The 72,089-nt window shown below is 39.2% G+C and overlaps 1 protein-coding gene across 3 annotated transcripts; it reads right to left on the reverse strand.

Moving 5' to 3' along the window:
• Window positions 1-302: 302 nt before the first annotated feature.
• Window positions 303-39,238, reverse strand: LOC113451300 (protein SSUH2 homolog). Of its 3 annotated transcripts, XM_087923710.1 has the most exons (13): window positions 39,071-39,238; window positions 37,993-38,048; window positions 27,739-27,837; window positions 26,454-26,532; window positions 24,369-24,498; window positions 20,893-20,953; window positions 19,600-19,724; window positions 18,003-18,065; window positions 13,089-13,171; window positions 8,560-8,652; window positions 6,906-7,011; window positions 4,258-4,365; window positions 303-1,658 (listed from the first exon to the last, which is right to left on the reverse strand). In XM_087923710.1, exons 1-13 carry the CDS (start codon window positions 39,094-39,096, stop codon window positions 1,518-1,520), a joined length of 1,170 nt encoding a protein of 389 aa, XP_087779836.1. In that variant the 5' UTR covers window positions 39,097-39,238; the 3' UTR covers window positions 303-1,517. The 3 variants fall into 3 exon arrangements, with proteins under 3 accessions (XP_087779836.1, XP_087779838.1, XP_087779837.1); XM_087923712.1 differs by lacking the exon at window positions 37,993-38,048 and having other exon boundaries at window positions 39,071-39,202; XM_087923711.1 differs by lacking the exons at window positions 37,993-38,048; window positions 39,071-39,238 and adding an exon at window positions 36,350-36,477.
• Window positions 39,239-72,089: the final 32,851 nt, after the last annotated feature.

Consider the following 72,089-nt stretch of genomic DNA (forward strand, 5'->3'; position numbering starts at 1 on the left):
TCAGCTTTCTCCAAAGGAATCTTCACAATAGGAAGGAGCCAGGGGTACTCACAATTTAAAAGCATATTAGATGACAGAACCAAATCCTTCAATATTTTCCCTTTGATTGCTATTTCTGTTTCTATCCGTTTCTTTCTTATTCCACTGAAACCATATTTTTCTTTTTTGTTCTTTTCTATAATCCATTTTGTTACAATGCTTTTTAAGATAGAGCCATTCCATCCAGCACTTGAAAAAAGGACATAACTTTATAAAATCTTTATGATATTATACAAGAAAATTTAAAACTTCATACCAGCGTATCAGAGTGTTCATTTTTTTTATTGCAATATGTTTAGAATCACTGCACTTTATTAGTTCCAATTTCAGGCCAGAAAGATTATAATACATGGTTACTAGGACATGATATTTTCTGTTTGCAATCATTAAAGTGAGAGTAAAGTGAATTAGCATTACTTATATACAGTCCTATCAATGACATGTTATAATAGTATTCAACTGAAGAATTAACCATGAACAAAATCATTTAAAAGTTTTAGCCTCTACAAAGTCTTAGACTTTCTGTCACTTTGGATTACCCATTTCCTGATTTATATTGAAACTGTATGCTAAAAAAAAAGAGTGCAACTAAAAATTAGTGATAAAAAAAATCCAAAATTATATCTGGAATTGGGCAACAGTGCACACCAAGGGTACCAAGTTAGTGAAACAAAATATTCCATTAAAGCAGGGGTGTCAATACAAGGCCCAGGACCCAGATCCAGCCCACAGGGTGCTTAGATCTGGCCTGCAGGGCTGCCCTGGAAATAGCAAAGTGCCTCTGTGCCTCTGCCTGCAGTGCCTCTGCCAACAAAAATGGAGCTCACGAGGGCTGCACACGGCCCTCCCGAGCTCCATTTTGGCTGGCAGAGTGTTGCAGTAGGCTGTCGCAGCCAAAAAATGGAGCTTGGGAGCCTGTTTACACTGGCAGAGGTCTCGGGCCACAGGTGCCCCCCAACACAAGTGACATCATGCTGACCACGCCCACCCTGGCCACACCCACCCCAGCCCCACAAGGTCAAACACAAACCTGATGTGGCCCTCAATAAAATTGAATTTGACACCCCTGCATTAAATGTTCAGAACATAACAAATTAATTCAGTTTGCGAGAAGAAACTAAGCACAATCAGAAATGGAAAAGGAATGGAATCTTTGGCATGTTTGACTTCAACTTTTTAACATGAACGGAATCTCTGACATGTTTGACTTCAACTTTTTAACATTTGTTATAACTAATATATACCAACACAAGTATTTTTAACTATCAAGAACAACAAACATTCAATTTTACAAAAAATATGCAGAGTGTTTCAGCTGTAGAAGTCTGAAGGTCTTCATTTAAAGGTTAACACAATTGTTTATAATTCATCTGAGATACATGACTTCTAAAAAATAGAATTGGGGGAGAAAAGCTGAAGAGCAGACATAATGCAGGAATGATCAGAGTTTCTCCATCCGTGGTTCGAAGGTCCATGTCTCATATAATAGTACAGCCACACTTTTTAGGATAATCCTCCACATACACCTTGTGCTCATTCCCATAGACATAATAGGAATAGGATTTCCTATGCCATTCATATTCCACTTTGGTAAGAAATACCAGCTCAATGGTTTGTCTCTGCCAAAAGACAAAAGGTATAATTGTCATCCTTCGAACGGCCGACTCTTAAGAAACAGATTGGTATAGTTTTGCAACTATTATTTAGGGATGATCAATTACCAGAAATCCAGCTGGTGATCTCCCCTTGGGGAGAGGATCTCTTTCCCTTCCCATCCCTTTGTTTTTACTCTGAGCACCCCCTTTTTATCAGGTGATCATCAGGGAAGGAATCCTTACACCAGGGGTCTGCAAACTTGACAGCTTTAAGACTTGTGGACTTCAATTCCCAGAATTCCTCCTCCAGTCATATTAGCTTAGGAATTCTGGGAGTTGAAGTCCTCACGTCTTAAACTTGCCAAGTTTGAAGACCCTTGCCTTACACTATATTGATCCTCAGTGGCTCAGAGAATTTTTGAAAGCAAACTGAAGAGGGTCCATAAGTAAGAGAGGTTTAAAGAGAGGCTCAAATTCCCTTATAATTGTTGAGTGTCCTGCATTACCTTGGGCCAGTCATTCATCTTGTACTCTAAGGCCAGTTTTGGGCACAAAATAAGAGGAGATTCCCCACCACTACTGTGAGCCTGCCACCTTAGAGAAGAGGTAGAATAAAAATGCATGCATAGATAATGACACCTGGATATAAAGTAACCAAACTAACAATGGCCTGCTGCTATAATTTACTTGTTTTCTTAATCTTTCTAGCTTCTTTGAACACTTGTTTGTTTATAATTTCAATGTCTAAGACTGACCCTTATGCTGTATATAACTGGAATATATATTCCCTTGCATCCATCCAAACAGTAATTTATTTCACTTGTACCCCTCCTTTGTGTGTGTGTGTGTGTGTGTGTGTGTGTGTGTGAGAGAGAGAGAGAGAGAGAGAGAGAGAGAGAGAGAGAGAGAGAGAGAGAGAGAGAGATTAAGAGCCATGGTGGTGGTGCACTGGTTAGAATGCAGTATTGCAGGCTACTTCTGCTGTTTGCTGGCTGCCAGCAGTTCAGTAGTTTGAGTCTCACCAGCTCAAGGTTGACTCAGCCTTCCATCCTTCCGAGGTCAGTAAATGAGGACCCAGATTGTTGGGCGCAATAGGCTGATTCTGTAAAATGCTTAGAAAGGGCTTAGTAAAGCACTGTGAAGTGGTATATAAGTCTAAGTGCTATTGCTATTAAGGCAGTATATGTATTGTCTCTCTACCTCCTTCATATCGATCACTGTTTATCACTCAGGAAGGTGCCGTTACTGGAAATAATTCTGCAATATTCTTTTAAAATATCTCATTCATTTATTCTTTTAATTAATTAAATTAAAACATTTATTTTATGTAGAAGACTGCATCTCTGGACTCTCTGTACTTCCTAGTACATCCATTAGGGTGTCCATAAAGACAATTTCTTGTAATTTAAGCTTTTTCTGCATCTTTTTGTTTTCTTTCCCACTCAAGCATAATGAATACGTTGTATATTTTTTAAGATATATGGATTAGTTTTTAATCATGTTATTAAAGTGTAAATTGCTTTGAGATGTGGCTACATGGGAAATAGTACCAAAGTATATTAAAAAGGAACCCTTGGCACTGAATCTTCCTTTTGACAGAGACATTAATACAAGCAAAGAACAAGAAACTGCTCGAGGTGTTCATTGCAATCTAGGTTTTTTGTCCTCACAAGAAGAATAACACTGCAATTTGTGGCTCACTTGCAGTAAAAACAGTGGTCCTAGATTTATGATTCCAGTAAATAAGCATTTTGGACAATATATTAAAGTTGCAATGTAGGTCAAAATCTCTCTACCTCTTGTACCCCTTGATTCCTATCAACTTTGTTTTGAAATGATAGAAATGACAAGGTGACAAATACTTAAGCCCCTCACCCAACCCAGCTCCTCTGCCCATAACCATAGATGTTTTATCCTTAAAAAGAATATGCAGAAGCTTCACAGTCCTAGAGTTGTCTCCATCCCTAATTGATATGAATCTAACATGAAACACAAAAAGGAATTGGAAAACAAGAATAGATTGTAGGAACTAGAAGAGTCCCTAGTAGTAAGTTTTGGAGTTGAGACTATATCACCTCTTTGAATAATAGGCCACAAGCTGCATTTTAAAAGGCAGCCGGATAAATTTAAATTATAAAAATTAAATAATTAATTTTAGTTTAATACAATTAGTAAATTTTTAATTCTATTTCCTTAAGTTTTAATTTGCATGCGGCTTTAACAGGAGACCTAAGAACCACATATTTGGGGTATAGATGTACCCTTACATCATGCACAATTTGCTCAGCGACACAAGGGCAACAAATTAATAACACACATTAAAAGATTTTATTATGGCCTCCTGTGAGAATGGAATAGCTCCATGCCCAGAGATATTTCCCTTTAAGGGTGGAGGTTCGTTCTCCAAGCCTGTGAGTTGGTTTCCGAATGTGGCTTCTCCACAAGCTGGGAGAACGAACCTTCACCTTCATCCTATAGCCGAGCTACAGATATTTGCCACCATCACATATTTTCCTTTTCTTTATACTCCTTATCAGAAGGGAGTATAAATCAGCTAATCCATAGTACTGTGGTGGAACCTCCCTATTACAAAAAAAGTTTTGCCAATCTCTGTTGCTCTCACCTGTCTCAATATTCGTGTGGTGGATCCAAACTGAGCTTGATGTTGTTCAATGGCATTTCGGGAAGCTTGATTAACAGCACTGATAGGGAAATTCGTCACTGGATGAACCTAGGAAAACAACATTTTTAGGAGATACAAAACTTTAGAGTAATAAAAAGAAGGGATGACTAATGTTATTGCCCTACACTAATAGAAACATAACTCATCATCTTCTTTTAATGACTCCATAATCCGGGTAGAATCTGGGTAACTGAATTTTTTTACTGGCTGAATGCTTTTCCTGCAGTGTGCTCTATACAAGGCTGCCCTTGGAAGCTCATGCTAGTCCTGAACAAAGCAGTGCAAGTAGATATAGGGGTGTCTCAATACATCCATGTAACGCTATAACTGTGTGAACTTCACTGGTTGCCAATACATTTCCAGGTGCAATTCAAGGTGCTGATTGACATCCAAAATGTCCTACACAGCCCAGAGCTGAATATTCGAGGGACAGTAATGATTTCTGCCTATTATACAACATGCAACAGGACTGGCATAATCCAGGTCCTACCAATTAAATAGTATATCATCTGATGGCATCCAGAAGGCACCTTTCTCTTTTGCAGTCCCTGCTCTAAAAAAAGGTCCCTCTCTGATTTCTTCATCTTTCCAGCCTTTAAGAAAGCCTCAAAGACTTGATTCTTGCCCCAGGCACTGGGTCAGTGAACATATAACCTCACTGTAAATGTACATATTTGAGAATCATACTTTGTCACAAATACATTACATTTTTTTTATTTTTCAACCGCTGCTTTCATGCTGTGATATTTTTAACACTGTTAAGTCCTCAGACCACCATACAAATTAAAATAAGCAAATTAAGTAACTAAGAAAGTAAGCAGAGACAGAAGGAAAACACATCCATGGGATGATGTGGATGGACGTTCAATGAAACAATAAATTAACCCCAACAATGAAAACTGGGATAAAAGCTACCTTTGGTTTGGTATTTTTCAGATGCACTGGACAACAGTGAAGTATTTATAATATCTAATTTGGGTTAGTCATTGGGACCAGAGTTTTTTACTCTTTTGAGCTTTCGGACTTGTGCTGCAGCTCATCTTCAGGGAACATTCTCTCAAATGGAATATGTGCTTTGGGCTGCTCTATGCTTCACATTTATGTGGTGCCTTCCTATTGGTTGATTGACGTGTTGATGGCCGGTGATTGTATTTACAATGAAGAAAGGGACTGCTGAGATCAGTACCATTAAAGAAGGATATATACTAAATCATGGGTCTTCAAACTTGACAGCTTTAAGACTTGTGGACTTCAACTCCCAGAATTCCTCCTCCAGTCATGTTAGCTCAGGAATTCTGGGAGTTGAAGTCCACAAGTCTTAAACTTGCCAAGTTCGAAGACCCTTGTACTAAATAGTGGGCTGGATCTTCATAAACAACATCCATGAAGATAAGTAGAATATAGAATAACAGAGTTGGAAGGTCTTCTTTCCTGCCAAAGCAGGAGACCCTATACTATTCTGGACAAATGGCTGTCCACTCTCTTCTTCAAAACCTCCACTGTTGGAGCATTCACAACTTCTGAAGGCAAGCCATACCACTGATTGATTGCTCTCAGTGTCAGGAAATTTCTCCTTATTTCTAAATTGGTTCTCTCTTTGATAAGTTTCCATCCAGTGCTGGATAGATTGATAGGTCCACGGACAAATGGACGAAGGTATATTGCTGGAGTTTATTTATTTATTTTTCATTCATTCATTGGATTTATACGACTGGCCATCTCAACAAGTGGTTCTAGGAAGTGAACAAAATTAAAATAAAGATGTTTTTTTTAAAAAAAAAAACAAATGTTATAAAAATTAAAATACACAGCAGCCAAGAAACATCATAGCCCAAACTACTAATAGAGCCAAGAAACCTGCCCCTGCACATACTCAGGGACTCCAGCTTGGGCACAGAATCAAGTCTGAAGACCTTACAAAAGTCCAGCAGGGTCAAAACCATCCTAATCTCCAGAGGAAGGATGTTTTGTAAGATGGACACTATAACAGAAAGGGTACAATGCGGGAAGTTCTTGACTTATGACTTAACAGAACTTGTCCATTATTGTTGTAAGTCATGACAATCATAAAGAGGATCATCACATGACTACCTGTTATGACCCTTTTTTTCAGTAGTCATTAAGCAAATGCAGTAGTTGTTAAGCGAACTTTGCTATGGAACATTTTTGCAAAAAAAAAAAACCTGAAGCAAATGCTAATTTTCAGCATTTTTTTTTTTTTGTAAATTATGATTATGTAACTGTCAGAAACTGCAAACAAGTTATAAATGTGAGCCAATTGCCGTCTGCCTGAAATGCAGTCACGTGATTGGAGGGGGCCTTCAGAATTTTGGAACTGGTTCATAAGTACCTTTTGGGAGGGATCCATTCTAACTTTGCACAGTTTCTAAGCAACCAGTCATAATCAAGGACTACTGATATTTATATTGTGCTATTTTTAATTGTTATAAGTTGCCCTGAGTGTTTGTGCAACATGCACATATATATATTCACGCATGCATAAGTGTGTAAATACATGCATTCAAATTGCTTTTTTTAAACCTGCCACGGGGTAAGCCCTCCTGCTTGTACCATAAATATTTCATTACCAAGTATTGCTCATCCACAAATAGCTTCTTCCCTTTAACTGCTTTGAAGAGTTCAGTAGGAAACCCAGTTCTTTCATCCACCACGTATTCAAATATGTTATTTTTCCTGTGAAGGCAAACAACACTGTTTACAAAGTGCATGCTCTATTTTCACAGTAAATTGGATTGCTTCTAATATAGATCAGCAATGAGGCAGCCATACACAGATACAGATAATCAGAGTTGGAAGGGACCTTGTAGGTCATCTAGTCCAACCCCCCGCCCAAGCCCACCATTTCTGACAAATGGCAATCTCTTCTTGAAAGTCTCAACTGATGGCACTCCCACAACTTCCATTGGTTGATTGTTCTCACTGTCAGAAAGTTTCTCCTTGTTTCCAGGTTAAATCTCTCCTTGTTCAGTTTCCATCCATTATTCCTTGTCTGACCTACAGGAGCTATAGAAAATAGCTTGACCCCTTCCTCCCTGTGGCAGCCCCTCAAATATTGGAAGACCGCTATCATGTCTCCCCCTGGTCCTTCTCTTTACTAAACTAGCCAAGCCCAGTTCCTGCAACTGTTCATTGTATGTTTTAGCCATGATTATGTTGTATTATGTGAAAGAGATAAAATGAAGTGAAACCCCTGCATTGCTTCTAAAGGATGGTTAATGGTGGCTCTGAAATACAGGTCTTAATCTAGTCTTGTACTGCCAAGTTAAGCAACAAAAGATTGAAGTCCAATTTTCAAGATTTTGACTATTATAACTGTTTTTGACAGTTCCATTTGTAGAGGCTCCACAAAATTCCAAATGGTCACACTGAAATGCTTCCTTAGAGGAATGACGGCTTAAATTATGGGAGTTTTCATCAACAGCCCAAATAACTTCATACATGTGAAACAAGCCTTATGTTATAATCTAACCTAGATATTGTTCATGGAGTACAATTTTATACACAGCTTTCTGTCACATTCAAGACTTGGGCCCACTAAAACTAACTATGATTGCTTATGATATGTCTGTCTGTCTGTCTGTCTGTCTTCTATCTAGATATAGAGAGAGAATGAAATCTAAAATATCTCACAATTAACCTATTGTTTGATTTTAGTAATAATGCAATGTAATATAAGTTTTGAAAATGGTAAAATCTTCATTTTTTTTATCTTGTCTGACATACATGTAAGAATAAAACTGAGATTTTTTTTCCAATTGAGTGGTTTTCCCCCCTTTCTTTTAATTTTACTTCATTTTGCTTTAGAAACATTCCTAAATCATGCCTACAATTTCTAATTCCTATGCATTTTGCTTTTTTTTCTTCTCTTTGTAAACTGTAAATAAATACCTGAGCAACCAAACCAATAAATAACCCAGCAACCAACCCACTGCATAAATATGGCTTGCAAATTGGATGTCTCTGAAAGAAAGTGGATTAAAAAAAATTTTCAGGACAGGTCTATCAAAAACTATCAAGACTTGAAGCCTCCATGTTACTTCAGGGCTGGGAACAGTGTGGATCCAAATTTGCAAGGAAGAGGGAAAGGGAGAACTGCAGGAGACTGTTATGTCTCTATCCCCTAACTTGGGAAACACCCAAAGGAATCTTTGGACCTCTGTGAGAAACAAAAGGCTGGAATGAGAAAGGCTGTTCTTCAGTCTATAAGCTGGCACAACTTGCCATTCAACTTGCAGCTCAATGTATGTCAGCAACTTTCCTGTTCCTCCACAGTCTATACAAGCAGTTGTCCCCAGGCCAGAACAGGCATTGCACCTATGAAGGAAATGAGACAAGACATTTTCAGAGAGTGGAAATAACAGCAGGATCCATGCAGCAGTTGGGCTGGAGAAATCTAACAAGAATGAACCTTTTAAGTTCTTAACACCTTGGCTTAAAACCCACTAGCACTTGCTTAAAGAAACGTCAGTTTATTTCTTTTTGATGTACAGTAGTTTCATCCCATCTTCTTCTATAGTAAGTTACTTAACTAAGCCACTAGAGGAAGTTAATTTCTCTTTCCATCTTTCCCTGCCAATTTCAGAGATATTTTCCCCTTAATTTCTAGATTCTAAGATGAGCCACTGGACCAAAAAGACTGCTTTTAAAGAGGCAGAAAGAACCCCTTTCAGAATTCTTGTGAGGAACACAAATTGTTTTGCATCTAAATAAAAAGAAAAGCACCACAAATAGCAGGAAAAAGGTATGCCTGTTCAATTTCAGGATGTTTTCCTCAGGACACTGTACCCTCAGGTTGCCTACAATTAATATTTTACATGGAACTAGGTCAAAACGACTCAATAAATGACGACATTTGGCAAAAGCCAGGGTGCATTGAGCTTGGGCTGTACAACCTGTGAAAGGTCTAAAGCTGTAAGATAGCTGGTGAATCTTCTCCATCTCAAGACTTTCATTGAATTTCTGAAGTCATTTTCCTAATAAGGAAGATGATCCCTGGACAGACTGGGTTACTGAGATGTACATGTGGAACATGCAGGCATGTGTGGATGGGACAAATGGACATTACTGATTGTATCAATCATTACATTTAATTCTTATCTTTCCTCTGGGGCCTTCTGTAGTCTTGCCAAGAAAATCACCAGAGTCAATTATGCTAAAAGACTGTTTCTTTTTATGTTAAGACTGTTTCTTAATACTTCCTTCTGGGAATTCAAGGGTCGTTCATGTGTGTGTCAACTCATTATATGTACGCTACAAATTAAGAGAGAATACAGGTAGTCCTCAACTTACAACTACAATTGAGCCCAAATTATCTGTTGCTAAGTGAGACAGTTGTTAATTTTGCCCCATTTTATGACCGGTCTTGCCACAGTTGTTAAGTGAACCACTTAGCAGTTAAGTGAATCACTGCAGCTGCTAAGTTAGTAACACAATTAAGTGAACCGGACTTCCCCATTGATTTTGTTTGTCAGAAGGTCTCAAAGGTGATCAGATGACCTCGGAACCCTAAATAAATGTAACTCAGTTGCCAAATGTCTGAAGTTTTATCATGTGACCACATAGATGTTACAACGGTTGTAAGTATGAAAAACGGTCAAAAGTCACTTTTTTCAGTGCCGTTGTAACTTAAACAGTCACTAAATGAACTGTTGTAAATCAATGATTACCTGTAGTCCAAAGCTATCCAGAGTTGTAAGTGCAAACTTCAACCTGGATCTCTTAATTGCAGCTTCACAATTAAACCATCATACCACATTAGTGACCTTACATCTATTTCCTGGTCAATATCCTTGGAAGAGAGACCAGTCTTTGTACTTGAAGTTTCCTGATTATTTTCTTCTCTTCATTAATATGGGATGGTGATTTGTATTATACATTTCCTATACTATTTAATGTTTCATATTATTTATGTATTTAATATTTTATATAACTTTCTAATGTATCCTGAGAACTCTAGTAATCTGGGTGGATCAAAAGTACAATAATGATAAAAGTAATATATTTCTTCATCTATTCTAGCAACAAACTAATTAACAATGAATTCCAGCAGCTACATAGAATAAAATCGGTTGATATGAAGTTTTATTTATGAATCAAGAAGCCTAGAAGCCTTTGGGTTTCCCAAATGAGTGATACACAAGTGAAAAAATTGCCTGTAATAACATAATGCAAAAATACGACAGTCTATGTACTGTCTCCAAAATACAAGAAAAATAAACAGAATTGGCAAAAGAAAACTTTTAAATGTCCAAGGTATAATTTCACAAGTATCTAAGTTCCTTCTTACTTCTTTTTTCCAATGGCTTAGATATTAAAAATAATAGTAATTTCTTCCTTTATGGGATGAAATTATCTATAGGAATTCAAGAATAAATAAATACAGCTCCCTTTTTTGTTCAGCTATTCTGCTGGGTAATGGCACCATCTGCTGGATCTGGTAGGTGTTAGAATAATAATTTTTAGTTAGGATAAACTAAATACTGACTCATTCCAGACAGGTATTTCTGACTGCTATCATTGTTACCAACTAGGAAACTCAGGAATTAGCAGATTTTGGAGGTGGATGATACTGTATACCATCACAGGTATCAATCAAAGCCTTCATACTGGACAAATCTACAGTACATTCAAGGACTCCTGGCTATAGAAAATTGCATTATATTCATGGAAACCAGCTCTACATTGACAACTCCAGTGCAACTTTAAAGAACCAGTGGGGCTGCTCATCATAGCTCACATGGTCACTTTCATACTTGTTTATAAGGCCCAAACAGAACTGGAGGAGACACACAATCCAAGCAAGGATCTTTTCTTGATTCACTAGAGATGTATTCGATTTCCATGCTGGTGTAGCTTCTGAAAGCCACTAAATATTTATTTGAAATGCAGAGCAGAACAAAAGAGACTTATTTTTCTCTTTCTGGTTTCTCAGACAGCTGCATATCAAAATGAGGGCTCTTTTTCAAGCTACATTTCAATTAGTTCAGGATTCTGGTTCTTTCAACAAAAGTAACATTAGCATTTCTATTGCACCTTCGTATGCTGTTTTCTTAATGTGTTCTCATTTCTCTAAGGACATTCAAAATTATGCTTCCTCTTTATGTTGCTCCACTTTATCTTCCTCTATTAGACAATCTTAGTAAGTTCAGTTTAAGAGTGAGATCTGAAACCAGGAAGCTCCGTGTCTATTGCTTCAAGTCCACATGATGATGTGACAGATAAATAACCTATTTTGCGCGCATACTTATTCGGGAGATCCATGCAAAGCCTCATAGGGACCTGTTGCTTTGAATGAGGCCTCTCCAATACAGTTCCACAAAGCAATACAGTTCCTTCTAGACCAGGGGTGTCAAACTCAAGGCCCACGGGCCAGATCTGGCCCACAGGGTGCTTAGATCTGGTCCTTGGGGCCGCCCTGGAAACAGCGAAGGACTGGCCCACGGTGCCTCTGCCAGCAAAAGCGGACCTCCCTGAGCTTCCTTTTCACTGGCAGAGGGCTGCAGGAGGCTGTTGTGGCTGAAAACAGAGCCCGGGTGGGCCACGTGCAGCTCCCGAGTTCCGTTTTTGCAGAGGGCTGCAGGAGAACGTCGTGGCCAAAAACAGAGCCTCGAGTGACGTTGAGCTGGCCAGGGCCTTCCGGCCACGCCCCCCAGCCCCCCCAAGATCAAACACAACCCTGATGTGACCCTCAATGAAATCAAGTTTGACAGTCCTGTTCTAGACAATATGTTCCCAACATCACATGCACAGAAGACAGCTATGCTGCAAAGTAGCAAGGTGAAGTGGCCCACTTCAGGACTTTCAACTGGAGCCAACATCAGGTATCTTATTTTTCAATGAGGCATCACTCCAAAGCAGATTACTTCAGTGCCTGGGGATGAAGCAGCTAAACAAACTGAAGTAATATGTGGCCTCACATAGCAATAGTAGTCAGTATGTACAGGTAGGAAATCCACCTGTTTTTATGTCCACAAGAGACCTAAAACAAGACGGACCCACAACATCAGCAAGTATTGCAGACCCAGTTGATAAACGAAAGCTCAAGATCATATTGGTTGGAAACATGCAGAAGATAAACAATGTGGATAAACAATGACTAGTATGATGATGATGCAGCAACAGCAATAGCACTGAAGAGTTATATACCTCTCCATAGTGTTTTATAGCACTCTGAGTAGTTTACAAATTCAGCAATTTTCCCCAACAATCTCTGTCCTCATTTTACCGACCTCAGAAGGATGAAAGGCTGAATCAATCTTGAGCCAAAATCCTGGCTGTGGGCAGAGTCAGCCTGCAATACTGCATTCTAATCATTGCACCACCACAGTTCTGTGTAAATGTTATTCCAATATTTGAACACACGCACGTGGGTCAAAAAGTAACTTGAGGAACTGGAGGAAAAGCCACAACCAATATTAGATAAAAGAAATCTGAGTCCAAAGCAGAAACATCATAGAAGCATCTTAGGATGACTTAGACAGGACCTTCGCAGTTCTCACCAAAATTAAGGGAGGGAAGGGGGAAGGTATATTCCAACTTACATGATTTTATTGCTGTAACCTTATAATAAAAGTAGAATTAGCATCATAACCTTGGTTTCCTCATCTCAGTCTAGCTTAAAGGTTTGGCATCATGTAGGACAATCCATTATTACATTATTTACTCACATGTAAGCCTAGAGTGCAAATAAATCATTTTCTCATATTCAAGCCTAGAGTGCAAATAAAAAAATAGTACACAAACTCACGTACATCGTTGTTCCCGTTCCAGAACAAGAAGAACACCTCTGATTAGTGAACTGGGATCCTGTTCCATTACAGACCCAACATTGCTTCTGTTGACATATAACATCAAATGAAAGAGCATCAAATTAACGGGATTTCCACCAACAAACTTTTCATTAGTCAAAAGCAGATCTTTGTGCTCCTCTTTAAAAAAAAAACACAGCACTCTATCGAGTGGCTTTAAGATTGGGTAGGATTGTGAAAGTGATAGGAAGATGCCTCATTATGAAATTCCTTCCTTCTAAAAATTCTTACTTCCATGGAAACTGTCATCACTTTGTAAAGCTCCACTCTTGATGGTTGATAGAATAATAAATAAGATAGTCTGAGCTGCCGGTAATGAGGAGATGGCCCAACCATCACAGTCATCGTTCTTTCTGTAAATAAATTCACACTGAAAGCTGTGCAGCCAGGTGCTATTGACAATAGCGGCAATCGTTGCTAAATAGCTCCTCTGTGTCTTCAGGAGGCACAGAACATGCATCATTGCTTACAATGGAACCAGAAGCACCGCTGCATAATGCTGCATGGCAGATCCTTATTCCTATATAGAGGGTATGATGTGATAGTCTGTAAAATCCAAGCAGTCGACTGAAACATTTTCCCCAAAGTGTCTATGGAGATTCTTCTCAGTCATCCAGGTCATGGTTGTCCCAAAGGTGCTTTTTTCAAGAGGCAACTGGACTTTCTGGTTTTTTCTTTGAAGACGTTTAGCTTCTCAACCAAGAAGCTTCTTCAGCTCTGACTGGATGGTGGGGAATGGTGGGGAATGGAAGGATTTATACTCCTTGCAGACGGCTGATCATTTGAATTCTTTTAGAAAGAAGAGTCAAAGAGGTCATCTATGTCAAAATGGAACAGCCCTCTCTCAACAGAGGGGGATGGATAAGACATTATCTATCTCCAGTCTACAACACAGTCCTTTCAACAATTCCAAGAAGCTCCACACTGTTTGCACCACTCAGGTGACCCTGATGACATTGATAAACCTCCAGATGGACTTAACGACTCACTAAAAGAGAGTATCTTAACTTACTGCACGTCTGTATGGTTTGCCAATTGCACAGTGGCAGATAGGAAAGCACTCCAGAGGGTTAACGTCCAGAAGATCATTGGTTGCCCTCTCCCCTCTTTGGAAGAGCTTTATAGCTCTTGCTGCCTTAAGAAAGTTCAAAACATTCATAAAGATCCATCTCATCCTGGGCACCCTTTTTTTGATTTATTAGCATCTGGCAGACAGTACAGAATAATAAAAACAAGGACAAATGGGCTGAAAAACAGCTTCTATCCCAGGCCAGTAGGTCTTTTGAATTCTGCTGTATAGTGCAATGTTGGTGTGGTGTCAGGGGTTTTCAATTCAATGTGTGGAGTGTGAAAGATGTGTATTTGTGTTTATTTTCATGCCATGATGTGCACTGAAGATGGTGTTTGATTTCATTATACAAGGTGCAATGACAATAAAGTTAACTAACTAACTAACTAACTAACTAACAAATGTTCAGCTGTCTGCAAGGAGTATAAATCCTTCCATTCCCCACCATCCAGTCAGAGCTGAAGAAGTTTCTTGGCAGCAAAGATAATGATAGAGGGAGAATTGATGGATTCTATTGACATAAGAAAAGGAACAAGACAAGGCTGCCCACTGTCACCTTTGTTGTTTGTGTTAACTTTGGAAGTGCTAAACAGAAATATTAGAGAAGAAAAGGATATAAAAATTAAAAAGGAAGACTTTAAATTGGAAGCATTTGTGGATGATCTGGTTTTCATTTTAGAAGATCCATTAGAAACAGCATCAAAACTGATAGAAAAGATAGAGGTATATGGAAAGGTAGCTGATCTGAAAATAAATAAGACAAAGATCTTGACAAAGAATATGTTATTAAGACAAAAGCAAGAATTGGCAGATGTTTTGAAAATTCGGGTCACAAATAAGATCAAGTATTTGGGGATATATTTGACAGCAAGATGTAGCACACATAAAGAGAATAATTATATTAAACTCAAGCAATAGATAGCGACAGATTTGACGAAATGGGAAAACTTATCATTAATAAGGAGAATATCAACAATCAAGATGAATATATTACCCAGAATTTTATATTTGTGTCAAACAATTCCAATTAAGCTAGGGAAAGATTACTTTGAAGATTTAAATAAAATTGTGTTGAAATATATATGGCAGGGTAAGAAAGCAAGAATAAAACTAAAACTTTTGCAAGAAGCTAGAATAAGGGGACAATTTGGTTTGCCTAATTGGGAATTGTACTATCAAGCTACAAATCTGATGTGGGATAACATTAAGAAACATTAAGAAATACTAGATTGCTGACATTAGAAAGACATGATTTGTTGTTGGGGTGGCATGCCTTCCTATGGTACAAGGGAACTAAAACACAGGGGTATTTTAGAAGACATTATATACGGGAGTCTCTGTGGTTAAATGGGGAGAAGACTAAAAGGCAATGTTATTTGAAAATTCCAGTCTGGTTATCAACTATTGAAGCATTTTCTTATCCTATAATATATAAAAAGGAACAAACAGTTAGATATTGTAAAATACTGAATGGAAAGGGTGAACCTAAATTTATACAAAAACAAGAGGAACAAGTTATAAAGATGAATTGGTTTTCATATGCACGAATGCATTCTAGATATGATAAAGATTCTAAAACAGAAGGTTTCTATTATAAATTGACTGATTTAGATAAGATCTTGACAAGTACTGATGAAAAGGTAATTAAAAAATTGTATGGATATTTATTAGAAATTAAGCTAGAAGAAGAACAAGTCAAAGAAACAATGATTGCTTGAGGGAAAAATTTTTGATATGGGATTGATTTAGAGAAATGACAAAAATTGTGGTCACAAAATTATAAAATGACAATGTCAACAGCATATAAAGAAAATTTGTATAAGATGTTTTACGGGTGGCATCTACCCCCAACAAGAATAGCAAGAATGTTCAAGAACAAATCTGAAAAATGTTGGAAATGTCATCAGATACCTGGCTCATATTATCATATGTGGTGGACATGCGCAGATGCTAAAAGATATTGGACTAAAATCCACACATGGTTGGAAAAAAATGACAAAAAAAAAAAACCACATAGACTTGAAACCATAGATATTTTTATTAGGAATTTTACCCGAAATATACAGTAAGGAATTGAAATATTTGACTGTAAATGTATTAACAGCAGCTAGGATTGTATTTGCTAAAAACTGGAAAAATGAGAAAATACCAACACAGGAGGAAGTTATTAAGAAAATAATGCAATGTGCTGAAATGAGTAGATTGACATTTGAAATCAGAGAACAAGAAGGTAAGCAATTTTATAAGATTTGGGATTTATTTTATCAATGGTTAAACAATAAAACATGGTAATGAAATATGTAGATTTTTAGAATATAAAGAACATATAAAGATGTATTATCTTTATTATAATCATAATATAATTATAGGATAGATTTGGGATGATAATATGAATTGTCATAAAATAAATCAATTAAAATATGGATTATCTTGCAAAACATGAATGAATAATAGTATAGTCAAATGATTGATTAATAATGATATCAATGTATTTAGGAATATCTGATAGATAATATGAGAACATGTACAAGTAATTGTAAGTGATGACTATGAAGTGGATGCACAAAACAATTTGTAAACCAACCGACACACTGAATGTACATATCTGGAAGATGGCTTGATGTTTTTATGTTGTGTTTGTCTATGTTTGTCTAAAAAAATAATAAAAAAATTTTCCAAAAAAAAAAGAAGTTTCTTGGATGGGAAGTGAAACGTCTTCAAAGAAAAACCAGAAAATCCAGTTGCCTCTTGAAAAAGGATTTTTGGGATTTTTCCCAAAGGATTTATTAAAGTAATTACCACTAGATGGCAAAAAGTTCTAAAAAGAAGTCTTAACTGCAAAAGAATGGACACCTGGATTTGTGCAGCTGAGATAAAGCTGCTGCTAAGTCTTCTTGCAGACGGAGTTCAAGAAAGGGATTTGGTGAGTGTGTAAGAAACACATCCAATTGTGGGGTGCGCCTGAGTTCATTCACCTCGTTTCTCAAAATGGCTGGCTGACCACTAGATAGTCAATACAGGAGTCTGAGAAACACTTTGATCCCTGTGTCAAATTACAGCAAATCACAGTTCCCATCCTCTCAAAGAGAAGAAGAGGCAAAATATGGTTCCACGCTGAAGCTACTTCTGTGCCAGGTTTCATTCTATGGTAGAATGTTCTTTTCTAAAAAGAGGGGCACGGAAGGAAGTCACTAGGAATTTCCTGCCCAATGCCCTATAGAAATATAAGACCCCAGTCATTTCAATTACAATTTCAGACAATTTCAGAGCCTCGCAGTTTCCAGGGCAACCAGTATGGAAGCTGCAAATCAAAGCAGCACTGTACAAAGGGGATAGAACTCGTGGGCCAGTTGTAATAAAGCAGATGTTTACCCTGCCCAGCTCACCTTGAACTTCCTCCACGTACCACGGACTCTCCAAGTGGGAGAGCTTCTCCCATTTCCTGTGAAAAACACTCCTCTCTCCATGCTGGAATGCCTTGAACAGGCTTCAGCCTGCTTCCCCAGGAGACAATCAGTGAGATGGAGGCTTTGTTTGGGAGGGAACATCCTCAAATAATGGTAAGTAGGGCTGGATGAATGACCCATCAGAGAACCAATAAGACTTTCTAGAAAGCAGGCTTTTCAACCATAATCTTTTCATTAGCACTACTGCTCGCTTTTTATCATTTATATCAGTGCAAACTGCTCCTAGGATGTCAACTTTTTTATCTTTTGTTTTTTTTAAAAAAAAATCTTAGGGGGACAAGCTCTTTCCACATGAAGCAAGACTGACTTAGAAGTACATACCCTTGTGAGGCCATGGCACTGGGTGCAGGGTCGTCTACCAGAACAGCCACATATCGGACATCCCTTCAAATAAAAAGAGGTTTAAAAGGCAGCCTTTCACTTTTACTGCAACTGGCTCAATTTTGACAAGAAATGTAAAATGATTCATCAGCATCAGAAAGATATTTTTCTTTTTCACTTTGCCCGGGGTGTTCCCAACATCTCCACCAAAGTTACCTTATTCTCATACTGCAATCGTCTTCCTAAACCTCTTTCACTTCAGACATTAACTTATAAATTCTGCACAATTTTCAATTGTATGTGCGTGCATGCATACACACACACGCACATATGCACGCACACACACACAAAACTTCTAAACAGCACTGTCCCTCTTCAATGCTCTGTCCATGCTCCAGAGTGTCCTCTTGAAAATCCCTTCCACAGCAACAAAATAAAATAAAAATAAAATTCAGAGTTGGTAATAATTGCTTCATAGTTAAAGACATTTATGATTCTTATAACTATAGCAACAGTTCCTTTTTGCGGGGGGGCAAAGGTTTACACTAGTAAATAAAAGAAATGGTGTACTAAATTTAGTTTTTTAATGTTCTAAATGTATACACGATCATTTAGGTAAATGGATCTCACAACAATCATCCTCAGTTTCCCAAGGATTTTTTTTTGGGGGGGGGGGGATTTTTCTACTGTGCTTTTTGTTTTTCTTTGAATAGCAAAAAATTCCAAATATTAAGAATTCTATAAATAAAATATTACCCGGTTATATATGCAAGAGAATAGACTTGCTTTCCCAGAAAATATTTTCTTCAAAAACCAATCCCAGTTGGTTTAATTGCTTAAGTCATCAGTGATCCATCTTCCTGCCACATATTCTATCCGGATGAGAATCAATCTGACAACTACTTATCACAATCTAACAGTGAGGAGAAAACAAGGCAGTTTGTACATTGTGTTTAAGCCTCAAACATGTCCACCTCTGCCTATTGGCATCTCCCATGAACAGCATGTCTACTACATCTCATCCCTCGGGATTTGTTTCATATGAAGCATATCTGAATGCAGAACTTGGATGACTTTAACCCCCTGCCTCTTTTGTAAGATAAAAAGAAAATGGGCTGGCCATTTAGGCAAAATGGCTATTAAAGCACCATCAGCACTCCCATACAAATCCCAAGCTCCTCATAGGAAAGGTGGACAAGCTCGCTCCAATTACTTTCTTCAGTCCACCCCAAAGAAATCTCCATTAATGTTCCACAGTGATAGAAGTCTGAACTAGAGTGCAAAGTCGGTGATCGCTATTGACCTTCCAGAGAAGCAGCAGAAGACTGAGAATTAAGGCTGCAATTCTGTGCACACGTGCACCTCCCAAACCAAGCTCTACACAATGCAATGCAGTTTATATATTCTCAATGAATAAATAATGTAAAGCACAGAGTTGTACTGAGAAGGAAGGAAGGAAGGAAGGAAGGAAGGAAGGAAGGAAGGAAGGAAGGAAGGAAGGAAGGAAGGAAGGAAGGAAGGAAGGAAGGAAGGAAGGAAGGGGAAGGGGTAAGTAGGTCTTGGCAACTAGAACTTTATCCTATTTTGCTTTCTGTACCTTTACTGTTGATGTGTGAGGCACTTTAATTTTTACAATGTTGTTTTTGAATATTTCAGGAACTTCTACTATCATGTCCCAGGGAGAAGGAGCTGCACCATACATAGCAGAATCAACAGGTTCTCCTGATCGAAGGCAAGGATGATTGGACAATGTCATATTATAATATCTTGTGCACGAACATTTCAGCAGCATAGCTTGGGACATACATATTTAATTTCAATGAAAGCGAATACTCAGGGATGAACTGTGGAATCCTTAGTGCTCATTGAGCTTGGTTATTCACTTTCAAATATTTCATTACCCAACTAGATAACCAGTTAACTGCATTTTTAACCTGGACCCTCTCCATTTGTGGACTTCAACTCCCAAACTTATCATGTTGGTTAGAAAATTCTGAGAGTTGAAATTCTCACCTTTTACACTGTGTTTATTTTCTTAGAATAGTTCCCTATGGCTGAAAGGCAGGATATAAAATAGTAATAATAGCAAAAAGAAGTCCATTTTTTCTCAGAAAGCAGATCAAGCCTGAATGTCATGCAGTTCATATATTTCATCCTATCTATATAAGTGAATTAATATTTAAGTATTAAAAAGCTCCCTTCCAAGGAACTCAACAAATTATACAGTTCATTATACTAGTGGAATTCTTAAGCAGCTCTTTCAACATACTGCAATCACAAAATGCATTACCGTATCCAAATTAATAAATTCTTATAGTGATGTAAATAGATCATTAATTTTCTAAACTCAGATTAATCCTGAACTGGTGCTGTGAAGCCACATCTATCATCCTTTCTCTAGGCAAAAGTTCACTACTAAAGTTTGAAAGTGAGGACAAGTATACTAGCTTCATCCTATGATTTGGTTATCCTCATATCCTCCTCAAACTGAGGTAAAAGACTCTTATAAACATGGTTTCCCAGTGTACTGAATCAAGCATAAGGCCCTGGAATACAGAAGACTCCATGGATACAGAAACTATCCTCACACTTATAACTTATAGGGTGAAGCATGTCTCTGCTGCCCACATTGCTGCTACTAAAAGAAGAATGTATAAATAGGTCTGAATATTAGAACAAAATTGAATGTGGCATGACACAATGAAAATTAATGATGGGCAAGCAAGATGTCTCCAGTATGAAATCTGAATCCCATATGAAGCTTAATACAATCCAATGCCATCCCTATGACTTCCCCAACAACCACCAGGAGGAATACAAATTTGAAGACAAATGTACAATATATTGGAGCAGCAAAATCAATGTTCTACTATAGCAGAGCAACACTTACCTCTATATGGTATGGTTTTCCATAATGAAGACCTTGATTCAGTGAAAGTCTCCAAGTAATACTAAAAAAAAATCAATAAAAATATAAATAAGTATTTAAAAATTTATAAATATAAATAAATACAAAAACTTCAGCTTAGTCTCAAAAAATAGCAGGTTAACAGAAATCTCTTATCAAAGGCAGCCATGGAGTGCAGAGAAGACCAATATCTTTATACAGTACATAATAAAGAAACAACTTATGAAATAATCGAAACTGCCAGTTAAGATTGCTTTAACTAAAGTTTTATTCTGCTTAGTCTACATAACTAGGATATTAGAAGCTATTGATGCTGGTTTCTTGGGGCTTTGTGAGTTCCCACATTTCATTACAAGGCTAGGTAATATCAATGTAAGGGAGGGTAGGTTTTGTTGTTTGTTTATACATATCATGTTTCCCCGAAAATAAGCCATATCCCAAAAATAAACCCTAGCATGTTTTTATGTACCTAATATAAGACTTATCCCCAAAATAAGTCCTACTTAAGAGGCTCCACAGCTGGCTGGCCACCCATTCTGTCTAGTTGCTCGTGGTGCCACAACCACAAGGTGAGATGAGGGTGTGGTGTAGCTGTCCATGTGCCCCACACTGACTTCCTCAGGGCCCCCACAGCCAGGCCATCCATGCCCCAACACCTGCCTTGCAGGGGCAGCACTGGTAGCGATGTGCAGCAGGAGCCCACGTGGCCACCAGCCCACTTCTGCTTGCTTGCAGCTGCAATGGAGCAAAAGGTTGACTGGCATACTGGTGCTGCAGCCACAAGGTAAGGCAGGTGTCGGGGTATGTAAGCAATTCCACTCTCCCCTGCCTCACAGCGGCATTATCACACCATGCAGCCTCCTGCCCTGCCACAAACAAGCAGAAGTCGGCCTTCTATACATGGAAAAATAATAAGACACACACCCCTCCCAAAAAATAAGCCCTAGTGCTTATTTTGGGGCCCAAAATAAGACCCAGTCTTATTTTCAGGGAAACACAGGTAGGAGTGTGTTTTCCTAGTGCAATTTCCTCTTCATGTGGACTTAGAGAGGTATTCTAGGCTGTTAGTTTCCTTCCCCGACTTGTGATTGTATCTTTAACATAGTATGTAAAGGGAATTTATCTCAATGTGTCTACTGATGGTTGATTTGTCTGGATGCCAAACTTCCAGGAATTTCCAAGCATTTTAGCACAATATAATATTAATTATGGTAGTTGCTGACAAGGAAGATTGTCTAGCTTTATGACTTGTTACTGTTGTTGTTACTGTTACGATTTAGGGTGAATGTGGTCCATATCCACTGACTTCAATTCAAGCCACCAATCAGGATCCACAAGATGAAAGCTATGTTCTATATTATAAAGTCATAAGTAAAATTTATCCAAAATTGAACTCAAGTTACAAACTGCCAGCAAGTCATCTGATTTTATGAAGTTTGTGTTCCTCTTTCCTTCCAGTCTCTTAAACATACAATTCTGTACATAAGACATTGAGCAACAGATGACTTTCTCAGTCCAACTGGACATCATGTTATGTGTTTGTGTCCCCACAGTGAATTATCAAGCTGTCAATTTCTATTCTCTTTCCAATCACTTATTTCCTGGTTGGAAGGTTCTTTATTCACCACTGATATTTTATTGAAAAAAAGTAAATGGGTAAGGAAAGGAACAAGGAGGAAAAAAAGGAAAAAAAGCAGCCAGCCACAAAAGAAACACAAACCATATCTGAACAGAAGTGACAGTCTACTTAACATTCTCCCCACTCCTCCAGTTTTTTTTTTTTTACAGTCATCACTACAGTAAGCATTATTCTTCCAGGGTTAGATAGGTGTCCATTTCTTTCCATGATGCCAAAATGACAAAAATGTGCAATGTAACATAATGTTTGTACTTGCCTATGTTTTGTCACACCTTGGATTCAGATCAGAAGATGGAAGTTAAAGAATGGTCTCATCTCAGACCACTGAATACATTTGCGGAAAATGAAACTTCTCATCAATTGCTACCTCTTGGTTGAATATACACAAATTGTATATTATAAATATCGTAATCCTCCCTAGATTTGAGTCAGCCATGCTGTTCTCAATAAGGTGAATAATAACTGGAGAAAGAATCTACTCTGTTATAGCTCCTGATTTAATTATCCTCCAGTTGGATTCACTTCAGGTACACTATTGAGAACCCCTGGCACCTTGAAGTAGAGAAACCTATATACTTCCCATATTTTCTACATGCCCTTTCTTAAGCCATTTTATCCTGAAATTGCATATTGTTTTGTACGAACTGCTGATGTTATTGTACTTTTAAATATTCAATGTGAATTGCCTTACATTCTTGACAAAAGCCAGAAAACTGCAAATCTTTCTGAACATGTTCAGATCAATAGGCACAATATAAACATTTGCAAGAAAACTGCATGTAATAAAATCAAGAACATCAGGGGGCTTCTTGGTTCACAGATTCATAAACAGGTCAATTTGTTTTATTGCGGAACAACTGACGGGCAATGGCTCTTCAAAGCTTTTCCATGCATATATTAGAAATATTCCAATCTTATTGGAAAAAGTTGGGGCTGAAGTCATGAGTTTACCTACAGATGTAAAGCACTCTTCTTGTACCAATTGTTCACTATTTAATTATTTAAGCTTGTGACCTACATTTCCAACCAAAGTCTTTATGCAGCATATAGTCCAAGTGTAATATAGGTAGTCTCAAATTTTTGTTGCTAAGCAAGACTGTTCTTAAGTGAGTTTTGTCCCATTTTATAGCCTTCCTGCCACAAGGTGTTAAGTGAATCACTGCAGTTGTTAAGTTGATAACAAAGTTATACAGTGAATCTGGCTATGTCACTGACTTTGTGTCAGGACTCCGACAATACACCCACATTCATATCATGAGTCTCTAGCCGCATCTCTGAGTTTAAAAAAATCATTTATTAGGAGTGAACATGTTGGCGTGATCTGGGTGCAGCCGACACAGAGACACATCATTCATCTCACCCTTGACCCTGGTCTTCCCCCACCTCCTGGATGTATATTCTCCAATGGGACATATCCATAGCCAAGAGTCATCAATCATGCTCTCCAGTAATAACCTTGCACGTTGGCCGCCTAGCAATTATCTAAGGTATGCATTACTCCCCCCACTCCCTTTCTGCTGACAATTCGAAAAGACAAGAAAAATATTTTTGAGTTGACACTTTGCCTGTCAGAAGGTCACAAAAAGGGATTACAAGACCCCGGGACACTGAACACATGCCAGTTGCCAAATTTCCAAATTCTGATCACACGATGCTGCAACGGTCGTAAACGAGAAAAATAGTCATATGTCACTTTTTTCAGTGCTGAGGTAACTTCAAACGGTCACTAAACAAATGGTTGTAAGTCAAGGACTAGCTGTGCATGACTTTATATACAGTTTGTGCATGCACACACATGTTAATGCTACGTTCTGCTTACTCTGTAGGTATTCAGTGCTAGGAGATCCTGAAACACCAAGTCTCTGGCTGGAGCTTTGCTGTAGCAACATTTGCTTGCAGCATACTCGATAAAAGCTTCTTTGGCTTCATCTTCTGAAATAGCAGGAATACTGTGGAAAGCAAAAAAAAAAAAAATGTAGACAGTGAGCATAAATCACAGGGCTAGCTTCAAATAATCCTCCAGGACAGGGACATGCTGCTTTTTGAGTTGCTGGCCATGGTCAGAATTTTTAGAGCATCTATGGATTCTCCCAGAAAATGAAAAGCGCTGGTGGGCACACTTGGTAGCAGAGCCTCATTTATTAGGTGACAAAAGGGAGAGGCTGCTATTGACTTAGGATTCTCATCGGCTCTCTCAATGACTTTGGGTTGTAGTATTTTAGGTTTTTTTTATTCTTCTGGCCAAATGGGCATGTCCCCCCACTGCCCAAAGCAACCACCCATCATTTTTACATTCAAAGAAAGCTTTGAGGAAAGAACAGCGATGCTGGAAACAAGTAAATGAAAGCCACATGAACTATAGGCCTAGTGGATGCTGAGGAAACCATGTTTATATCAGGAGTGTCAAACTCGATTTCATTGAGGGCCACATCAGGAATGTGTTTGACCTCAGGGGGCTGGGGTGGGTGTGGCCAGCTTGACATCACTCATGCCGGGGGCGGCCCAAGCGCTCTGCCAGTGAAAGCAGGCTCCTGAGCTTCATTTTTGACTGGGACGACCTCCTGCAACCCTCTGCCAGTGAAAACAGAGCTCAGCCCTCTTGAGCTTCGTTTTTGCTGGCAGAAACACCGGGGGCCGATCCTTCGCATTTCCAGGTGGCCCCACGGGTTTAAGCACCCTGTGAGTTTAACACCCCTGTTTATAAGAAACATAACCTTCCTTCAACAGAAGCAGCTTGTCATGCCCCCGTTGGAATCTGACTCCAAGGGAAAGATGGAACAGCTAACAGGGAGTGGGAGTGTGGCTCCGGTTGTAGAGGAAACTGGGGAAGGGCACAGGCCAGATGGGCATTCAGAGGAAGACCCTGACCCATCCCCTCTTCATCCTAGGGCACGCAAGGAGGAATGGATAAGGGAGAAACGTGAATGGCATGGTCTACGGGGGAGGAAGGGGCCCTGATCCCCTTCATGGCTACAGCTAGGAGGACTGTTTAAAAGGATAAACTGTGCATGGCAAAGTTGCTGGAAGCATAGCGTGCATTATTTTTGTTGGAGCTTATTTGTTTTTTGACTTCCCTCCAACTGTGGTTGCTATGTTATCAGGTAGAAGTCTGCTATTAATCATCCTTGCCTGCCGTAGTAATTCCTTCAGTGTGGTTTGTGTTGGGTTTTTATTTCGAATTAACTTTACATTGGGTGCGGACTGCATTTACTCCCTCCATAAACTGTTTTAAGAGTTTGATATCCAGCTGAAGATAATTGGACATTGGGGCCAAGTTGGAGGCATTAAAGGGACTTTATTCTATTTTTGTGACTTGGTTATTTTTGTGTCATGCCCCGGGTCATCACACAGCATTTATCTCCTGCTTGATCTACTTCACTTTACAGATAGTCCTTGACTTACAACCTTTAATTTAGTGACTGTTCAAAGTTACAACGGCAATGTAAAAAAGTGATTTATGACCATGTTTCACATTTACCACCATTGTGGCATCCCCATGGTCACTTGATCTAAATTTAGACATTTGGCAACTGGCTCGAATTTATGATGGTTGCAGCATCCTGAGGTCATGTGACCAACTTTTGTGAGCTTCTGACAAGCAAAGTCAATGGGGAAGCCAGATTCACTTAACAACCATGGTACTAACTTAACCACTGCAGTAATTCACTTAACAACTGTGGCAAGAAAAGTCATAAAATAGGGCCAAACTCACTGAACAACTGTCTCATTTAGCCACAGAAATATTGGGCTCAATTGTGGTTGCAAGTCAAGGGCTACCTGTGTTATCTATTGCACTTTCATTTTTCTCTTCCTCCAGATAAGCAGCAGATAACCACTTAGTTTGATGCAAAGGCAAAATTAAAATAGACTCTTAGAAGATTTAAAAGGACAGTATCCAACTTACTTCCAGTTTGTCTGAGCTGGCATTGGCTCACTTTCCCAATAAGGAAGCGAATCAGGTGGAGGAGGGAAATACTTCCCTGCTGTAAAAAAAGGGAGTAAAGATGAGAAAAGAGGCTGCCAGTTAAACAGTGGCCAATGGTCAGTGGTCGAAGGAGTAGTGAGAGTGGCTTATCCTATTGTAAGTCGTCCTAAATTCAAGGTTCTTATTCTCCAGTAAGTATCCTGCTATGCTCAGGATGCATCTGTTTACAGTGTAATCTGTAATTTGTTTACTTACGTAAGACTGTTACCAAATACAAGCAACAGGCGATGGTTGGCAGCTGGCCAATGGATCATTTGGGTAGAGAAAACAGACCTCTATTTTTTTGTCCTTCTGTTTGCAAAAGAGGAAACCTATGACTTTCTCCTCCATTGTAAGTCACACTGTGTTCAGTGGTTCTCTCCACTACGTAAGTCAGTACGCTTAAGATATTCAGTCCTGCACAAACAGGACTGAACTCTCGATGTCCCCCATGTTGGGGATGAAAATCTGCAAGGGAATACCTTTCACGGACATGCTGTATATGATTGATTTGAGGGTGCTCACTCTCTGGGAGACTTTACATGGTCGACTTTCACTCTCTCCACCTGCATTTTTAGATTATTTATTAAATTTATATGCCACCAATCTCACTACCCAGAGTGACTGCAAGTAGTAAGAGCAGGACAGGATGAGAAAACTTGTCTGTGTTTCCCTCAAAGCAATGGGAGCAACCTCTCCTCTCTCTGCTCCAGCCAGTTACTGTCATTATTTGTTTCCACACCCTTCTCATTCACTCTTTTTCTACACCTCCATCTGCCACTTTTGCCACACTCCACAAATAGAAGTTGATCTGCTGTTTGCAGATCAAACAACAAGAGCAATGGTGGCAAAGTAGTTAGCAGTATTGCCGGCTAACTCCACTGACAGCCAGCAGTTCAATCTTGACCAGCTCAAGGTTGACTCAGCCTTCCATCCTTTTGAGATTAGTAAAATGAGAACCCAGATTGTTGGGGCAATATGCCGACTCTATAAACCAGAAAGGCCTTCAAAGCACAATGAAACGGTGTACAAGTCTAAGTGCTATTGCAATTGCAATGTAATTGTTGGAGGGGGGGAAATCTTCCTTTCAGATAAATATGGTAATTCCCCCTAAGGCAGCAAATTTAATTGCCATGAAATCAACACAAGAGCCTTGTGACACTTTAGTATTCAATATATTATCACGTAGATGTCATCATTTGTACCAGTTCTACACCAAACTTACTGTCCCCAACTGTAGTGCCTTCGTAGCCAGACACGTTGTTTCCATCAAAGGCAGGAGGAGCAGAAGGTACTTCAGTTGTCATAACAGGAGGTGTGATCCCTAAAACATGCAATGGAGAAGCATTAATACTATAAGCATACAAGCATTTAACAAAGCATATGAAACACAGAATCTCATATATTCTCCTTCTGTCAAAAGTCATATGATACATACATTGGAAGAAAAGTCTAGGAGAAAAGTCTAAAGATGGTCACTTGATACAACCATTAATTTATGCATCTCAATATGGACCTTGTCTTCAGAAAACTTTAAGACAAGAGGTGGGCAATCTATGGCTAATGAGTCACAGGTAGTTTCCCCAGCACCCCATTTGCAGCTCTCAGATTCCCACAGCCCAATATTTCAGATCTATCAGTTCAATTGGAAGAACATTTTTATGAAGGCTTAAGGTACCTTTCAGCAATCATGGCAACCCGAGAATACTGAATTACGTTTTCCCGCTTTGGGGGGGCTTTTCAGAGGAAAAAAATGAACAAAATATTTGAAAGTTTAAAATATTCATTTTGCTCCTTACATTCTCTCAAAAGATTGGGGGTGTGTGTGTGAGAAATTGGGTGTTTCCAACCTTTTAGCAATGCCACACCAGGCATTAAATCAACTCTTTATTCCTTGGCAACTTTAAACTGTATGAACTTTAAACCTAAGAGCTGAAGCCCACATATCTTAAAGCCTTTCCAAAACACTGCTGTAACCGGTGTGTTTTTTTTTGTCCTGAAGTACAATCAACTCCAGATTATGATGGCTGATACTGAAACTACTGACAGCAGAAAATGGCATAAAGCCAGTTTAATCTACTATATGAGATAGTTGAACGCAACAAAATTTGGTTTTAATGTATGCTGATTAGTGTACATTTAAAGTGACAATAAAGATTCTATTCTATTCTATTCTATTTTATTCTATATTCTATTCTGTATTCTATTCTTACAGTGCTTTACTGGAACACAGCCTGTTCTAGATGATATTTGTATTTCATAATCATGTACAAGCTAACTGCACAAAAAATAGTTGTTTTTATTAAAAAATATAGCATGTACATCCCAAGATTCGGATCAAAGAATCTTCTTGATAACTATTTATATAATACTAAAAGGTTATATTATTAGTCAATTTATATCACCTGTCAATGAAATGTAATAAGACAGAGAAATACAACTTCATATTTCTCTCTGCTGCAAAATCCAATAGGATGAACTTTGACTGATAATCATCTTTCAGTCGAACTTACCCCAAAGGGATAATGCAAGAATTCAATGGGAAGCGAATGATACAAAGAGCTTTTTAGAGAAAATGAATAAAATACAAAGAGATAAACTGATATTAATATTTTAGCAGGTCACTTTACTTACAGCTGGAATGTTACGTCTATTTTCTCCCATTCTTTATAGGATAATAATAAAGATAGATTGTCAGTGTATATTGGGAGTGTAAAAGAACAGGGGATGATAAGGAATCTGTTTACCCTAGAAGTCAACAATAGGATTTTATATAGTAGTAAAATTTATTATCTAAGACCAGAACCATGGCAAGAAGGCAATTTAAGTCCAGAACCTTAACATTAAAATAAAATGCTTCTCTTAAGTCATTTTAATGACCTAACTGTGGGTCTAGTGCTGCTTATTTTAGTAATTAGAGGCTACAAGCTTTGTGAACAGCATAGAACAGAGGTCTCCAAACTTGGCAACTTTAAGACTTGTGGACTTCAACACTCCACAAGTCTTAAAGTTTGGGGACCCCTGGCATAGAACCTGGAAGGTTATGATAACTGGCAACCTTGTATGGAACTGCTGTCTCTGCAATTCTTCTCACATCATACATAAACAACATCAAACTGTCATGCAAGTAGGAAATCTTCATGACACCAGCAAGACCCACATTCCTTACTATCTAGTCTAAATGCACGTCAGATGCCCTCTGGTGATGCTGGTTTACTCAAGGATAAAGATAAAGACAATAAATCCACGCAGGCTTTCCTGCATTTAGAACACAAGAAGAGTCCAACATACAATGATCAGAAAGGGCTATTTGCAGGGTCTGCCTCTAGTAAGGTAATGACTATGACTATGTGAAGTGATCCCTCTTCCCCAGACAAGCAGATGCTCCCTCTTCCAAAGATAGCATCTTCTACATCCTTATCTTGATGACTATAAAGTATTAAATCAGCCAACATTTCTGGCAATTTCATGAAAATTTTGTAAGCCAATTAGGTATAGTGGTGAAGGCACCAGCTAGGAAACAAGAGACCATGAATTCTAGTTCCACCTTAAGCCCAAAATCAGTTGGATGACTTTGGGTCACTCACGCTCTCTCACTCCTAGGAAGAAGGCAATGGCAAACACTTCTGAGAAACCGTACCAAGAAAACAGCAGGGACTTATTTAGGCAGTTGTCAGGCGTCAACACTAACGCCAAGGAATGGTACATGCATTCAATAAATAAATAAATCATCAATGTTAACATTGTGTATAGATGAACATAACTCCTGCTTTAAAAAATTTATAGACTCGGATCAGGGGACTCAGATGACTTTTCATGCACCATCCTCATCATACTTTTCCTGGACATCAACCAGACTCAGCCAAGCTGGAGTACACCGGCCTTTGCCTATCCATTAGCTTAAGACTCCTCAGACAGTAACAGGGTCTTCTCCTGCTGGCAAGCACTAGCAATGGCACTTAGACTTATATACCTCTTCACAATGCTTTACAGCCCTCTCTAAGTGGTTTACAGAGTCAGTGTATTTCCCCCAACAATATCATTGGCCTCGTTTTACCAACCTCAGAAGGATGGAAGATTGAGTCAGCTTTGAGCCCATGAGAATTGAATCTGTGACACCAGCAAGAATTAGCCTGCAATACTGCATTCTAACCATTCTAATTCTACATTATAATTCTGTGCCACGGTAGCTCTTTCCCTGATTCTCCATTTTCATTTTTTGCACTCTTTATTCCTTTTCGCTTTAGCAAAGGGTTTTTCTAAGCTGTGTTCCATGGAACCTTAAGAGTTCCCCAAGAACTCGATGGAGTTCTGTGACAAAAGGCAAAACCAAAAAAGTTCATTTGACCAAGCCAGAAGCATCCATAGCAAATGGAAGGAATGTGTGGGAGGGAGGGGGTTTCTACTGTGACAAAAAAAAGAACCACAGTTGCCGTTTTGTGGATTGAAATTCTGGGATTTTTTTAAAAATAAAGCAGGTTCCATGGCCTGAAACAGACAGAGGAATATAGTCAGACATTTTCATTGATGATGATTAGGAAGGAAAGGGTAACCATTGCTCTATGACCGGTAACAGAAGCATGGCTTTTTGTATTTAATTTGGGATTTTTCTGTTTGTTTTTCGGCTCATTTTTAATTTTAATTTTTGGTGCTTTCAAGTCAGTCTTGACTTCTGAGGACTGCCTAAACTAATCCCTGCCATTTTTTTCTTGGCAACATTTTTGGAAGTGATTTGCCTACTTCTTCCTAGAACGTCACCCTGCTGGCTTTCATATCTAAAGAAGGAATAGAATTCCTGGTTTTAAACTTGATTCCTTAAATCACTATGTCAAAGTGACTCGTTCCATGACCTTTAGCTAGTTTAAAGCATTTCCCAAATGATTTCAACGTAATTAAAAGTAGCTTGTATATGTAACCGAAGCAAGTTTATTATAGGCACAACGATGGAAGAGTACTGAAATTCTTACAGTGAAGGAAATAAATCATAAACATGTCAGAACTAGTGGAAATTGCAAACCTGACCACTCTGGTCAGGTAGAAAACAAGTATTTTTAAAAAAAGGTCTGGAAACTTTTTATAGACTTTTCACTAAAAGAAGAAGAAAGTGAGATGATGATTTATGGATTTAATTATTGAAACAGATGAGAATTCAATAAAGGGTTGAAGGGATTTCTGGAAGAATTAAGAGGGAGGGAATAGTAGGTTTGTGAATATCTGTCAAAGAGAACATTGGAAGTCATTATATTTCTTAACTTTAGGGATATTTTTATTGTCTTGCTCTTCCTTCCTATTTGTTTCTTTATCTTTTACCATTTTTTTATATTTGCCTTATACTCTATGTAAAATCCTCAGTAAATACAGGCACTCAACTTACATCAGTTCACTTAGTGCCCGTTTGAAGTTACAACCGGTGGTGGTATTCTACCGGTTTGGCCAAACTGGTAGCTCTGAGGATCATCTGTGAGCAAACTCCAACGATCAGCTGCTGGGCCCACCCACCCGCTCCTATTCTGACCTTTATTTCCTGGTTTTCAAGCTCAACTGTTTCACGTGGCACGGATTGCCGTGCATCAGCTGTTTAACACACAGGGAGATTGCAGGAGGTCAGTAGCAAACCCTCTGCACATTCATGCTCAATGAACCAATTGTTACCCCAGATGAATCACACCCCTGAGCCACGCCCACCAAGCCACGCCCACATAACCGGTAGTAAACATGTTTGAATCCCACCACTGGTGTGATGACCCAGGGTGTGGCACAAAGGCAACACAGTCACATAAGTAAGAAAAGTCCCTTTAATAACTCCAACTTTGCCCCCAATGTCCGGTTACTTTCGGCTGGAGAAAAACATATCCCAAGAACAGTCTTTAAGTGAAGGAAATTCAGTCCGAAAACAAAGTACATATAAACTGTAAATAAAAATCACGCTGCAGCAATTAACTGGACAAGGCAGGATAAGGAATTGCAGACTTCAAAGGCCAACAAAACACACACAGTTGGGAAGATGCCAGGAACCCAGATAAGCCAAAACAAGATAATACACAAATTGCTTCCAACAAGTTGCTGTGCACAAACTCCCTTTTTAAACACTGTGTTCCCAGCTGCAGCTAATGAAGGGAATTAGGGCCCTTTCCTTCCCTGTAAGCCACGAAACTCACGTTGTTCCCTTCTCCGTTCCTCCCTGCGTGCCCTAGGATGAAGAGGGGGTGGGCCTGGATCTTCCTCTGAATTCCCTCTGCCTTGCTCTACCTCTCCCCTGCTCTGCCCAGCTGGACTCTGCCCTTCCCCAGTTTCTTCCACAGCCACACTCCCACTCCCTGTCAGCCGCTTGGCCTCCCCCTCAGAATTAGATTCCGACAGGGGCAGGCAACTGGTTACAACAACACTGAAAAAAGTGAGTTATGACCATTTTTCACACTTATGCGATTGCAGCATCCCCATGGTCATGTGATTTACATTCGGATGCTTGGTAACTGATTCATATATATCCATGGTTGCAGTGTCCCAGGATCATGTGATCACCTTTTGGGACCTTTTCTAACAAGCAAAGTCAATGGGGAAGCTAGTTTCACTTAACAACCCATGTTACTAATTTAACAACTGCAGTGATTCACTTAACAACCTTGGCAAGAAAAGTCATAAAATGGGGCAAAACTCATTTCACAAATTTCTCACTTAGCAACATAAACGTTGGGCTCAGTTGTGGTCGTCTGTGGAGTACTACCTGTATAAGAATTCTTTAAAAACTCCAGTTTAATCAAAGTAACATTTATGGTTAATCAGTGTCCACCAAGGACCAAGTTGAATACCATCGAGTACAGGTAGTCCTCGACTTATGGCCATGGTCGAGCCCCAAATTTATGTTGCTAAGTGAAACATTTAAGTGAATTTTGTCCCATTTTACCCCCTTTCTTGCCACAGCTGTTAAGTGAATCACTGCAATTGTTAAGTAATAACATGGTTGTTAAGTGTTGTTAAAATGGTTGTTAAGTGAATCTGATTTTTCCATTGGCTTTGCTTGTCAGAAAGTTGCACAAGGGGAGCGCATGACTGTGGGACCCTGCAACCGTCATAAACATGAACCAGTTGCAATGGTCGTAAGCGTGAAAAATGGTCATAAGTCACCTTTTTTCAGTGCTGTTATAACTTTGAACTCAAGGAACCGTTGTAAGTCTAGGACTTCCTGTAATAGGGATAAAATGCCTGACAAATCGACACTCACCGCATTTTGCAATTCCTTTGCATTTTTGTATATCTGTTGGGACCTGCTTTGGGTAGGGCAGGGCATACAAGCCAAGGCAGGCATATGAAAGGCTGACAGTTCTAATCTCATTAACAGGGAAATGCAGCTTGCATGTTACTCAGAATAAGTTGGCCCTTCCCAGAAAGGGAGAGTCAAAATGGCGTGTGATGCTTTTTATTTCTTTTTACAGAACTCTTAATTTTAATCTACTTCTGATGAAGAATATCCTGCCTGACTTTTTATGTTCTAAAACTTCCAGTATATTTTGCAACTCAAGTCCTTTGTTGCACAACCCAAGACTATTGCTGGGCTCCAGTTTAGGAAATCCAGTGACAAGCCAAAAATTAGTCATCTGTGATTAAAAGCCAAAAAAGGAAGGTTATGAAAACCAGCCACTTTATACTTCTTTTAATTTTGCAGTCATGCTATAATCTATTTTTTTTTTTTACAACTTAGTGATTTTATTATTAAAAAGGCAGCTATTTATTATTGTTGTTGTTGTTGTGTAGGATTGCAGTCTAAGAAGAACTTAGCCAGTCTATTGAAAGAACCTGTTTCATTATTCTGATATGTTTACTATCACTTTTTTATATGGCCAGAACTCTCCATGAAGGAGTATGCATACCTGTGTGAAGCACATTTCCTCTTTTTGAGAAAGCTTTTTGCTCAGTTACTCTTGTAGAGCTTATTTCCATACTTGTTCAGGGGGGAAAGCTCACTGAATTTAATGGGACTTACTTCTGAGCTAGCCTGTCTGATAGGTACTGGAAATCTTTTTTGACTAGTGACGTCATTTTGAATTCAGAAGACCAAAGAAATAGCTGCCGTGGAGGCTATTCATAAAATGAATTTTTTTCTTTTCACGAATCTTTAATTCTTTCATTTGGAGTGGAACCAGGGTGACTGGACAGAGCTGAGCGTTTACTGGCTGGATACCATTCCCTTTCCTGGTGCCTATGTGGAGTTCACAGCAGATATTTTCTCTTCGCACCCTGATACAGAAAAACAGCTACAGAGGATTGAACTCTCAACCTTCCAAGTGGGAGGTAAGCGTCTTCACCTCTAGGCCATAGCACTACTCTGTTCATAAAATGAATATTCCCTTAACGAGTTCCTCGTTATTACAAGGCAAAAAGTCATTAGGTAGTAATTAGGCCAATTAAAAATCTTTATTAAAAAAAAAGGCCAGGTCATTTTTATAGCATGGGACAAAGATGAAGGAATCTCCTTCTATTCCTGAAGCCATTATGGGAGGGGAGCTCCATCAGTCTACTATGGTTCCAAATAGTCTGGTAGTAACTTTCCCAACTAACAATTTTATCAAAAGGCATAAGCTTTCATGGGCAGCAGCTACTTTCATGAGATGTAAGCAGCTTCCCAAAGCTTTTCTGAAAATGCTTTAGTTAGAAGGCAGATACCTGATTTTCACATTCCTGTGCCAATGTGTTGTTGTTGTTGTTTTAGAAAAAGCAAAACAAGAAAAACCAAGAGCTAGGATTGTAAAGAAAAAAAGGGAAGAGAATAAAGGAAGAGCAGTGGAAGGGAAGAAGGGGAAAGAAAAACATGACGGGGAAGCAAACAAATAGGTACCAGTCTGGAAGATCTGAAACTGCAAGCAACAGATCCATCTGTGATTTGCGGAACAGCAGGATAGCCTTCCTTCCTGCTGGTCTCATCACCATAAAGGAGCAACTAAGCAAGGAATCTTTCTCAATTCTCTAGATCTGATTTCTTTTTTTCAACCCAGAAAATGACACCAATGCAAGGGCCTATGGAACAGCCCAGCTCCTTTCCTCATTTGATCTTATTCAGCCCCAGATATGGTCAAGGATTAGGAAGAGTCATCAAGACAAGGGGCAGAAGAGATGTGACTAGTAACAGAGAAAGTGGAGGAAATGGAAAGCTATGTGGAGCTGCTTCTGGATCTCTGCCTTGGCACTTTGTCTCTCACCCAACAAAGAAAAACCCCTTCCCTCCTTCTTCTTCCTGCAGATTCAAACCACACCCGCTTCGCAAATCCCCATTGTTCCTGACACTCTAGTTTTCAGTTTGCAGCATATTAGGCTGCAGTCATACATGGAGGAAAAATGATTTGCAACAAGTCAGCTTTGTTTTTTCCTCCAGGGATGAATTTCGAATTCACACCTGCTGAATGTAGTGGAAGAGTGTCCTTTTATCTGCTACTGTGAAAGAGTCCAGTCCAATTTGTGCTGGATGTGGGAGAATCTTGCAAGCATTGTCTGGAGAATGATCCCAACACCAACCACAGGCCGAGGATGGATTCATCAAAAACACTGTATGTTACAGCTCAATGTACTATAAGCAGACAATCAGTGTAAAACAGTGTTTCCCAGCCTTAGCAACTTTAAGCTTCCACTCCCAGAATTTCTCAACCAGGATTGCTGGCTGGAGAATTATAGGAATCAAAGTCCCTCCAGCTTAAAATTGCTAAGGTTGAGAAATGCTGCTATAAAGTCTACAACTACATTTCCTCTCTCCCAGTACAAGGGCCTCTCCCACTGGCTTTCTCTCCCCCAAAAGACCATACTTTGGGGGTCTTTTTGTAGGCTTCCTCTCCTTAAATTCAGCTTACCTTTCTGCCAGTTATCTGAATTCCCCAGGCGTTTCAAAGCTATTCGTTCTTCCCGACCAAGTCCTTTGTTGCATACCGATGAATTTACATCCGGTTAGTTTCTTCCCCCTCCACCCTCCCAATGAGCTTACAAATACGGGGGCCGAGCTAGAGCTAGACGTGGAGCAGAAGCCTTCTGTTGTTACTTCCCCCAAACAAGTTTCATTTTTGAATCAAAACTGTTTCAGCTCTTATCTGCAGCAGCAGGCTTCCAGCTGCAAAACTCATAACAAACACACAGCACAAAAGACTCACTGGTTTCTGTATCTCTTTCCTTGACATCTCCTAGATCTTTTTGGTCCAGATTAGGTAGCCCTATAGCAAATAACTGCTGTCTTTGTGTCTCTAAGTCTGCATTTGGGACAGGTAAAATTGGCCACCACCTGCTAAAGGGCTTTGTCTATGTCTGTTTGGATGGAGAAGGATCAAGGAGATTGGGGAGGCAACTGCTAAAGGAAAACGCTCTGCTGGTGCCAAAGAACTGGTACTTGTGGACAGAATGTGCCAACTTAAAATTTACAGGGTAACATTAAGAAGTAGACTGGGAGGAGAAAGAGCAAAAATCCTGTGCCTGCAGTTCTTCAGTTTTAAGGGTGGCAAACTATGTTTAAATAACCTTTGAAATCTCCTTCAGCCAAAAAATAATAACAATAACCCCGCACACACATAAAACCCACAAGATGTCACAATTTATATTTTGCAATGAAATGATAAATCCTGTCAAAAATGGAAAGGGGTAGGGATGGAGGTAAATCCTGGAACTATTCAAGAAAATAATTCTTGAGAAAATACATGTATTATATGTCACAATTTTCCTATTGATGGGTAATATAAGTGTCTGTGTCCCAAATAATTTGAAGAAGAAACTCCCGCAGTGCCTAAATTGGACTATTCTACTGCAGTGAAAGGAAGATTATTGGCTGTTAAGGGGGGAAAGGCCACTAGAATCTGTTTCAGTCTATATGGTGTTGAAGTTATTGGTTATGGTGAGAACCACAGCTTGCCAACTCCAGCTGTTTCCTGGAAGGTATTAAAGCTTCCTGTTGCTAATAATTGACAAGCAGGGATTTGCAGGGCTTTGAATCTGAATCTGAGAAGTTGAGTGTCATAGCTGTGAGCATCTCCCTATGGAAGCCATATAGCAGCTCTCAGAAACAAAAAAAAAAGTTTGAATTAAAGATGATTAAAGACACGTGTTTTCCTGAGGATTGTGCAGATTACCACACAAGGCTAGGAAAAGATCCAGCTTCTGTAAGATGTTGATCATATTCAGCATATCCTGAAACTGCTTTTTGGCTTCGGATCCAATGTGCCTCTAACATATTTTTAGAAGCAAGGCAGGTGCAGTTACCTTAGCCAATCTGATCTGGAGTTCTCATGGGCTCTAAATAGCATACAGGAAGTCCCGCTAAATACACTGGGGTTGCATGTTAAAGGAGTAAATTACAGAAGCTCAACTGATGCAGCCACCATCATTTTTTATCTGATTGAACTTAACCTATCTTAAGCAGGGTTGATGGCCATAATATCTCCATTTATTATGTTGCAGGGTTCACTTGCAATATTTAGAATACTTGCTGTTAGCGATGGCTTAATTCTCATACCAAAAGTCTCCGGAGCAGGATCAATAGTTCCATAATATTTATGATTTGAAGTATTGCTATGAGGAGAGAAAGAGAAGATGTAACATAGCACACACCGCTTTAGTTTATTTCTTTTTTTTCCTCTCTCTTTAAAATGCCTTTCACTTGATCCTCATTAACAATCTTATCAGGAGGCTGGACTGAAAAAGACTAACTTGTCCAAAGTCTCTCAGCCAGCTCCAGGTTCACATGGCGACATGAAGCCCGATTTTCCTGGTCCAAATCTAGTTTCTTTACCATTGTACTACAAAGCTGAACTTTTATAGATAAAAGCCGAGGATAAGCGTCTGCCCTTTTCAGTATCCTGAGACATTGAAATCATTCTCATGCATCCAATATTTAACACTAAGGAAAACATAGCCAATTAACCTTTCAAATATAACCAGGCTAGGCCTAATAAATTGGGACTCAGATGACAAAAAGAGACATCTTGAAAACTCTCTTTGTGGTTTTCTAATAGTTGTCTGTATTTTTGTTATCCAAATACGATTTGTGATAAATGAGGCTAAATTCCTGTGACCATTAGTTTTTCTTGTCTCAAAACATGTGGTTAATTTGAAATGAACGGGGACACAGACAAAAGGTAAATAAATTATGCTGAAAGGAAAGCCATAGGTTTTCTTCTATGTTCTCCAGAGTTGCTGCAAATACTGCGTTTCCTAAGTCAATTATGTTTCCTCTTTTCAGAAGAAAAGGGCAGTTCCGTTTTTTGTTTTGTTCTTTTTGAATCAACCCATATAAACAACCGAGCGGGTTGGGCGAACCGGGTTTCTGTGATTTTCACCGTGAGAATCTATATTCTGGACAATCCGATTCGATACGTAAACTGTGGTTTCTGAGGACTGATTAGGTGGGGCTGGCTTCGTCACATCGCATTCTCAGTCTCCAGAAAGAGAGAAGCGATGGCGCGTGGTTTACAACCTGCAGTCAGCTCCGCTCGAACTCCACCTTTTCCCCGCTAGTTGCAGACCGTCACTGAAATACTTAAAGAGGGGGGGGGGTGTATTGCCGGGGAAGCGGGAGGGTAAGAGGCTCTCACCGGATCGCTTGGTTTGCTTGGGCCATGGCTGCGTAGAACTCCTGAAGCTAGAAGCGAACCACAAGCTCCTGGCTTTCACTTTCGTTTCTCTTTATCTCGAAAGTTTGGCCCCAGCCTTTCCGCCCGTCGGGCGAACTTCCCGGTTTGGATTCCGGAAGGGAAAACGCGCAAGAGGGAAGGGTTTCTGTAGGGCTCGCGCTCTGCAGGATGAGCGGCCAAAACAAGGAGTGGGGGGGGAAGGAAGGAAGAGGGAGGGTTCTCGCTCATGAATGTTTTGGGGATCGAGGCTGGAGATGCTTTTGTGCCTCCTGGAGTTTGCCGAGTTATGTCGCGGCCGCTCGGGGTGGGGGTGGATATGCTGCATTACCTTGGCAAACTCCTGGAGGCACAAAAACATCTCCAGCCTCGATCCCAAATCGTTTGTGAACGAGAACACCTCCCTCTCCACCACCCCCACCACTCATTTTGGCCGCTCATCCTGCAGAGCTCGAGCGCGCCAAAAAAACAAAAACAAAGCCCTAAATACATTTGGGGGTGCTTTGGGAAGACAAAAATCAACCCCGAAGATTCCGGAGCAAAATAGCTCACGCGCGTTTGCCGAGTGGAGGTCTTAATTTCTAACTCCGGGATTTTTTGATGGGCTCCAGTCCAAGTACTAACGAGGTCTTTCCCTGCCTAACTGGCTTTTGGATCGCCCTAAGTTAAGTCAGTGCTATAAATATGTTTACTAAGAACTGAATTCAAAGAGATATTTCCCCACTGTAGAACGCTAGCACCCACCCCCTCTCCCTAGAAGAATGAAATATTCTAGGAAATATTAAAAAGGCAGAATATTTTATTTCCCTGGATGAGAAGAGGAGAAACATTTTTAAAGATAAAGCAGCTCCCTACCACCACCACCCCTTCAGCTCCATGGTGATGGGATTGTAACATGGCCCTTAGAACATGATAGGATTAGCCCTCTACCCATCTAACAGTAGGGCTCAGTACATTGCAAAATCACCTGGGGACGTTACACCACCCAGCAAGATTCAACCAAGCCTGGGATTCAAGACAATTTACAAAGTTACCCCTGCATGGCCCCATGGGAGTCTGACAACTAATCAGAATATATTTCTTTCACAGGCACAGGAAGTAAGTTCAAAGCCCCTCCCTCTCTCCCCTCCCCTCCCCCTCTTTTCCTCTCCCTCTCCCCACCTACCTACCTACCTCTTCCCCTCTCTCTCAAGAACCTTTTTTGGCTGACAAACCGTACTGAACGAGTAGTCCTTAATGGTACTACAACGATATGGAGGGAAGGAAATGGGGTACCACAAGATCTATCTTAGGCCCAGTACTCTTCAACATCTTCGAAAGCAACTTAGAAGGGGAACTTATCAAATTTGCAGATGATACTAAAGTGGCCAGGAATAGCCAACACCTTAGATGATAAGCTCAAGATCCAGATGGATCTTGACAAGACTTGAACACTGGGCCCAATCTAATAAAATGAAATTCAATGTAGACAAAAGTAGTTTACACTTAGGCAAGAAAAACCAAAAAATACACATATAGACTGGGTGAAACCAGGCTTAATAGCAGTAATTGTGAGAGGGATCTTGGAGTTTTAGTGGACAACCAATTAAATATGAGTCAGCAGTGCATTAACAGGGATACAATCAAGATCAAGTGAGGTACTAATACCACTCCATAAAGCCTTAGTAAGACCACCCCTATAATACTGCATCCAGTTTTGGCCATCACACTATAAAAAAGATATTGAGACTCTAGAAAAAGAAGAGAAGAGTAACCAAGATGATTAGGGGACTGGAGGCTAAAACATTCGATGAACATGTGCAGGAACCAGGCATGGCTAGTCTAGTGAAGAGAAGAACCAGGGGAGACATGATAGCAGTGTTCCAGTATTTGAGGGGCTGCCACAGGGAGGAAGGGATCAATCTATTTTCCAAAGCACTGAAGACCAGACAAGGTATAATGGATGGAAGCTGATCAAGGAGAGATTGAACCTAGAAATAAGGATAAATGTTCTGACAGTGAGAGCAATCAACCAATGGAATAGCTTACCTTCAGAAGTTGTGGGAGAAGAGACTGGACTACCATCTGTCAGAAATGATGTAGGGTCTCTTGCTTGGGTAGGGGGTTGGACTAGAATACCTACAAGATCCCTTCCAACTCTATTAATCTGTTACTAAATATCACAACTCCTGTCTGCAATGGTAAATGGATTTGTTTTATATTACCATACAGCAGAGTGTTTTCCAGATTTCCATAATGTCTGTATTATACAAATGGTTACAATAGTGATGGCCCAGATTCAAAAATCTCAGTCCCTGAAACTAATCAGTCAACCTGGACAAATTACTACCTCTCTGCCTAAATTATCTGATTGTTTTATTATAAGAACCAAGAGTGAAAGAAGAAGCCATAGACACTATACCAGACTCCTGAAAATTTGTTCAATAAATGTGGAGGAAGGTACATTTAAGCATGTAATTTTCCACGAACTGGTGAACAGCACATAGGCATGCTAAATTTATGTGACCTTTCAGCTTAAGGAGAAAGAGAATGTGTATGTGAGTCATTCCCAAAGTGGCTGCAGTGAGAGGATGGATAGTGTTCATTGTTGACCTTATGCCCTACTTGTGATCTTCTTAAAGTCTCTTCTTTGCTTTGTGGCTAGACCTTTGAGTTCATTTAACATGGTTCCCTTTAGTCATTTGAGCAAATAAACCCTTCTACCAAGCAATGTAGACAGTCTGAGTACAAATTACTCCAGAAAAAAAACCCAAGCTTAAAAAGAATTGTCAAATGTGCCTGACCACTTAACCCTCTAAAGAATAACCAACACAACCTATTTATTTCATTTATTAATCAAATTTATATAACTTCCCATCTCACAAGACGATGAAAAAGATAGTATTGCCATATATTAAAAACATCTCAGAAACAACCATCAAACTCTTACAGCCAATGGTATCATCGTAGCATACAAACCTTCTGAAATATATTAAGTAAACCAAAAGACTCAGAAGCCCCAGAAGTAAAAATAGGACTCATCTACAACAATATAGTATAAGGACTGTAACAGCCACTACCTAGGCCAGACAAACTGAAGACTTGCAGAGTATATCCATATACACTAACTAGCAGTCAGAAGACACAATGAAAAACATTTAATTGTACAATACATGGACAGACTCAAATATAGTTCAAATGGGACCTTTGAACATCCTAGACTAAGCGAAGTCCAGAAATGTTAAGGAATTCCTGGAAGTTTGGAAGTCAGACAAATCAGCCATCTATAGACACATAGAGATAAACCACATTTATGGACCATTCAAAAGAAATGATAAAAAGCTACAAAGAAGCAAAAAGATCAGAACATATCCTTTCCAGCAGCCAAGACAGAGGTAGTATTCAGCAGGTTCTACCCAATTCTGGAGAACCGTTAGCAGAAATTTTGAGTAGTTCGGAGAACCAGCAAATACCACCTCTCACTAGAGATTTTACAGTATCTTTTCCCTGCCACAACCGCCAAGCCACGCCCACAGAACCAGTAATAAAAAAATTGAATCCCATCACTGAGCCAAGACCTAGATAAACTGGGATTAACACCAAACAAGTTGGGGAATAAAATGTTGGCAAACAACCAAGCTCACAGAGCATCAAGCATTCAATGATTGGATTACATTCACAAAGGATTCTGTTTCAAACAGTTTCCTCTTTTCCTAAAACACTTTCTTGTGTTAAACTGATAGGCAAACATCTCATATTCCATAGACCAATGTTCCCCAACTTGATATTTTCCAGATAGCAATTTCCAAGGTCCCAATGGATAGGGAAATCCTGGGAAATGCATCCCCTGGACATGGATGGAGCCAGATTGATAAGCAATGCCTAAACAGGGTGAGGGATCTATTATTTCATATTTTGATATCTGTATTTGCGGCTCTGTATTCCTTTGCAATACAGTTCTAGCTCTGTTTTTTATACACATGAATACATTAACTGAGAAGTGGGTTTATAGGTTTCACCAGATTCTCAAAGGAGTGAATGGCCCAAAAGATAGACTTGATCTATTCGAAACCATTAATCTTAGCTGGTGGACCAGTCTCCATTATGGGTCACAATTTAACCCAACATGGTAGCAACATACAGTAGCACTGCTAGAATCCTAATAAACAAAAGGTATATTTGTCTAAATATGGATACCAGGTCTGAAAAATTTATGTTAAGATCTTTCAGGGGGAGAAATGAATAAACCTATAAGGAAAAAAGCAAAATAATCTTCTGTTTGTTTGATTAGACAATATGTAAAACATGCTTAAATGTGTGCCAAGCTAAATAAAAGAAAGTAAAAGAAGGGTGAGACAATTCAAAATTAAAAATCTGATTCAGATACAAAATAAAATGAAAAGCTGCCATGACTAAAGTGCTCTGAAAAGCTTTTTCTGCATGGCAACCAAATAAGGCCAGAGAACATCTAAAGTTTTCCTGTGGGTTCACAGGTATTGTATCTTTGCTTTCAAGGGCCCTTATGAAAATTATAATATTACAGCAAAATAAAAAGTGACAAACTATGAATACATTAACTGAGAAGGGAGTTTATAGGTTTCACCAGATTCTCAAAGAAGTGAATGGAGTTTCAGCTGTTTGCCTTTTTATCAGATGACCAAAAGTTACCAGAAAACTGTTGAACTGACTGGCACCTTTTAGCAACCTCTGCTGATGTTCTGCTTTCTGTACCATAAAATTTCTTCAACAAATTCAACTCTTGGTAACTTCATGTCCAGGGAGTTTTCTTGGCAATATCATTGAAATGGTTTGCCACTACTTTCCTCTGGTATGCTTCCATTTTATTTCCACATTAGCTAGCAGTTCTGGTGTCTCCCAAATATTTTTATAAGTTTGATTCTGCTTAGTTTCTTGAGAGCCATCATATAAATGTATCTTACCTCAACACTTCAGAACAAACCTGGACTTACGCATTTCAGTTCTCCAAGATAAGCAGCATTGATGTTATCGAGCCAACTCGTTCCTTGCTTGTCCTTTCTTCTTATTCCTCTCTTAGCATCATTGACTTATGAATCAATTTGCATGCATGATATGGCCAAAGTCAAATCAAACTTAATATTGTGACTTTCACAAGTACAGTGTCTCTTATATATATCCTACATTAATATCTCTCAATCCTTTTGGAATCCAAGCTATTATGAATGGGACTATCCTCTCACACTCCAATAACAATCATATGAGATAGATTGGTTGGGTTGAAAGAAAGTGACTGACTGCAATGATCTCATGAAGTGTGCAGATGATGGAGTTTTAAATCTGTCCAAGTCTGCTTTGTTAATTGAAGAGCATAAGTATAGAGTATAAAATTTAAACATTGATTTTTGAACAGGTTTTGCCCTGGAGTGGTCAGTTTGGTAAGAAACTGCTTTTGGTTCTGGGAAGTGAAGAAAGCTGAAGCCAGGAACTGCTACTGCTTTTCAGGGGGCACCATCAGCCCCAGGGAAGATCAAGCCAACCCTCCCCATGATGGCATTCAGGAAGATGCTGAAAAAGCCAGCTGTTCCCACAAAGCATTCGAGTTAATTTTGGCCATCTTTGTCTTTGGTTTTATATTATTTTTTTGGTTTTTGTAATTCTTCATTTTAAATGGTTTTTAAATCTTATTATGGAAGCTTTATCCAGCAGCAAGGTGGATAAGAGTCAGTTACAGAAGTGGTAATTGCATTATTGGAATTGCTGTAGAACCTGGTTAGAGTCAGATCTAATCATAGAGATAATCTAAATGGTTGCTAAGAGTGGGCAGTGGCTTGATGGCACACCTTCATCTTCATCATGCTGCTAAGAGTTTCTGAATTGTAGTGGAATACAAACTGAAAGAATGAGTTTGTGTTGTTTTTCCTCACTCCCCTTTATTTAATAAATTACATTTGTAGAGCTTGGTTGCTATGCTTTTCATTTTATGTTATGAAAGTTATTGGCTTAATCCATTTTGTTGTACTTATGTGAAATGGGTAGCTATATAAATCAAATAAAGTAGCAAATAGGATTATTAACTTCGACAGTGCATGGAACTCTATGGGAAATCTCCAATTCTTCCTCCAAACATATTGGAGTAGAATTGAGAGAAAGAGAGCCTAGGAATCTGTGATCTGTAATATATATTTGCAGTTAGTTCTATTGTGGAGCTCAGCTATCCAGTGGCACTGATCAAAACAATGTCTGGAGAGGGTTCTTGAGTTAATTCAAGATTGTCATGAAATATTTTTTGGAACATGGAATAACTAGGCCAAGCAAACCTAGAATGTAGCACTATATGTACACCAAAATGAGTATATTGGTCAAAAACAACTGTACAAGACTAGCAATGTATAAACAGTATATGTTATTTGTCTTTTATTTTAGTGTGTATGGCAGAGGAAATGCCAGTATGGTCACATTGTGATTGATATTTCTATGTTTTATTTATACACACACACACACACACACACATACACATACATATATGAAAAATATTTTGTTACAGGAGCCTCAGCATGAGATGGCTCACTATTCCTCTGCATGTAGCCGTTGAATGTGTCAGCGGTTGGATCTTCAGCCCTGTTCACTTGATGGTGTCATTCATTAACTACTTAAGGCTGCAAGCAAATTCAGGGGCTTGGAATGAGTATTATGGCATTCACTGTTCAATGGAGGGTTTAGAAAGAAGAACCAGTAGGCAAAGCTACCCTCTGCCATCTGGGACAGTTTCCTGCTATTGCCTAATAGTAGGGGTAGCTCTGTCTGTCTTACATGTGCTCTAAATTTTCCATGATTGTATAAGGCTGCTTCAAACATGTCTTCTTCACACTAAAACAAAATAATGAAGATCCTGTCTCAGAGGTTCATGAGAAATGTTTAAATGTCAGCAGACCTATCTTAAATTTCTTGCAGCTAGACAGATTTGTGTTTGTGTATGTTTGTGAAATGTAATTAAAATGTCATAACTCCTTTAAAAACTGGTGAAAATATTTTACTATGTTTATAATGATCAAGGCACCACCATGTGGTTAGAACTGTGAATTGTTAACCTCCGGAAGCCCTGTTGTCTTCTTCATTAATTATTATGGTTTAAAATAAATACTCACTAGCTGTCATTCCTGCATAAATTAGAAAATCATTTCATAACTAGATATTTGAACTTCATTATTATTTTCATTTTGAGTTGCTAAATATATTCTGCCATTATTTGCCTTTACAGCATAAATAACCAACTAATCAACTGCCACCTTTGTAAATCAAAATACTGCCTCTGACTAATTATACCCTTTAAAATGTATTGCTGGTTTAATGGAAATTTAATAAAAGAGTTTCTGTAAGCATGTATTGATTATATTCTGTGGTAAAACTTTAGTTCAATAAGATATGTGACTCTATGTAAAAACAAAAGTTGGGCATATTTTCTCTAAATACAGTCTAACATTCTAAACCCACCAGAAAATAATAACATTGAATTAAATGACAATTATTCCCAGGCAGACAATTATGGGGATTTCAAACATTAGGCCAGAGGTCTCCAAACTTGGCATCTCCCAGTCTAGTTGAAAATTACAGATCAATCTCTTTATGCTGCGTCACCTGTAAAGTCATGGAATCAATTATTAACCAATCCATTATCCTCCACTTAGAGACAAACAATCTACTCTCTAATAAACAATTTGGTTTCAGAAAAAAAACTATCCTGTAATCTGCAACTCTTACACTGCAAAAACATATGGACTACACAACTCAATCTGGGCAAAGCAATAGACACAATCTACATAGACTTCTGTAAAGCCTTAGATTCAGTGGTACATGACAAACCACTCCTAAAACTAAACGGTATCTCTGGACACCTGGATAGAAGCATTCCTGTCAAACAGACAACAAATGGTCAAAATTAGGAGTGTCTTATCAAATTCTGTACCTATCAACAGTGGAGTCCCCCAAGGCAGTGTTCTAGGACCAACTTTTCTGCCTACCCTGTACAAATACTGTACAAAGGCAGAATGGTAGGAAGATATTAATCTTGATTCCTGGATAAAGATAAAGACAAAGATATTTTGAAGCCAGGAATAAATGTGCATGCTATTCCTTTGTTCCTCAAACCTAGCATCATGTTGGCAGGAAGGGGCAAATTCACTCCCCTTTTCTCTTCAGTGAAAGAAGTGCTGTATCTCAAATTACAGCTCCTAACTCAAAAAGAACCAATTTGTAAAACAAAGGGAGGGGCAAGAATTCCCCCTCCTTCTCCTTTTATGCAAGAGACTTTCAAACATCCTATTTTCTGGCTTAATCTGCATCTTCCCATTGTTAGCCAAAGTAATGAAACAGTTTGAGTGGAACTTGAAAATGTTTCCTCTGTTCAAGTTTTAAAACCTGTGTAACTTTTCTAGATCCTTCTTGTGCCCTCTGACAAAGAAATTGCATTTCTCCAGCTCAGAGGCAATAAGTGAAGCCTCTCCAGCTATTTTTACAACCACTCTGGCCATTTTATTGGGGGTCATAATTCATTACTGACAGACCATCTTCAAAGCAAAGAAGCCCATCCCCCTCCCAAGACACAAGGCTACTTCAAGCAGCATTTAAAAAGGAACAATTTCTCTTTCTGCTCAAAAACGTAAAATTTCTTCAAGTTCCCCTATCTTTACTAAACAATTTTTAACAGTATAACTCTGCATGCAAACCTTTGGAGTGTTGTATTCGATTGATAGATTTTTCTTCCAGCGAGGAAACAATAAATTCCTCTGGGGTTCACACAGCCCCGTCCCCAGACTTAAGCAAAGCAGCCCACAGCACCATCTGGTGGTCTAGGAGAAATTTCCCAGAGAATTCAAAGACTTGTCTGCCAATTTTTATAAGAACTACAGGGAGTTTCCCAAATTTAACCAATAAAAATTCCTTTTTTAAAAATTATTGTGGCAACATTAAGCAACTTAATGCAAGGTTCCAGTACTACCTGCAGCCTAACCTGTGCTTAGCAACAGTGTCTTCCAGACCTAAGTAACGCTAACAGGCAAACCATGCGTTTTGCTGTCATATCTCCAGACTCAGTGACCCCTCCCTTTGTGCCCATTTGTGTAGCAAGCAACACTAATAGGCAAACCTGCATTTTGCTCTCACATCTTCAGATTCAGCAACGCCTCCTTTTGTGCCCATTTGTGTAGCAAGCATGCAATGCACCCTAAAAGCAGGCATATTGTGCACTGCCACCAATGTGCTCAAGTACTAAATTTTCCAAAATTCACCTTTGCCAATTTGAGGCATGGCAACTTCTTCAGCCATGACAGATGTCCCTGAAGTACCAGAGGACTCAAACCCTCACCCACTCTAGATATAAACGTGGAGCCTGGTTCCCAAAATCCTCATCCAGACATCCAAACTTCCGAAGACATGTGATACCTCAGAAAGCCTACGACCTCAGACGGCACAGGAAGCTTACCTCACCCACGGTAGCACGCTTCAAAGAGGATTGGCCCAGGCAGTATCACCGTCATGCAGATGCATGGATGGAGCTGGTAAGGATCTGCAATACCCCCAAAAGCAAGTTGTCCCTCAAGAGCCTCCTACTAATGCAAAAAGAGATAGAGGAGCATCTCGCATGGTGGAGAGACAGTGAAAATAAGCTTAAGTACATACAGTCGAACCTGGAAGACCCAGAGCTCCAAGAACACATTCAATGCTTCGAGGAGGTGAACAAAGAATGCAAAGACTGCATCCGGAAAGAGTAAAACTCCCTCCAGGCCACGCTCTTTGATGCACTACAGGAGGCACAAATACCGAGAGAGAAGGCCACATCCGACATAGGTCTTCAATCACTAGAAGCTTCTTCCCACTATTCAAAGAGAGCCTCCTCCCTCCATCCCAAGCCCACTAGATCTCCAACAGGTTCCAGTGTCTCATACCAATTCTCTGCTGCCAGCTCTCACCATCCTTCCAGAGCATCCTCCCATTGCAGTAGTGCATCTAAGGCCTCCAAAGCAGCAAGTTACACTAACCGAGCTGCAGAAGCTAAGGTAGAAGCTGCTGTAGCAAATGTAAATCTACGCCACAGAGGACGTAACACGCCAGAAGGCAGAAATAGTGGCTCAACAGGCAGAAGTAGTGGCTCAACAAGCAGAAATGGACAAAGCCCAGGCCAAATTGGAGTTGGTCAAATGGCAAAGAGACTCCGCAACAAAGATGGCATGGGCCACAGCATGGCAGAAGATGGCTGACAACGCCTCCTTCAACTTCAACCTTGAAGACTGGGGAGAAGAGAGCCCAGACACATGGGTCAAGGCCTACGTGGATGAGCAGCACTTGCTACAAAATGAACAGATGGAACCGTCTCAGTTGCCTAGCAGTCTCCCACAACCAGGAAGCACAGGGATGAATCTCAACCACAGACTCTAAATGTCAGTTATGCAACTGACGTTGTACAACCTAAAATACAAGATTCACTTCCCACTAACACCAAACCTTCCCCAACTGATGTTGTACAAATCAGCAACCCTACTCCAATGTCTCATGACCTGCCAGGTGAGCAAATTAGCCCACCAGTGATCACAATGACTTCTCAACAAGTAGACATGCAACCAATGACACCTGCCACACTCAATCCACAGGCAGTACCATTCCAGCCACAACCTCCACACTACCTGAGCTCACAGGTACAACAAGATAACCACAGCCAGCCTACACATCATCTCTGGAATGGCAGGACGACATCCTCCGTAAGCTCTGGGAGGAACATTATGACCCATCATTGACATAAAACCCAAACCCACCCTCTACATCAATGCCCCTTACCCGAACCACCTTTACAGATGATGCAGACTGACTGGAGAGAGTTGGCCATCAGGAGAGGAAAGTTAGATTTGGCCACCTATGGGGTATACAAATTCACTGATGAGCCAGGTGGCGAATATCTCTTCTGGAAGAAAATTTTCCTACTCATCATTCAGGATGCATGGCCTCATTGCTCAAACTTAACAATCTTCACATGGCAGCAAGAAGCCTATTCACCCCCCCCTCCCAAGACACAAGGCTACTTCAAGCAGCATTTAAAAAGGAACAATTTCTCTTTCTGCTCAAAAAACTTAAAATTTCTTCAAGTTCCCCTATCTTTACTAAACAATTTTTAACAGTATAACTCTGCATGCAAACCTTTGGAGTGTTGTATTCGATTGATAGATTTTTCTTCCAGCAAGGAAACAATAAATTCCTCTGGGGTTCACCCCCACCCCCCAGACTTAAGCAAAACAGCCCACAGCACCATCTGGTGGTCTAGGAGAAATTTCCCAGAGAATTCAAAGACTTGTCTGCCAATTTTTATAAGAACTACGGGGAGTTTCCCAAATTTAACCAATGAAAATTCCTTTTTAAAAAATTATTGTGGCAACATTAAGCAACTTAATGCAAGGTTCCAGTACTACCTGCAGCCTAACCTGTGCTTAGCAACAGTGTCTTCCAGACCTAGCAAGCAACGCTAACAGGCAAACCTGCGTTTTGCTGTCATATCTCCAGACTCAGTGACCCCTCCCTTTGTGCCCATTTGTGTAGCAAGCAACACTAATAGGCAAACCTGCATTTTGCTCTCACATCTTCAGATTCAGCAACAACGCCTCCTTTTGTGCCCATTTGTGTAGCAAGCATGCAATGCACCCTAAAAGCAGGCATATTGTGCACTGCCACCAATGTGCTCAAGTACTAAATTTTCCAAAATTCACCTTTGCCAATTTGAGGCATGGCAACTTCTTCAGCCATGACAGATGTCCCTGAAGTACCAGAGGACTCTAACCCTCACCCACTCTAGATATAAACGTGGAGCCTGGTTCCCAAAATCCTCATCCAGACATCCAAACTTCCGAAGACATGTGATACCTCAGAAAGCCTACGACCTCAGACGGCACAGGAAGCTTACCTCACCCACGGTGGCACGCTTCAAAGAGGATTGGGCCAGGCAGTATCGCCGTCATGCAGATGCATGGATGGAGCTGGTAAGGATCTGCAATACCCCCAAAAGCAAGTTGCCCCTCAAGAGCCTCCTACTAATGCAAAAAGAGATAGAGGAGCATCTCGCATGGTGGAGAGACAGTGAAAATAAGTACATACAGTCGAACCTGGAAGACCCAGAGCTCCAAGAACACATTCAATGCTTCGAGGAGGCGAACAAAGAATGCAAAGACTGCATCCGGGAAGAGTAAAACTCCCTCCAGGCCACGCTCTTTGATGCACTACAGGAGGCACAAATACCGAGAGAGAAGGCCACATCTGACATAGGTCTTCAATCACTAGAAGCTTCTTCCCACTATTCAAAGAGAGCCTCCTCCCTCCATCCCAAGCCCACTAGATCTCCAACAGGTTCCAGTGTCTCACACCAATTCTCTGCTGCCAGCTCTCACCATCCTTCCAGAGCATCCTCCCATTGCAGTAGTGCATCTAAGGCCTCCAAAGCAGCAAGTTACACTAACCGAGCTGCAGAAGCTAAGGTAGAAGCTGCTGTAGCAAATGTAAATCTACGCGCCACAGAGGAGGTAACACGCCAGAAGGCAGAAATAGTGGCTCAACAGGCAGAAGTAGTGGCTCAACAAGCAGAAATGGCCAAAGCCCAGGCCAAATTGGAGTTGGACAAATGGCAGAGACTCAGCAACAAAGATGGCATGGGCCACAGCATGGCAGAAGATGGCCGACAACGCCTCCTTCAACTTCAACCTTGAAGACTGGGGAGAAGAGAGCCCAGACACATGGGCCAAGGCCTACGTGGATGAGCAGCACTTGCTACAAAATGAACAGATGGAACCGTCTCAGTTGCCTAGCAGTCTCCCACAACCAGGGAAGCACAGGGATGAATCTCAACCACAGACTCTAAATGTCAGTTATGCAACTGACGTTGTACAACCTAAAATACAAGATTCACTTCCCACCAACACCAAACCTTCCCCAACTGATGTTGTACAAATCAGCAACCCTACTCCAATGTCTCATGACCTGCCAGGTGAGCAAATTAGCCCACCAGTGATCACAATGACTTCTCGACAAGTAGACATGCAACCAATGACACCTGCCACACTCAATCCACAGGCAGTACCATTCCAGCCACAACCTCCACACTACCTGAGCTCATAGGTACAACAAGATAACCACAGCCAGCCTACACATCATCTCTGGAATGGCAGGACGACATCCTCCGTAAGCTCTGGGAGGAACATTATGACCCATCATTGACATAAAACCCAAACCCACCCTCTACATCAATGCCCCTTACCCGAACCACCTTTACAGATGATGCAGACTACTGGAGAGAGTTGGCCATCAGGAGAGGAAAGTTAGATTTGGCCACCTATGGGGTATACAAATTCACTGATGAGCCAGGTGGCGAATAACTCTTCTGGAAGAAAATTTTCCTACTCATCATTCAGGATGCATGCCTGAAACCCAATGAAATACTCGTACACTTGATAACATGGCTAGGGCCACGATCTGCTAAAGCAACTACGGCACTTTATGCCTCACACTTAGACAACCCAGAGGCTGCCCTATGGTTGGCATGGAAAAGACTTGACGAACTGTACAGCGCTCCCACAGCAGTAGAATCAATGCTCTTGGACAGCCTCAACAGATTTCCTAAAATTCCTATCAACAAGCCTCACCTGGTCGCAGACCTCTCTAATATACTTATTCAACTGAAAGTGGCACAACAGGATCCCCAGTTAGTGGGACTCGCTTGTCTTGATGACGTCGACATGCAAACCAAAATCATTCGGAAACTCCCGTAGGTGCTAATTGAACAGTGGCTCCAGTTGTCTGATGCCTTCATGGCCAAGGGTCACCACAACTATATACCTTTTACCCTTCTCGAAGAATTCGTGGCCTACCAGGCAACAGTGTGCAACACCCCCAGGGCCTGCGGACTCAGAGCTGTTAGTCCTCCCAATGAAAAATGATACAACAGCAACCATAGCCCACAGGCCCTATACCCACTGCAAGGGGGAAACCCTTCATGGTTGTCCATAAAACTGAGATCGACTCCTCATCCATACCCAGTTTGGGAGAGAACTCATCAGATACAACCCAATTTAGATCTCCTACTCCAAAGAGAAGCCAGTTTTGTCCTTTGCACCACACTTGACACTCGCTGAACAGGTGCCAGGGGTTTGCAACTAAATCCCTGACCAAAAGGAAAGAGTTGATAAAAGAGCTCCAATTCTGCAACAAGTGTTGTGAATCCAAACACTCGCCCAAATACCGCACAGCCAAAGTGCAAAGTTATATCTGCAAAAGTGACATGCACCCAACCACGCTACATCCAGACGCCAATCCACCATTGCAGACATCTCGTAGCCCTCCTTTGAACAAGGAGCTTCAATGTGCTACAGAAGCACGCCCAGAGCCAGTGGTGAGTGTCAATTGCATAGTGGTGTGCAGTGGCACATCAGCCCCTCGGTCATGTCATCAGGTCTGCTTAGCCAGATGGATGCCCAGAAGAAACAGTGAAGATGTATGTAATACTGGATCCTCAGAGCGATCGCTCACTAGCCAGGTCTGCATTCTTCGACCTCTTTGATGTTCAGAAGGAAGAAGTGCACTTCACAATATCAACGTGCACTGCACCAAGATGCACAGAGGGGAGGGAAGCTACTGGACCCTGTATAGAGTCATTAGATGGAAGTTCCCAGTTCCTACTGCTGCCTGTGATGGAATGGAATGGGATACCAGATGACCGCAGCCACATTGCAACACCAGAGGTAGCTAGCAATATACCTCACCTGAAGCATATGGCTCATCTATTTCCCACCCTAGATCCTAAAGTCAAGATTTTGCTCTTGCTGGGATTCGATGCCCCTGACACCTTAGCACACACTGAAGTAGTCAGAGGCCCGAGATATTCACCCTTTGCCTTCAAGACAGACCTGGGTTGGGGAATCTCAGGAATTGCCAGTGTCGATTGGATGCAGGCCCCAACCCAGGCAGATGCCTTAGCACCATCCATTCCAACAGCCTTCTGACACCCTTTAGCACCATCAAAAACAAGAATGCTATTCCATCCTAAAAGGCCGCCTGCGACCAGTACACTTTTGCTAAGACACCCTAAATGGCCGCCAGCAACCACCAGACGCCCACTAAGATGCTCTACATGGGCATATGCCTCTGCAACACCCTTTCCAACAGCTTCCAGATGCCCTTTGACACTGTGGAAACAAGAGTACTGCTCCAACCCTAAAAAGCCACCAGAAGTGACCACCAGACTTTCACCATTGGCACCAAGAGTACCTGTCCACTCTAAAAGGCTGCCAGATGTGACCAGCAGACTTGCACAAAGAAGCTCTACACCTGACCTGTCACCGACCTTGTGTTGCTGCAGAGAGAGGCTGAACCTGAAGATTGAACCTCAAGCTTTGCATGCTTTGCTTTGTTTGATGTTTTATTGCTATTTACTGTTTCTCTTAGTTATATAGCTAACTGTTTATTTTAGTTATATTGTTATCTGCTATTCAGTTAGTATTACTCTTTATTGTTTATCTTAGTTAATTGCTCTTTACTTAGTTAGTGGAATTTACAATTCCAGGTGGGGAATGTGCTGTCCAGACAGTTTAGAGTTAATGGGATTTGGGATAGTTAGTTAGGACGTGTGAGCCGTCCCCTTAAGGGAATGCATCATGGTAAATGGAGTTAAGGTATCCTGGGAAATGTAGTCCATGTCATGTGGCCACATCTGTAACCCTGATTTGTCACTGAATTAACCCTTAGTGGGTTGGGGGAGGTTTCTTCACTCTTGCCTGAAGCCACCATACCATGTAGTTGCTTCAATCATCATGGGGTTGAGACTTTATTTTCTTCCTACAACACAATTCAAATATGCAAAGGATTGGACATTAAGAAGAACCTCATCATAAATGTGAGTTGACAGGATGCCTGATGAACCAATCAAAAAGACTTTGTGTGGATGCTTTGTGGAGTTGATCTATCTGCCTTTGTACAGTATTTGTACAGTATTTGTACAGGACAGACAGAATAGCAAACTCTCTTCATACTCTACATAAATGACCTCTGTGATCATATTAAGAGCAACTGTGTTCTCTTCACTGATGATATAAAGCTATTCAACACCACAGACAATACTGCTACCCTTCAGGAAGACCTCGATTATGTATCAGAATGGTCAAACAAATGGCAACTTAAAATCTCAACAAATAAATGCTCTGTCTTACATATTGGCAAAAAAAAAAGGAAATAAAATACAAGCTGAATAGTCAAGACCTTGTTGAGGATCCAAACTCAGTCAAGGACCTTGGACTCATCTCTAATGACCTAAGTGCTAGAGCCCACTGTAACTACATTGCCAAAAAGGCATTAAGAGTTATTAACCTAATCCTACATAGCTTTTTCTCTGATAATATCACATTACTTACCAGAGCATACAAAACATTTGCTAGACCAATACTCGAATACAGTTCATCAGTATGGAACCCACATTACGTATCTGATATTAACACAGTTGAGAAAGTCCAGAAATATTTCACAAGAAGAGTTCTACACTCCTCTACTCGTTGCAGAATACCTTATGCCACCAGACTTGAAATTCTAGACCTAGAAAACCTAGAACTATGCCATCTTCGGTCTGATCTTAGTATGGTATATAAAATCATACATTGCAATGTCCTACCTGTCAATGAATACTTCAGCTTCAACCATAACAATACAAGAGCAAACAATAAATACAAACTCAAGGTTAACCACACCAAACTTGATTGCAGGAAATACGACTTCAGCAACAGAGTGGTTAATGTCTGGAATATTCTACCTGACTGTGGTTTCTTCCCCAAACCCCAAAAACTTTATCCTTAGAGTTTCTACTATTGATTGACCTCATCCCTTTCCTAAGAGGTCTGTAGGGGGCGTGCATAAGCGCACCAAAGTGCCTAATGACCCTGTCCTATTGTTTCTTGTATTTTTTTTATTTGTACTCATTTCTTGTATTCATAACAATGTTTATCCTTATACCTATTATCTTGTAAGCGATTGACAAATAAATAAATAAATAAACAAACAAACAAACAAATAACTTTAAGACTTGTGGACTTCAACTCCCAGAGCATAGCTGGTTGGAGAATTCTGGGAGTTGAAGTCCACAAGTCTTAAAGTTGCTAAGTTTCGGGGCCCCTGCATTAGGCTATAGCCTCTCAATGGCCAGTCAGACTTTTTGTCCCATTCAGTAGAAGGATGAATTGCTTCAGTCTCATCTAAAATGGAAAGCTTTGACAATGGAGGAATGGATGATTGAAGGTATTGGAACTTGCAATGATGGATAAAATAACTTATTTGATTGGTGGGGGGAAACCAATACATTTATAGTGACTGGAAATCCCTTATAGACTTTTTGTATGAAATGGAAAGATGCATGTATAAATTGTAGGTTTGATTATTAAAAAAACCCAAATAATGGAAAAAAGTGAGCTTTTTCTTTATTTTGTAATTATAAAGTAAGAGTTAATTTTCTAAATATGCAGTATGCTGCAGAAGAAGTCAGAAGTTTCTATTTCTTTTTGTTCTCTTTTTCTTCATTTCTCTCCTTTCACCTTGTTTTCTCTCCTTTTGGTTAGTGTTAGTGTTTATGCTTTTTACATGTACATGTATTTTACATTTACTATTTAATTTGAAAAAAATTTAAAACAAAAAAATTACCAATACACTTCTAGAATGTTTAGTTAATTATCATCCTTGCTTTTGTAAGATACTCTGTGCCCTAACATGTAACAATATATACAAATATAAATATAGTCTAGAAAAAAGAAGGGGGTCATGATAGCAGTATTCCAATATTTGAGAGGTTGCCACAAAGAAGAGGGGATCAACTTATTTTCCAAAGCACCAGAGGGCAAGAAAAGAAACAATGGATGGAGACTATTCAAGGAGAAAAGCAACCTGAAATTAAAGAGAAACTTCCTAACAGTGAGAACAATTAACCAATGGAACAGTTTGCCTTCAGAAGTTGTGGATGCTTTATCACTGAAGAGTTTTAAGAGAGCCTGGACAGTCACTTGTCTGAAATGGTATATCTGCTCGATGCTTGAGCAGATCATTGGAGTAGAAGCCATTGAAGGTCCCTTCCAACTCTATTCCGATTGATTGAAATTTATTTTGATATTTCTTTTGTGAGGAAAGTCAGCAAAGGCACCATTCTAGAAATACATCTAGACCTGAAATAGCCTTTTCATAAAATATGGCACAAATTTTCAAATTTCAGAAACCAGCAATATACCACGTTGAAAAGATGGAATTCTTTCCAAATCATATTATGAATATCAGCTTGATCTATAGTCTAATCCTTCATAGTCTGACTAAAAAGAAATTGCCTCTGGCTTTTGCAAAGCTAATTTTGTGTAATAATTTTATATGTAATTGCATCCTTAGTGAATATACAATCATTTCTAAAATGCTGGCAAATTCAGTCATTCTACTACAAGTAGGAGTGGGGGATGTCTTTGCTATTCATCAGATATAAGCAGCCTTGACCCATTCACTCTTTTGGAGGCAGGGTGCCTTTGAACCAGTCTTAACCAGTCACATATGGAATACTGCATCCAGTTTTGGTCACCACATTACACAAAAGATGTTGAGATTCTGGAAAAAAGTGCAGAGAAGAGCATCTAAGGTGATTAATGGCCTGGAGACTAAAACACATGAAGAACAGTTGCAGGAATTGGATTTGGCTAGTCTATAAAAAAGGAGGACTGGGGTGACATGAAATGGAAGGAACAAAGTCACAGGAATGCACCAAAATTTTGTACATCAGCAAAGGATAACTTAAACGGCCTTTATCATTGGAGTCACTAGGAGTTAGCTGTGACTTGACAGAAGATAAGGGTAAAAAAATATCATTTACATAGACAAATAACTAGACATTGGGATAGATCATAAGACAATTTTACATGGAGCTGAAACAGCAGCACATAGAGCAGTATTAGATCTTCAAAATCAGGATATAGTATCACGGATGAAAGGTGAAGGAATGAAAGAAGATAAATTAACTTTGGGTTCTCTTATAAACCATTGGCTACATCATGTATATATTTTTAATAACCACCTGATATGCAATAATAGCTAACTACCATGAGTTGTCATTTTCTGCACATTTTCTGGTTTTGCCATAGTTTAATAGCTAACAATAAAATAATTTCTATTTGTTTATTTATTCAGACTGGAGAACTGTCTGGGGAAGAGACAGAATTGCAGACAGCTGCAATGTTTGCCGCTTTGAATATTTCTTTTTTTTGCCTTTAAACCTGAAGCATTGCTTCAGCCAGTAGTTTACACTATTCATGTTCCACAATTTCATTTAAAGAATCTCAAAGTAAAAGTACAATTTAGTTAAATTACTGATTTCACTGAACTAGAACAATAAAAATGTTATTAGCCTAAAAGCCTATGAAGGCAGAAAACAATAACTATCTAGACAGAAACACAAAAGCACGCCATTTTACCAAAGACCTTGTCCCCTCCACCCCTGTATCTTTAGAGGGAAGAAATGTTACAGACAAGACCTGTATATCAAAATGCCTCCTTCAGATCATCATCGCGTAGCAAATCCTCAGTAGATGCAACATTCTCCAGAGGTTTTCCCCACTATTTTAGTGGATGGGCAAATACATAATGGATCAGGTCTTTCTCTAGATCATTTTATTACTTTTATGAGTCCCATTTTCTAAATTCACCTAGTTCTGCTTCTCAACTCTCAAACTTTGCTCCTCACCCTTACTGATTGCTGGATTCTTTATGCTATTAAAGTCACATTCCTTTCTTAAAAACGACTGCTCAGAAGAAGAAGAGGCATGTAGACAAGAACCTCCATTTCATTTTGTTTCAACAATTAGAGTTTCTTCCAACACTTACTGAAATGCTACATTACCTTGCTATCTACATATATTTAGTTTAGCATGTTTGGTGCTCTCTCTCAGTTTGGTTGTTTTCCTGCAGATGTTTTTGTCAGGTTTCCAAGTAGTGAAATCCATGTTAAAAGAAAAATAACAAAGTCCATCTTCAAAAAGATTTCTTTTATTTAGGAAAACATCAAATTGGCAAAGTCCATGGTAATTCCGGATCTGACCCAACCTGGAATTACCCCACAATATTAGAAGTTAGAAACAACTCCCATAAGTCACATTCTTCAATAGAAGTATTACAAGATTGATTGATGTCATAAATCTCCACCTCCAGGGCCCCAAGTCCAGACAGCTCATTTACCATGGGAAAGAAGATCACCTAGCCATAACACTTTCTTTATCTCCACTCCTCCCACCTTAGGAATGTGTCAAGCCCACAACTTTTCCCCCCCATAACTACCACAGGAAAAATAAGAAAAAGAATATATACTAAGACAAACTAAAATGGCTATACTTATGACTATTTCGGACTTGACAGTTTTATTACCCAACTAAGTAACATCTTCAGTGCTCTCTATAGCTCTTTAATTGGTACATTTATTTTAATAACAGCCTTTATCTTTGCCAGAGTCTAGAAAGATTGGATTCTATTCAAACAATCTATATAGTTCAAGAACAGCTGAATCCTGAACTTGGTGGCATTTGTTGCTTGTTATTTTCCTCCCAAATTCCCATTAATCATCAATAAAGCAATATGTGATAGAACAAAATACAATGAGACCAAGCAGAAGTTTAGGAAAGGAAATTACAGATCAAGGAGAAGAGTTTTAAGTTATCCAGTAACTTTAAACCCACCATAAACCTTCATTAAGGTGCCCGAAAAAATGGCTGTGAGAACTAATGTTGTTCAAAACTACAACCTTCTGTGTTTCTAAATAATTTTAGCATTCCATTCTTTTAAAAAAGCTATGCAATAATTTTAATAATTATGCTAAGCTAAATAAAGATTATTCTCAACCCTAGAAAATAGTATGGCAGTGTATGATATGAAAGCAATCCAAAACTTCTTAGCTGATATGTCTAGTTATGCTACATGGATGTTGATAGATTAATGTGCCATTAAGTTGTTGATTCTTAGTAATCACATAGGTAATTTTTTTCAGTTTTCAAGCATGCACTCATTGCCAGTGTTACCAGAGTCCATCCCTCTTCCTCTCCATTGTACTCTTCTCTTTCTTTCCACATTTCCTAGTGTTAATTTAGTTTTTTAGTTTACTTTATTGTCATTGCACTTCATACAACGAAATCAAACACCATCTTCAGTGCATATCATGACCATGAAAATAAACACAAGCACATATCCTTCACCCTCCACACCCTAAAAGTTAGTGCCTTTTCTAGAAATCTAGGTCTTCACTTAATATATCCAAAGTAGGATAATTTGAGCCCTGGTCTTGGGTGAGAACCCTGCATTGATTTGTTCACTGATTCATTTGGCTGATTCCATGTATTCTCAACAATACTTTCCAACGCCTAATTTCAATAGCATCAACATTTGTCCTCTCTTGTTTCTTCAAAGGTCAATTTTCACTTCCATAGAGCATAACAGGGAATACCATGGCCTACATTATTCTGGTCTTTGTAGGGTTGTCATTAGTCTGAATATTTAATTTTAGTCCCACTTTTTTTCACTGTACTCTTCAATTTTTTTATTACTAGAACTTGCAGGTGGGAGTGTCATCAGCATAGTTGAATAATGGATAATTTGTTACATACAGACACAGTAACAAATGTGGTTTGTTGATGATTAGTAATAACATTTCAGACCTCCTTGGAAGGAAGGAAGGAAGGAAGGAGGGAGGGAGGGAGGGAGGGAGGGAGGGAAAGGGAAAGGGAAAGGGAAAGGAAAGGAAAAAGAAAGGAAAGGAAAGGAAATACATGTGAGTTTAAGACTCAAAGCTCTTTATCCCATAATTCAGATCAAAGTTTTCTGCTACTTTTTAACATAGTTACTCCCTTTGACATTAAAGACATTGAAATAATTAACATAAAATGGTTTGGATGTAACTATGTCATAATGAGCACATGTGCATGTGATTTTGTCTATGAAGAATTTAATGTAATTATTATATTAATTCCATTTACTAATACTAATTTTATATCTACTTACGGTCCTCATATATACTAATAGTAAATATTGTTTTCTTACTTGCTTGTACTTAGTCACTATCAATTTAGCATAATAGGAAGAAAACATATTTGAAGGAACACCAATTTTAATAGCCACTTAACTTTCACCTCCCTGAGGGATTTTCAAACTTTGGATGCTATAATTCCGTAAAATAGTATGTGAAATTATATGACAACTCATTCTCTCTCTCTCTCTCTCTCTCTCCGTCCTTCTCTCTCTGTCTCTCTCTCTCACACACACACAAATCTAATATATCTTTTTACTTTTACGAAATATATTGCATCAATGTTCTACACAGTTCATCTTCTTCATGTATGGGTTTTTACATGACTTCTGTACACTCCTCTTGTGATGTCTGTGTATATGTGTGTGTGCGTGTGTGTGTTATATTTATATATTCTGTATATCCTGTTGATATTTTAGTTACACTGACCACCAGGGGACACATGTCATAGGTATGCCAAATGCCATAATGCCATAATATAACATAATACGATGCCATATGACATAACACAACAACTGTACCTCTGATGGTCTGTATTCTGAGAGCCTTTCTAGATATTCTATAACCACTGAGTGCAAGAACCTCAATCACTCTTAAAGCTAATGTCCTGCATAGAGTCATCTAAGTGTGAATGACCATGAATTAATTCATTTCCTGGTAAAGAATTTGAACTCCACAGAATGTCTGGTTATTCTCATCTGATGAGTCCCAATGAAGACAAAACTGGTCATATGATGTGTCCTGGTGGTCACTGAAATTGCAGGGATGTAATATGCAATGAAGTTGAAAGAACCTTTCAGGTCTCTGTAATCCTAGATCTTGTTCTACTTGCCATCTTCCTGGGCTCTTGTGAAACTAATCCTCATTTCCCTCCCCCTCCTCCCAGTCACATTAAGCTATCAGTCTCCAAAGTTTCTGTTAAAACATCAAAGGATGAATCATTAGCAGCTTCAAAGTGGCAATCAAATCTCTCATTTGCACGTCATTAGCCTCAGGTGCTTGAACAAAACACACACTGGGCTCAGTAATGATAATATCTAGCAGTCTATATTCCTTTTGTTTCCATCGTATTATACATTTAAAGAAAGTAAATCACAAACTTTGTTTTGGTTTTTTACATCTTTAATTATCGCTATGGAATAATTGTTGCAATAACATTAGCAGTAGATTTTGTAGAAATCAGACTAGAGTTTGGGACGGAGTCAACATTCTTATTAAGATTCAGTTAAAGACCTTGTGAGATCTTTAGAGTCTTTGAAATCCAAATTACCAATTACAAATACTTTTAAAGCTGCTGATTGGGTGATCAGAAGCTCCTCTCTCCTCTATCTCTTTTACTTTGTTAACTGGCTACTTTGACAGCTTACATTTCTTAACTTTTTGTTTATTTGATTGCTCCTCCCCTTACTGCTTTCATAGGATGATATAGAACAATTTATCTCAAAAACATGCATGTGTTTTTTTTTAAAAAAAATTTAAATTCCATTAAATGTGAACGCTTTTATTCACAGAGAAATATTTGTTGATTAATCAAACATGGAATCACAGAGCCTTCCTCTCCTCTCATTTCCCTAGCATCAGCACAGCAAAGTTGCCAATAAAGCTGCAACCTTGAAACAAATATGGGAGGAGACAACATGAAAGTGAAGTGTGTTTTGCAGCCACCAGCAGAGTAAAACAGCCGAATGAAAGGTGGCTTTTCAAAGAGCAAGCTGGCTGAGGAATTCTGGGAGTTGAATTCTGGGAGTTGAAGTCCACAAGTCTTAAAGTTCCCAAGGTTGGAGACCTCTGGTCTAGAAGAGGAAGAAGTATAATAAAGCACAATAAAGCAACACACAACATGGAAAGGTGAAGGATTTATAATGTAGCAGTACAGTAGAAAGTAACACAATAAGAGTAACACAAAACAAAATTAAAGTTACAAAACTCTGTTAGTGTAATCTACCCATAGAGAGTTTCCAGTGGTATTTTATCAATCCCAAGTCATCCCAAAAGTTATAGCTTGTCCTGTGTCAAATATCCATGTTTGTTTCTTAATACCATCTCTTAACTACTTTGTCAATAATATAAGGTATAGAAGACAGGTCAACAATTTGCAAATATATTTAGTAGTTTAAAATTTTTGGGAAGGCCTGTTTCGCAAGGGGTGGGAACTAACGCTGTAGTAATATGTTAATCAGTATTCAAGTGGAGGGGATAATATGTGTATATGTGTTATTTTTTGATGTACCTTTTTAATGTTCTGATTGTTTTGTGATTTTTTATTTTTGTTTGTTTTTTGGATTTTTGTTTTGTTTTGTACAGGTATTTTAATCTTGGCTTGAACAACATATATTATACAATGTGCTGCAGTACAGAGGAAATATTTTAATAGTAATTTAATAGTAATAGAATATAGTAATTGTTATAGCAATAGTTATTAGCATAATGATTTTACAGGGATGAACTTAGAAGTGTCAATTTCCTACAGCCAGGCCCACTTTATTTTTGTAGCTATGCTATGATTAGCTGATGTTTGCCCCACTGTTGGGCGATATCATATGCAGAAAAGAATAGTGATACCATTTCTGAATTGCAGTTAATGTGGATTAGGTTTCTTGTGACATTTGCATTGCCGAGAAAAGAGAAGATTAATTGAAATGCAAATATGATATTTGCTGATTTAAATTGCAGGTGCAATGAACCTGATTAAGAATAAGATTTCAGCAGGGAAAAAGTGTTGCAGGCCTGGTTCTTCCACTCTTCCACATTCAATAACACCTTATTGGATGGTTTCCTGAAATAAAAGCAAAACACAGTGCTGAAAAAATCATAACATATGAATGAGCTCCAGCCACAGGCATTACTTATCTCATATTGACTTGTCTCTGATTGGCCACATCCTTGGTTACCTTAAAAATATCCCTGCTAGTTTGGCCAGTTGGAATCTCAAACGGGGCCAAGAGAAGCAGAATTACAAGAAACAAAACAAAGGTCGGCTTGTGTTTAGCACCTTGTGTATTCTTGAAAGAATCAGTGGGGGTGAGGAGATTAAGAGCAATTTCTCAAAAATAGCTAACCTCCTTCTGGTAAAGCAACTTATTAAAGCTACTCAACAGAATCACTCAACCCATAGATTGGAACTACAGTTTACAAGAAAAGACTAAATTATACAACCTCAAATTGTCTCCTTTTCTATCCTGGACAAAGCCATTTAAATAATTTATTACATTCAACAAAATATCACACAGAAGATTAATCGGGTACATATAATCTCCAAGGATCAGTTAAGCTGGGACTTCTTGAGATACTTGAATGTTTATGATGTCACAAATTTCATGCTTAAAATTTATTAGATTTTAAAGTAAAAAGAATGTATGGTTTTGAATGTGTTAAAGCTGAGTTTGAAACAGAATTGTTTCAATCAGGGATGAACATGTAATTGCTAAAATATATAAACTTTTATTGAAATTTGAAACACAAATGAAAGAAATGCATGATAAAATTTGGTTATAATCTACAGATGGAACAATGGAAAAATGTGACTGAAGGGACTGAAAATTAGATTGTTATAATCTTAGATAATTTTTATAAAATTTATAAAATGATGCACCATTCGTATATGTCACAAGAGAAATTGTCTAGAACAGGGCCCCCCAACCTTGGCAACTTTAAGACTTGTGGACTTCAACTCCCAGAATTCCACAGCCAGCTTTGAAGTCCACAAGTCTTAAAGTTGCCAAGTTTGGAGACCTCTGGTCTAGAATGTAGAAAGATACCTTTTTAGTTTTTTATTCTGCTGTTATTATTTTTATAAAAAATTCAAGGCAACTAAAATGCATAATACTCCTTCCTTTTCTGTGTTGGAAATATGAACAACAGACATTTTATCATAAGCAGGGTAAAAAAAGCTAGAAAATCCAGATTCAAATACATGTAGAGATTCAGAGGATTTTAAAGATTAATATATAACTAAGACCAAAAGTTTTGTTTTGGAGATTAATTTTACTTTTTCTATATGATAACTGCAGTAAGATTATTGTATGCACAAAAATTGAAAGATTCAACAATACCCACAATGGAGGAATGATAAGATGATGGAACTTGCTAAAATGGTAAAATTGATCTGTTTAATCAGAGAAAAGGCAATATCTGTCAAGTACCAGGCAGTTCAAATAAGTATGAAGATTTATTGCAAGCTTAGTCTCTCTACAAAAATCTGACCTACCAACAGTCAAGGGAAATGAGTGAGAGATAAGAAGGAATTAATTCAAAGTGGGCTGGACTTAGATCTCTTAGATCTCTTGTGGGTGCGCAGCAGAGGTGGTATTCAGTAGGTTCTGACCAGTTCTGGAGAACCAGTAACAGAAATTTTGAGTAGTTTGGAGAACCGGCAAATACCACCTCTGACTGGAGATTTTAAAGTATCCTTCCCTTGCCACACCCACCAAGCCACACCCACAGAACCGGTAGTAAAAATAATTGAATCCCACCACTGGTGATCAGAGACTTATCACTAATGATGTATTTGCCCCCTTCCTTGGGCTCAGACTCATCATCTCCTACAATATTTACATTTACTGCTGACTGGAAATCTCTTAAAGGATTTTTATGTGAAACAGAAAAAAAATGACTGCATGATTTATAGTTTTGATGTAAGAGGTAAACCCACTATAAAGAAGACAAGAAGATATTTCTTCGAGTCTTTTTTTCTTTATTTTCCATTTTTCTTTTACTTTTTTACTTTTTGCACTTTTTTCGTTTTCTTAATTTATATTAATTCATATCAGTTTGTAATCTTCCTTTAAAATTTTTTAACAACAATTATATAAAAAGTGTCATGCTTAAAATTCAATAGTAGTAGATTTCAGGCAATTATTAATACTTTTTAAACATCTTAATAACTTTTAAATATTAGCAGCTTTATCAATGTTTCTTTGAGTACCGCCGTATATTTATCCAGAACACTTGCAAATCTTTTCTCAATTTTAATTCCCTAGGAATTTGTACAAACAACCATACCAATCTGTGATATTGCTTTCCTTCAAAAGGAAAAAAAAGGAAGGGTGTACATGTTTGGTTTCAAGATTTATGGTTTAATTGTGATAGTTTTAAAAATGGCATTATTTTCTTGTAAAGTTATATGAAGAAAAAGTAATCATCTTCTTTTAATAACCCCATAATCTCTTGCAGGGTGGAGTCTGGGCAGCTGAATGGAGCTGAGTGTTTACTGGATGGATGCCCTTCCTGTCACCAATGCAGAATTTTATTCAGCAGATCATATGAAGAAAAGGTAATATAGGAATTTAATAACTATGGTTATATTCTTTTTCATGGTAGTCTGGCAATATTTTACAATATGCCTCATGATTCAGTAAGCAAAATACATTTAATCACTGTGATCTCAAAAAAAAAAAAAAAAGCCCGCCCACCCCCCAAAACAAAGAACCAATCATTGCCAGTGTTTCATTTTCTTAAGAACTGCATACTTTTCTGGGACTCCTATATACATATATACAAGCCCATCATTTCCTTTTATTTAAGCAAAGAATTAAGCAAAGAACAGAAAGAGAATAGCACATAATGAGCAAAATAAATTAAATGAAAAAGAAGTGACCTAAGGAAATATATACCAACACCACTGTCTATACCATCACATACACACATTCACTGAATATTGTATGAACCATCCTACCACATCCATATGTCAAAGCTTTACATATTTTTTTTGCTCTTTCAACTTATTCCCTTTTTTCAGATGTCATGAAGTCCATGAAATTGCAGCTTCTCAACCTTTGCACTTCTCTTCATCCATTGATTCTTGGTTCATCCATTTTATTTGTGGTTCACTCTTCATGCATTCTCTCTATATGCTCAAACAACTTCAGAGTACTCCTTTGTCCTGGATGGCCAATTTAGCATCCAATCCATGCTCATTCTGCTTCCATTCATTCTTGACTATACATGTCTTACAAAAACATTTGAGCAGCCATGGGATGGGGTGAGCTCCTGTCACATGCTCCCAGCTCCTGCCAACCGAGCACTTCAGTAGGCCATCTAATGGGTAAGTGAAAGGAGATTCCAACTGGGCATCCCCCAGGCAATGGTATTGTCACTGCTCAATCAACTTGGAAGTGCTTCAGCAGTCCCACCATAACAATAGTAGTAGTAGTAGTAGTAGTAGTAGTAGTAGTAGTACACAAACATTCTGAATGCATTCAACTTATTTCTATGATCCTCATGCTGGAACAAAGAAACAAACATTCATTCCTCACAGTGGTGGTATTCAAAAAATTTTACTACCAGATCTGTGGGTGTGGCTTGGTGGGCATGGCAGGGGAAGGATACTGTAAAATCCCCATTCTCTCCCCACCCCACTAACCTGCTTTCCAGCTCCATTCTCCTTTGCAGGGCAACAAAAGAAGACCCAGCCGATCACCTGGGACGCCAATCAGCTGGGACTCCGATCAGCTAGGGCCTGTTTATCCATCCATTTTCCCATTCTTACTAAACCTACTATCCAAGTTTGTAAATTCATCTCTCTAATTCTTCGTCACGTATTGGAGTGTGGTGGTGTTATATTTCTTCCCTTTCCTTTCTTTGTGGTCCTTGCATTTCAGTATTCATGTACAATGACTAAGTCGAAAGGGCATCACACGTACCCAGTTCATGCTTTAAGACCCATAACAAAAGAAGTAGAAAAATAACAGAATCTATAAAGCAATTATTGGGAATGTTAATTATACCAAGCAGAAGATATTGCTGAGATTGATTTGGAGGGCTGGACTGCATATAAAAGGAGGGGGAAATCCCTGAGTATTAGGGACCTCTCATCCTCCTTCCAGAATTGTGGCAACTGAGTGCCTACCTGAATAATTAATTCCCTGTTTTTCTACTCAGAGAAGCCATAAGTCTTCTTGCTTAAATTGCCCTTCAAGGGACAAATTGAAAGCAGGTGTGTGAACTTCGAAATTTTGATCTGTGCTTTTGCCTTGTAAAAAGTCATCTCTCAACAGGAGGTCAATAATTTCAATTGTCATTAGAGCCAGCCATTTCTTACTTTAAAAAAAAAAAGACACAGTACTCAGAAATCCAACATGATAGCCTTTTAAAGTGGGAGAGGGAACAGTGGGGTGAATAAATTTTGGGGATGCTTTATTTTGTAAAATGCCACCGTTCCTTAGGACTGCTGTGAAATGAACATAGCTTACTGCTTTGAAATTGTCTTCAATACTTTTCTTTAAGGTCAGTGATAAAAAAAATCAAGAAGCTAAATAATAGACTGCTTTTCTCTTTGAAGTTCTACCAGATCTTTTAGAAATGTTCTTTAGAAATGTTCTGCTGTTTTCTTATGCAAATAATTTACTAATTCCTTTTTCTGGAACTATTTTTGGATATTGTCCTTATCTTCACCTTCCCTCCCTTTCTTTTCTTTTTAGCCTTGCAAATACACCAGTGGTGGGATTCAAAAAAATTTACTACCGGTTCTGTGGGCGTGGCTTGGTGGGCGTGGATTTTATTTTTTTTTTGCAGCATTTTTTTGGGCCTGCTGGGCCTCAGAGGAGCCTCTAGGGGGACATTTTTGCTCCCAGAAGGCTCCTCTGGGGCTCAGAAGGAAAAAAACAGAGCATTGGAGGGGCATGCAGCACCCCTCCACAGTGGTGGGATTCAATATTTTTTACTACCGGTTCTGTGGGCATGGCTTGGTGGGTGTGGCAGGGGAAGGATAGTGTAAAATATCCAGTCAGAGGTGGTATTTACTGGTTCTCTGAAGTACTCAAAATTTCCGCTAACGGTTCTCCAGAACTGGTCAGAACCTGCTGAATACCACCTCTGCCCTCCACGCTCCATTTGGGGACCTTCCTGGCCTCAGAAGAGCCTTGGGGGGGGTGTTTTTGCTCCCAGAAGTTTCCTCTGGGGCTCAGGAAGGCAAAAAGTGGAAAGAGGGGCAGAGAAAGCGAGCCAGCTGCGACCAGGCAACCGAGTCAGGGACGTGGCCAGCCAGAACTTACTACCAGTTCGGGGACCCCCGCAAAATCCTTGCTACCAGGTCGCCCAATCCAGTGCAAACCAGCTGAATACCACCACTGAGATATACTACAGGTAGTCCTTGACTTACAATAGTTCATTCAGTGACCATTTGAAGTTACAACAGCACTGAATAATGTGAGTTATGATCATTTTTCGTGCTTACGGCCCTTGTAGCAACTCCACAGTCCTGTGATCAGAAAATTTCCAGGTGGTGAGTCCAAATGTCATGTATCAAGCAAAAATGTGAACAATTCCAGGAGTATATGATTGCTTATTTTCAACATCATCGGCCAGTTTCAATTGTCTAGCATTCAATAAATGTTTGTGCAATTTTTCAACATTGTTCCAGCCAGTGGTAGGATTCAACTGGTGTTACTACAGGTTCAGTGACTATGTTTTGTGCGCACATGCCAGACCCGCGCTGTGCACACATGTAAAGAAATCTTCAGCTGTGCCACCCGGACAGCTGAAGAGCATTGTGCGCAGGTGTGCAGCATTTGAAAAGCCTCTATTTTCCTGTTTTTTCAACTTCAGCTGTGCTGTGCAAAGCAGCTGAGGTTGAAAACGCAGGAAATAAAGGACAGGTAAAAGCCCAGGCGGGCAGGTGGGCCAAACAGCAGCAAACACAGAACTGGTTCGGTGTCTGCTGCTCTTCAGAGCTACCAATTCCATAGAGCCAGGCAGAACTGGTAGCATCCCACCCCTGGTTGCAGCTAACCAACACTAACTGATTTTGAGAAAGCTACGCAAAGTTAGAGTTGATTCATCCTTGCAATGGAGATCAGAATGAAATCCTAAGGCTAGGGACTACACTGGGAAGATGAAAACACAACCCAGAAGAAAGTCCCTTATATGTTTTACCAAGGAAACTCGATGGAAGTATTTAATTTCCATTTAATTAACCCTAACTGCTATAATTAACTAATATACACAGACTGCATTTTCTGAATATGGATGCACTGAATCCCTCTGTGTTAATTCCTTTTTCCTGTCCAGAATGGAAGCAACACAACTAAGCAGCAGGAAAGCAAGTTTATTAGCAAATCTGGAATGGGTTGTATGATGCAGCTGCCTGTAACTGTTCAGAAGGAGTCAGAATTGAAAAAGCTTCTTGGATGAGAAGCGACATATCTTGAAGGAAAAACAAAGTACAGTTGCCTTTTGCAAAAGCACCTTTGGGACAACCATGACCTGGATGACTGAGAATCTCCATAGATCTTTAGGAGGAAAATATGTTTTGAAAAGGTAAAAAGACCGCAACATTCGAGATACTTTTTGCATGCAACATTTGGATGGATTTTTGCTTTATTTTCTGTAAATATGGAGAGATCTGAATCTGTTCAAACAACATATGAAGTTTAGAAGTCTGGAAAATGATGACATACAAGTCATGCAAAGAAAAGGATTTTCACACAAAAGAAAATGACCTGAAGAAGAACATCTCAAAGCACATTGATGAAGCTGATACACCTCTGCACTGAGTATATTAATAGAGTCATACTTGAGCATTGGTGGAAAGAATCCCCAGTGGAATGTAGTGTGACTCACAGTATAAGTATCTTCTTTTGTCTCTTTATATGGTTCAAGGATGGATTTTGAATTCTGATGCCATTGTGTACCAACTATACATAATTCAAGTATATTGTGATGGGTAGCCATTATACAAAATGAGATTATAAAGTATCCTGGGATTTGATTATATCATTGTTCTTTGATTCATATATGTTTATGTTTGATTTACAAAGTGCAGGTCTAGCAAAGAAATAGGATAGAGTAGTGAAAGAAGAAGAGAGTATAGAAAGGAAACAAAGATTAGAAATTATAGATAATTATTCACCTGGAAGAGAGAGAAAGAGAGAGAGAGAGATGCTCTGATCACTGACGCCTTCTTTAAAGTAGAAATCATGGGCAGAGTCAGTAAAAGTGAATTTTGTGCAATAGTTTTCCAAAGAAATTCTACATTGCACTGCCATTGGCAGATGGCAAAATCTGGAAGGAAAGCTGTAGCTCACATCTGCATGTATTTAGTACAATTTAATTGATTTCACTTAGGAATTTGCTTGTCTAGCTTCATTTATTTTGTACTGGCTATTTTGTTGTTATCCTCAGTGTCTCTAAATATAATTGTTGGTAGTTTTGGTAAAGTTATTACAAAACCACCATTAAATACAATCAGCAAACCACAACAATCAGTATAGCATAATAATTCAGAAGGTGGGCCCAAAACAGAAAGAAAAAGAATGTTTGAGTTGTATGTTCAAATGAAATTGAGAAGAGAAGGGTCAACCACACTTCTCTAGGGAAAGAGTTTCATAATCTTCAGTGGAAAAGGTTGCATGGAAAATAAGATGTAGAAAACAGGAAAAAGAGTTTGAAGACCATGGGAAGAGACAAATAGTATGCAGAATCCAAGGTTTCTGCTTGTTAAACAGGAAGTCACAAAAATATTTTTTTGTTTTCAAGTTTTCAAAACACTAAGATTTCTTCACTATTAATTTTCACAATCATATGAGCTATAAACTGGCCATATGTGTAAATGAAAACAGTTTATTGAGGCACTGCTTTTGCTACTAAAATCTCAATTACACTTTATAATGCCTTGGTAAGACCACACTTGGAATACTGTATCCAGTTTTGGTTGTCACAATAAAAAAAATATGTTGGGATTTTAGGAAGAGTGCAGAGAAGAGCAACAAAGATGACTAGGGTGCTGGATGCAAAAACTTATGAAGAACGGTTGCAGGAATTGGTCTAGTTTAATGAAAAGAAGGACTAGAGATGATATGATAGAAGGGTTCCAACATTTGAGACACTGCCACAAAGAAGAGGGGGTCAACTTATTTTCCAAAGCCCCAGAAGGCAAGACAAGGACAATGGATGGAAACTAATTAAGGAAAGAACCAACCTAGAACTAAGGAG

Source organism: Pseudonaja textilis, chromosome 2 (assembly GCF_049901715.1).
Source record: "Pseudonaja textilis isolate UNSWEBS1 chromosome 2, rPseTex1.2, whole genome shotgun sequence".
Lineage (NCBI taxonomy): Eukaryota > Metazoa > Chordata > Lepidosauria > Squamata > Elapidae > Pseudonaja > Pseudonaja textilis.

Bases quoted from the DNA above. Each gene is read 5' to 3' on its own strand.
- LOC113451300 (XM_087923710.1), bottom strand. From the start codon at position 39,096: ATGGCCCAAGCAAACCAAGCGATCCG. The intron at 20,954-24,368 runs GTAAGCAGAACG...ATTTTTTTTTAG, and splicing joins TAGCACTGAATACCTACAGA to TATTACTTGGAGACTTTCAC. The intron at 18,066-19,599 runs GTACAGAAAGCA...TTTTATTTGAAG, and splicing joins CTCACACATCAACAGTAAAG to GGATGTCCGATATGTGGCTG.